This window comes from Pantherophis guttatus, chromosome 12 (assembly GCF_059756535.1).
Source record: "Pantherophis guttatus breed Tessera chromosome 12, ASM5975653v1, whole genome shotgun sequence".
Taxonomy (NCBI): Eukaryota; Metazoa; Chordata; class Lepidosauria; order Squamata; family Colubridae; genus Pantherophis; species Pantherophis guttatus.
The window spans coordinates 98,564-169,786 of NC_142074.1; the positions used below are offsets into that span (position 1 = coordinate 98,564).

The 71,223-nt window shown below is 43.3% G+C and overlaps 3 protein-coding genes and 1 pseudogene across 12 annotated transcripts in view; 3 read left to right on the plus strand and 1 right to left on the minus strand.

Moving 5' to 3' along the window:
- LOC117676042 (heat shock factor protein 3-like) overlaps positions 1–10,891 on the plus strand; it is a 54,331-nt gene extending 43,440 nt beyond the window's left edge. For all 4 annotated transcript variants that reach the window (XM_034435187.3, XM_034435186.3, XM_034435188.3 and 1 more), the window contains 4 exons: positions 1,801–1,906; positions 3,139–3,204; positions 5,875–5,941; positions 8,827–10,891. In XM_034435187.3, the coding sequence (XP_034291078.2) occupies positions 1,801–1,906; positions 3,139–3,204; positions 5,875–5,941; positions 8,827–9,131 (544 nt within the window). In that variant the 3' untranslated portion in view covers positions 9,132–10,891. The remainder of the gene's footprint in view (positions 1–1,800; positions 1,907–3,138; positions 3,205–5,874; positions 5,942–8,826) is intronic.
- A 19,992-nt stretch (positions 10,892–30,883) lies between these two features.
- On the plus strand, positions 30,884–34,060 carry LOC148112188 (uncharacterized; annotated as a pseudogene).
- VSIG4 (V-set and immunoglobulin domain containing 4) lies at positions 33,998–54,329 on the plus strand. Of its 7 annotated transcripts, none has more exons than XM_034435178.3 (9): positions 34,286–34,418; positions 42,041–42,400; positions 42,823–43,101; positions 45,171–45,227; positions 45,454–45,601; positions 46,822–46,878; positions 47,737–47,856; positions 49,217–49,238; positions 53,492–54,329. In XM_034435178.3, the coding sequence occupies exons 1-7, from the start codon at positions 34,361–34,363 to the stop codon at positions 47,849–47,851; spliced, it is 1,074 nt and encodes a 357-aa protein (XP_034291069.1). In that variant the 5' UTR covers positions 34,286–34,360; the 3' UTR covers positions 47,852–47,856; positions 49,217–49,238; positions 53,492–54,329. The 7 variants fall into 7 exon arrangements, with proteins under 7 accessions (XP_034291066.1, XP_034291069.1, XP_034291067.1 ...); XM_034435173.3 differs by having other exon boundaries at positions 34,287–34,418; positions 45,451–45,525; XM_034435174.3 differs by having other exon boundaries at positions 34,287–34,418; positions 45,454–45,525.
- Positions 36,986–42,043, minus strand: LOC148112189 (uncharacterized). Its single transcript, XM_087877588.1, has one exon. The coding sequence runs from the start codon at positions 40,081–40,083 to the stop codon at positions 38,860–38,862; it is 1,224 nt and encodes a 407-aa protein (XP_087733714.1). The 5' UTR covers positions 40,084–42,043; the 3' UTR covers positions 36,986–38,859.
- Positions 54,330–71,223: the final 16,894 nt, after the last annotated feature.

A 71,223-nucleotide genomic window follows, 5' to 3' on the forward strand; every position in this document is an offset into this window, starting at 1 on the left:
CAGATGAAGCTGGCCCTTCTGAGTTTCTTCTTGGAATGTAGTGAAAAGGCATTTGCTTCCTTCTGCCTGTTTTTTTTTTTTTTTTAGTTTTATTAAGTATAAAAAAAATCCATTTCTAAATAAACTGTGTTGTCTGCATACAAATAATTTTGAGTAATAATAATCATAATGTTTACAATAATATTCATCACATTAATATTGATCTCATAGTAGTAGTATTTGCTGATCCATTTTAATAAACCTTCCTTATAAAATTAATCCTTCTCTTATATTTCCATATTTCTAACTTCTGTTTCTGTTGGTTAGCCATTGATAAAATGAGTCCTAGGTTAAAAAGTATTCAGTTTCTTCCTTTGCCTTAATTTTAAGTGTTAATCTATCCATTTCTGCACATTTTAATATTTTTTTAAATTACGTTTTCCTCTGTAAGGGATTTCTTCACTTTTCCAATGTTGTGCAAATACAATTCTAGCTGCAGTTAGCAAATTTAAAATTAAGTATTTATTCCCTTTTATTATATTTTCCGGTAAGATACCCAAAAAATATTTCTGGTTTTAGATCTATGTGTTGCGTCCTCATTTTTTCCAACCATGTACCCTGTTTCCCCCAAAATAAAACATCCCATGATGTTTTATTTTGGGCTTAGGACAACCCCCGACCTCCTCTCCTTCCGCCGCGAACTGAAGATGTGGCTTTTTTATCAAATGGGCTGATCCGTTGGGGGATTTTTACATTGAAATAATTTTAATAAATTTTAATTGGATTTTAATTTTTATGTAATTTTCGAATTGTTGAATGTTTTCTTTGTAAGCCGCCCTGAGTCTTTCAGGAGAAGGGCAGCATAATAAAAAATAAATAAACAAACAAGCAAGCAAACAAACAAACACGCACGCAAGCAAGCTTATTTCAGGGTTCAAAAAAATGTAAGATGGGAATTTTTGGAGAAACATGGTATGTATTTTTGTCCAATATTTTTTGCCTTTGGGCATGCCCACCACATATGATAATATGAACCTGGTATCTGATTACATTTCCAACATCTAGTGGACATGTCCTTAAACATCTTTGCCAATCTTGTTGGTGAAAAATGCCATCGATAAAACATTTTATAAAGATTTTCTTTATATGCAGTTGACATCGTTAATTTATAATTCCTGTCCTACAGTTTCTGCCATTTATCTAACTCTATTGTGTAACCAAAATTTTTGGCCCATACAATCGTTGTCTCCTTTACTTGCTCTCTTTCAATTTTAATATTCAATAGATAATTATATATTTTTTTAATTAGTTTTTCATCCGTCCCTGTTAATATCTGGTCTAGTTCTGTTGGTTCTTTATAAAAACCATACATTTTAGCATCTTTTTCACATTGAGATTGTATCTGCACTTGTGGCCACCATGTTATATCAATCCCTTGACTGTTCAATTCTTGCTTAGTTTTGAGCTCTTCCTCTTCAATCAAAATATCTTTATATCTTATAATTTTTTCCATGTTAATAACATTTGGATGTATCAGTGCCTCCATTGTAGAAAGCCAGACTGGTATTTTCAAGTAGTGGTGTTCTTTAGTTTTTGCCCATACTGACAATAGTGCATTTCTAATATCGTGTCTTTGAAAATAGCTATGCATTTTGTTTTTCCCATACCATAAAAAAGGCATGCCACCCCATGGAGATCATGTCCCTCCAAAGTTAATAATCTTTTATGCCTCAAACTAATCCATTCTTTCACCCATATAAGTACCAAAGCCTGATAGTATAACTCCCAGTTCTATTTATATTTCCCTGTTTCCCTTTGCAGAGAAGAGATCCAAGACTTCTTGAATTGTATTGATGCGAGTCTTGAGGAGCTTCAGGCAATGCTGTCTGGGGAAAAAACCAACCATGCTTCGGAAACACTTACTGATGTGAGTCCACTTTCCTGTGTGGATTTCTTAGCTGGGCTGCTGCCTGCCTCTCACATTACCTAGAGAAGAAAAACTGGGTTGCGGCTGTTTTTCCATTCTCTGCCTTCTCTGTCTTTCCCTACCCTTCAGGATCAGGGGAAATTCTCCAAGCACCCCTGACAGCAAATTGGTGTCCTGGCAAGACACCAATTTACTGTCAAGGGTGCTTGGAGAATTTCTGTGAGAGCTGGGACTGACCTAGGGAGCCAGCCTTCAGCACCACCCCTGTGTGCCCTTCTGCCTCCTTGCTGCCTTCTTCCAGGAGAATATGGCCAGTTCTGCACCTGCTGAGTCATGGGGGCAAAACACGTGGCTTCCATGCCCCCTGACTCGGACTCCACACCAGAGCTCAAACCTTGCACTTCTCTCATTAGAAACCATAACTTACCACAACCCCTTTGAATCAGGACTGGACTGGTTACCACATTCCCGTGTGTATCTAAAGCAGTGGAAAACACCATTTTGGCCATCCTTAACAGAACTGAACCATGGAGGGTGAGGTGGGGAAGGAAGTGATGCTGTTCCCTTCCCCTCTCCTTGGAGACCTCCTGGCTGAGGCCTCACAAGGATAAGGGCAGTAAACCCCCCTCCCCTCCATAATTAAGATGCCTCCCTTTAGGATGAGTCAGGTTCTGGGAAGACAAGGGGAGCGCCCCTAAGAAAGAGGAGACTGGATTTGCTCTCCATAGGGCCCAAGAGTAGGAGAAGAATCAGTGAGTGGAAGCTTTATAGAGAAGGTCTAATCTTCAAAGCATGAGATTCGTCCTAATCATGACACCAGATGAGCAATGTGAATTGTGAGGGCTCCGCCAGTGGAGGCTTTCAAGCAGAGGCCGCACAGCTGTTTATTTGGGCTGGTCCTATGATTCCTGGCTCGGGGGGTGTGGGGGTGGCAGTTTGTACCAGAAGACCTCCAGGTTCCCTTCCAGCTCTTTGATTTTATGATTCTTTTTATTTATTTATTTATTATATTTATATGCCACCCGTTTCACTTATGGCGCCTCTGCTTCTAGGATTGAAGGGCATCATCTTTTAGTCTCAGTGCACTTTGGCTAACTTGAAGGAAGCTTATTTAAGTTTTTTCTATGTTTAAGAATTTGACTTGTTTCAAGGGAGGTTCGTGTCATATTTTTGTTGTTTAAATTGTTTCTAATCAATAAAACAAATCAGATTGCCTTCATTTCTACCTCTAGACTTTCAGTCCAGAGCTCCCTGTGTTGGATTCAAGCATACCAGAAGCTCCTTTCAGATTGGAAAAGGTAGGTAGTGGGTCTTCCTTGGCTCCTGGGAGGGAGGGGAGCAGCGAATTGTGAAAATGGGGTGGGTGAGACTTGGAATTGAAGGATCCAGAGTGTGTTTCTTTCTGATCAGCAAAGTTGCTTAGAAAATGCTGGACCCTGAACAGTTGAATTTCAGGAATACCTTTGCCAGGTGAATGGAGTAGTAGAAAAAGAGAGCAAGAGCAATAAATGAAGAAGGTTAACAGATACAGATCTCCCCTCTCACTCTCTCTCTCACATACACACATTAGCTTTTTTAGTGTAGTTAGACCTCTTTTCATAGGAACTTTCAGCAGATCACAATAATTGAACCATTTCAAACTGGTTTACATATTTGGTATAAACCTGATTTGCGGACAATTTTAGTCAGCTGAAGAACCTGCCCAGTGGATAAAGAATAAAGGTGGTTGCTGAAGATCTTGGAGATGTTTTCCTCTTTCCTCTCCTTACTTGTTCTCTTTTTTTAAGGAGAAAAAAAACCCAGTCAGTCATAAAATAAAGCTATAGGGCAAATCCACAGCTTGATGGTCCACTGTTAAATGGGGCTCCCAGGTCTGACCTCTGCATTGGGGGAGGGGTGCCCATGAGAATGTTCTCTTGACTCGGCTGCCATCCCTGTCTTGGAGGGCATAAAAGATCCAGCTGCCCACAGTCACTTTCTTCAGACCGCGGAACTGTAGGAAAGCTGGTGAATGAGCTGCCCCAGGAGCCCTTCCTTTCAGGCCACCGGGTACAATGAAAAGTAGCTTTAGTGTTGTAAGTCACCCAGAGTTGCCTCGCAGAGAGATGGGCGGGAAATAAATTTAATAAGTAAATCAATTTCCCAGATGGCATTTGTGCTATCAATATTGCTGGCTGAGCTTCTGAAAAGATTTTTTTTAGCTTTTCCAGCATGGTGCTATTCAGATAGGACTAAGGAGAAATTTCCTGACAGTTAAAACAATTAACCAGTGGAACAACTTGCCTCCAGAAGTTGTGAATGCTCCAACACTGGAAGTTTTTAAGAAGAGGTTGGCTAACAATTTGTCTGAAGTGGTGTAAGGTTTCCTGCCTAAGCATGGGGTTGGACTAGAAGACCTCCAAGGTCCCTTCCAACTCTGTTATTCTATTCTAGACAAACTACTGCTTCCGTCATTCCACGGAGGCTGAGGAATGCTAGTTCTGTCCTTCCTTTCAAGAAGTCAGAGTAAGAAACATCCATACCGTTTTTTCCCCTGTCAGTTCCAGCCCATGACATGGATTCACCGGTGTGCCCCTGCTCTCTTTCCAACCTTCCTTCAGAAGCCATAGAGCCAATTTATAGGTAGCTCAGGTTCCTCAGCCTCCCCTCAGATTAGAATTGATGCCTATTGTGAGTGGATGCTCCTGAGGGGATTGCAGAGCCAGCTTGAGGCTTGTGGCTGATGTGGTGCTGCCAATTCCCCCCCTTGCTCAGAAGGTCCTGTTCAGTTTATGTGAGGCCATTGAGGGGTTAGGAGCGATTTTGCCATTAGAGGGAGTTTTGCACCAAAGAAGCCCTTTGGAAAGCAGCCTGTGTTTTGTTGGGATTTGCCTGGCTTGATTGGGCTTTAATCTCTGATGTTTCTTTTCTCTGTTTATTAGGGGCATTTTCCAAGGCCTGGCTTGCTAGTTTTTTTCTGATAACATTTGGGTAGTTAAAGCCTTGGACTCGGGCAGATAGGTCTGGAAACCTTTTTCTTAGGCCATTCAGTTCTAATTCTGCATTCTGCAAGACTTGCTGTACTCTATGATCAGAACAGCCTCCCTAATAAAAAGGTTCAGGTTAAACAGTTTTAAATTGTATTGTGATAAAGAGACCTCTGCTAAATCTAAATTCTTTTGTCAACTGAGTACTTAAAAGAAAATCCACTCATTTTTCTTTTCAAATGAGCTCCTTTTTCAGGATGGTTTGGATTCTGCTAATTGGAGTAAACCTCTGGTAGCTTCCACCAATGACCTGGACTTTGTAAGTGGCGCTCAGAAGAACTGTGTTGGACCTATGCAGCACACAGGTCTCCTAGGAAGAAATGGGAGTGGGATGCGGGGCATTTTGCTTCCGAAGGAGTGTAGAAGGCTAAGGCCCGGATTCCCTCTGTTTCCAGAACTTGTGCTCTGCAGACAGACAGTCCTGGCTTCCTGCAGAGACGGTGTGGCTAGCCAAGATGGTATGTTTCAATAGAGAGTCCCAAAATGAAATGTAAGATGTCAGGTGCTTGCAGTGTTGATCTTTCGTGTGATGCACATAAAAGTATAGTTTACTAGAATTATTTTTATGCTTATATCCTTATTTTTTTTAAAAAAATTGCAGCATTCAGTTGCAGCAGAAATATCAAAACAAATATCTCTAAATATTTCTATTGACCACTTGTAGAATAGATAAAAAGCAAACACCGAGCTGTACTGTCAGCCAGGGCACATGTGAACCAAGGAGGCTTTAAGCGGAGCGTTACCAATAGAAGCTTGGGAAGCAAAGCCCTGGCTGGGCTATTATAGCCAGAGTGATGAGCTGATTAAAGGGAAGACAGGAGACATAATTAAACTGATGAGGATACAGTTGACTCTCTTGTCCTTGTGTTTTAAAAAAGGTACTGTTGCATTTAAAACAAATATTCTAAAAATATTTTTCTGTGCATTTGTTTCTTTTTTTAGACAGAAGACTTATCAGCAAATTTAGACACAGATGGGATAATGGATGAGGAAACCTCAGGGAAGAATGGTGAGCAGGGCAAGAAATTGGGAATTGTTTTACCAAATCAGTCTGGTGAAGCTAAACAGGGGTGGATCCATTTGGAGGGAACATCCTTTTCAGGTTGTGTGTAGCTTATAACATCTGTTCCATAGGCATTGGTGTCCTCCATAATCTTGAGCCCACGTGGCTCAAAGGGGCTAGGAATTTGGAATGTCAGACTCCAGTCCTTTTGAGAGCGTCCAGTTCAGAGGAGCTGCCCCACAAGTGCCCGAATCTGCCTCTGACTCACTGGCTTTCATGCACTGCTAGAGGGGACAGCCCTGAGCACCTTTGCTTTCCCCATACAAAACTTTATTTTTAGCATTTTCTTCTAGTTTGAAATTTTATTTGGGTTATAAGCGATTGAGTCTTTTTGTTCTTACACGTTTGAAGAGCAGAGAGAGGAAGAGAGGAATCGGACGTGCAATGAAAGATTGTGACTTTCTGAAGTGCAATCTTGTTTTTAAAGGCAACTCTGATGCCAGAGGGCTGAGTGGACAGTGCAGGAATCCCCCATCAGCTCTGTTTATGTTTTTGACCTTACAGTCCGGCTTTTATTTTCCCAGCCCTTGAAATCCTTTACGGATCTGAATCCGAGGTCTCTTCTGTGGGGCTGGAAATTGAGGGGACTGGCTCCAGTGGAGGAATGTTCAGAGGAAATACTTTTCAAAGACAAGTTGGTAGCCCCAGCAGTGAGATTGAAATTGCCAGTTTGTTTTTGTGGGGGCAGAGTTTTTGATTTCCTTACCATGCCCTGTGCGCACCTCTCCCCAATCTTGATGGTGGTGACAGCATCCCCTTCACCAACTTCCTATTTCTAGACTTTGACTTTTTGCTTGAAAGAGAGTCAGTGCTGAGTTGGCTGTTAATGTTTTTTTTATTGGACTGCTGGTAAATTGACTTTTGTTGTAAAATAGCAGTACATTGAAGGAAGGTAATGATACACTTGGAAGTAACTCTAGTTTATCCAGGCAAGAAGTCAGATATGGGAGGTTTTGTTTGTTTATGTTTATTTGATTTATATACCGCCCTACTCCCGAAGGACTCAGGCGGTGAACAGCCACAGGATAAAAACACATAAATACAAAATTTAAAACTGAATAAAATCGAATTAAACAATTTGGCCGAAGATAGATTTAAAACACCCCAATAAATTAAGAACGAATTAAAATTTGCGCTTTAAAAAGGGGAAAAAGGGAAAAATTAGGCCAGGCCAACCTGATGGAATAAAAAGGTCTTTGATAGCGTGGCGGAAGATGCGTAGATCCGGGATCCTCTGTATCTCGGGGGAAGCTCGTTCCAGATGACGGGTGCCCCCACAGAGAAGGCTCTCCCCCTGGGGGCCGCCAGTCGACACTTTTTGACTGACAGCACCCTAAGAAGCCCCTCTATGGGAGCGTACTGGTCAGTGAGAGGCTACTGGTGGCAGAAGGCGGTCTCGTAGATACCCCGGTCCTAGGCCATGGAGCGCTTTAAAGGTGGTAACCAAAACCTTGAAGTGCACCCGGAAGACCACCAGAAGCCAGTGCAGGTCGCGCAGGAGGGGGGGTCACATGGGAGCGCCACGTCGCTCCCATAACTACCCGCGCAGCCGCATTCTGGACCAGCTGCAGCCTCCGGGTGCTCCTCAAGGGGAGCCCCATGTAGAGAGCATTGCAGTAGTCCAGGCGGGAAGTGACGAGGGCATGAGTGACTGTATTTAACGAGTCCCGATCCAGAAAGGGATCTGGCGAATCAGGCGAACCTGATGAAAAAACCTCCCGGTCACGGCCGTCACATGCTCTTCTAAAGACAGCCGTGAATCCAGGAGGACGCCCAAGTTGCGAGCCCTCTCCATGGGGGCCAGCGATTCGCCCCCAATAGTCAGTGATGGCACCAACTGACTATATCGGGACGTTGGAAACCACAGCTACTCGGTCTTGGATGGGTTGAGCCTGAGCCTGTTTCTCCCCATCCAGATCCGCACGGCCTCCAGGCACCGGGACATCACTTCAAGGGCATCGTTGGGGTGGTCCTAACTCTTCCAACCGGTGCAGCATGATACCATGGTTGATGGTATCAAAAGCCGCTGAGAGATCTAATAGGACCAGGACAGAGGAGCAACCTCTGTCCCGAGCCCTCCAGAGAACATCAACCAATGCGACCGATGCCGTTTCCGTGCTGTACCCAGGCCTGAAGCCCGACTGGAATGGATCCAGTTATGCCGTTTCATCCAGGTGTTGGGGGAGATGTTGCGCAACCACACTCTCAACAACCTTCGCCACAAAGCGAAGGTTGGAGACCGGACGATAATTAGACAACACTGCCGGGTCCAGGGAAGGCTTCTTGAGGAGAGGCCTCACCACTGCCTCTTTCAAGGCGGCGGGGAAGTCACCCTCACTCAATGAAGCATTTATAATCCCCTGGAGCCAGCCACGCGTCACCTCCTGAGAAGCCAGCACTAACCAGGAGGGACACGGGTCCAACAAACATGTGGTCGCGTTCAGTCTACCCAGAATCCTGTCTACGTCGTCAGGAGTCACAGGATCAAACTCATCCCAGATAACATTCTCAAGACCTGCCTCAGTCATCCCCCCTGACACTACCCAGTTGGACTCCATTAAAAATGGAGTCCTGAAGTCTATTTATTGATGTTCCTGTACCCAGCTGGCGGCTTCTGTTGATTCTTCTCTAAGAGCGACAGGCAGGGCCTGAATGGCCTCGTGTTTCATCCTTGCTGCAGCCTGTGGTGTGACTCAGATGGCAGAGCTTCTGCTTGAAGGTTCCCTCATTTGGGATGCTTGTTCCTCCCAGGACTCTCCACATGGCAGCACAAGCACTTAGCTTAGCTATTAACTATTGATTAACTAGCTATTCCTCCTCTCCCCACCCAGACATGCAGCTGATTCAGTATCGGGGGAACCCTTTGCTTTCACTGTTGGAAGAACCGCCTTCCAGTGAGGAAGACGGCCGCCTGGGGAACACCGGAGGGGATCCGCTGGGTTCCATGGAGAGCAACAAAGCAGTGCAGCAAGTCACCAGCCCAGGAAGCCAAACAGCTGGAGCCGCTCCACTAGAGCCCCTGGATCAGCCCCTTCTCTCAGAAGACATGAACGGCGAATATAAACTCTTTCCTCTTCTGCTTCTCAGCCCAGTTGCAAATTTCATAGAGGAGGCCTCAGAAATAGAAACAAGTTGAACTGCTGATCACATCTTTTCTGTGGAAAAAGATTCAAGAACCATGGCAGGTCGCAGTTCTGCTTTTCTTACTTTTCATAGCTGAATTTCCTCCACAAACAAGGGAAAGCTATTTTTACCCCAAGAATGTAGTGTTAGGAAGGCAGCTACAAGGCTGAAGTTCCAAATTGCACTGATTTTTTTTTTTAAACAAAAGCAAAAAATAGCAAATTTCAAACCTGCTTTTGAACTATTTTATACACAAATGTTTTAAATAAGATTAATGTTTATATCTTAGTGTAAGATTTGCATAGGGGTTTCAGGTGTTTGATCCCATGATAGTCAATACTATCATAATACATTTATTTTTCTTTCTGAACTGTTGTGTTGGAGATAAGCAAGTATGTTAGAATTATGTTGGGTTTTTTTGTAACTGTAATCTTTGTTTGCTCCAAACTTTTGCCTTAGTTCTTACTACTCTGACTTTGTCTTCATCTATGTCACCTTTTATGTATTATTTACTTTTACGTTCTTCCTCTAATTATTATTGTAAGTAACTTCTGTTTCCTATGGCAAACAATATATTTTAACATTTATTTTAAAATAATGGTAGTATGTGAACCTGCTGCATATTTAGATACTTTGCAAAAAGCTTGTTTCTGATGCACATTGCATGTCAAACCTTCTTTTCCTAAAATGACTTTCCCAACAGTAAATAATGGGATTATCCAAGAAGAATCATCAAAGCCATCTTGGCTCTTTAAGTCAACATTTTCTTGCATAGGCCTGAACACCTGAGGGTGTGGATAACCGGCAGCTGCACTTCTGAGGCTTGGGACCTGATGCTCATGGGATTTGTTGGTTCCAACGATTTTCACCCAGACTGCAGATTCCCCTTTGCCCCTTGTCTTCAAAAGCAGAATTATGAGGCCTTTTGGCATGTTGAGATACATAGAAAGATAAGATAGTTTCTGGATGGGCAAGACATCTCCTGAATGTTTTTGGCCCTTTGCCCATAAACAAAATATGTTGGCCAAATACAACAGTCATCCCTGCAAGTGCCATGAGTGCCAGCCCTTTTAATTCCACGTCATCCATGATGCAGAGCTATGGGGATCGGAGCCATTTCCACCTTAGCTCTCCTGTAAATGGTGTAATGGTAACATCACATACTTGCCTTCAAAATGAGGGCTTCCTTTTAAAAATAACTTGTTTGTCTGAAAAATTGACTTGGGGCTTTTGCCTCTTGATTTCATGGATACAGATAATCCTCAATTTATGACTGGTTGCTTAGATTGAAGTTATGACGGACCACTCCAAAAGGTTCTTTTTAATATATTTGAATATTAATATTTTGTTCAAAAAAGGTTCTTACGGACTGGTTCCAAAGTTCTGATAGCCAACACGCACACACACAGGCACACACATACATACAGGCATGTCACATGACTGCATTTTGATGCTTGGCAACTGGGTTATGTTTACAGTCATTTGCAGCGTCCCACAGTCACATGACCAGTTTATAACAAAATCAGGCACGTCTGCTTTTTGGCAAAAACATCCCATAGCAAACTGAGTTTGGTTAAGACTGCTGCCAAATGTCGTAAAATCAGCTTGGTCATGTGATACATTATGACTGTCACAACATATGACTGTAATAGGCAAGCTCCATTACAGTCATAATTTGAGGACTAGCTGTAATGAAAAACTGCACAGTGTTTTGGTACTTTGTTTCAAAAGTGAAAATTTGAAAGTGAATTATAATAAAGACTAAACATTTCACTGGTTTTGAACTGTCTGCTCCAAGCCCAGGAGCACTACCCTGAGTTTCTCTGCCAGGTTTTGTAAACTTCCCATCACCATGGCTGCAATACATAAGCAAGAAGAAGTGATTTATTAATTAAACCCCAATTTTATTGGACCAGGAGATCTGAGTTTGCTCGCTCAGATGCCCAGCTCCCCGCGTTCTTGATGGTATGAGCTGGATGATGAGTGAAGTTGAAAATATGAGTGATTGATATCAACTCAGTCTGTTTAAGATAAGGCTGCACCAATGGAAGCTGAGCAGAGGCTCTCCGGGTCATGGATGTTACCAGTACGTCTGGCAGGAGCTGTGAATGTAGAAGAACCATTAGGTTGCAGGCCTACGGTCTGGGCAAGCATAACCTCCATGGAGGATAGAATCGACGTAGGCCTCTGCATTGGTAGTCCCTCTGTCTTGTTCTGGAGAAGACGTTGTGTTTCTCCCAACCAAGCCCTGATAGTCTTCAGGTAAGATGTTCTCATACATTTCTTACAGGACCTCAGATAGTGGTGTGCAACTGGCTATCATCTGCTTATTGTCCTACCTTACCCTGAATTGATACATGATCTGTCCCAGCAGCCTCATGTAATACTAAATAGGATTAAACAGAAAAGACCAAACCATGGGCATCCCATAGCAGATTTGCTCAGGGTCCAAATGTTCTCCCTCTCCCTACTCACGGGATTTATTTATTTCTTAGATTTCTATCCATTAAGAAAAATGGATAGAAGGATCTATCCATTAAGAAAAAGAACCACCATAACATTGTAGATGGTCCACAAGGATACTAGGATTGAGAAGAATGGTCATACTCCCAGGTCTTGCCACAAGTGGACATGAGAATAGCTGATAGAGTTTCTGTCCCAGGCCGGATCCTAAATCCCACGACCACAGATGCAGATCATCCATGTTCTAGAGGACCCTTTGTGATTGCAAGAGTGATAGAATGGGAAACAAGAATGACGCTCATTGTGGGCAAATGGGAAGTTGTACACTTGGGTAACAACTTTTGGATGCAGGGTACCTGTTTTGCCAGTGGTGCACATGCAATGTTGGGATTCCCATCAGTCATGAGCCGAACGTGAGTCAGCTGTATTGCGCCATTGCTAATGAGCGGACATGGAATAGTTGAGAAAGACTTAAATTCTGCTAAGGTTACACCCTTTCCTGCAGTGTTGATTGAGTTTCAAAAGATGACTCACAGTTAGCATTCAATTGATTGATTACATTTTTATTACCTTATAAGTAACTCAAGGATGAACATACCTAATATTCTTTCCTCCTCCTATTTTCACCATAGCAACCCTGGTAGGTTGGGCTGGGAGAGGGACTGGTTCAAAATCAACCAGACAGCTTTCATTCCTGAGGCAGGACTAGAACTCGCCATCTTCTGGTGATTGGCACAAAGTCGCCCAGTCAGCTTTGTGTAGATATTGTTTAAATATTTAAAAACCTCTCTTTTTAATGGACTCCTACAGCTTGAAGATGACTACAGATGTTTAGGCCACAGAATAAAATAATTGGAAAACCAACTTTAAATTAAATACCAACATTTTTTTTTAAAGTTGGGCAGGTGCAAAATAAGAGGCTTCAGTGCCTCCCTTGTTTTGATTCACCTTGTTCTAGAGCTGCTCCTTATAGGATGGAAGCATCTCTGTGCATTAAAAGGTTGGTTATTTCATAGCAAGGTTGGATGCTCTGAGTCCCTAAGAGGTCTGGGCAGAGACAACTATGTTGGTAGAGAAAGTAGAGATGGGATCGACACAATGAGTGTCTAGTCTGATGTTTAAACCTCTTGATGGTTTTGAAAACTGGAAAAATACAACTATTATAGCAGCAGCAATAATAATAGTAATGGTAATGCATAGATTAGATTGGTCCACCCCCATCGACTAGTGGACTCAGATGGGTTCCAGAAGGAACTGGGTATTATAACTGCAGATCTGTTGTGCAGTCCAGCCGAGCTCTTAGTCACTGTTGGGAATAGAAAGGTGACTCAGGCTCTGCATAGGACTGCGCTCATGCGACCTCTCCTCACCCATAGACCTCTCTGTCCTCCATGGTATACAGAGGAGCTGAGAGGGATGAAACAGATGAAGAGACGTGTAGAGCGCCGCTGGTGGAAGACAAGGGATGAACTCAACCAGGTAAGAGCTGCTATTAAGGCCTACCTTGTGGGGATTCATGTGGCGAAGTGTAAATACTTCTGTGCACTAATTTCATCTTTGGATAACCGACCAGCGACCCTCTTTAAGGTGAGCCACCTCCTCCTGGGGAAGGAGGAGACTGAGGTCCATCTGAAGGGGCGTGCTGAGGTATTAGCCGATTTTCTGGAAGACAAAATCACTCGACTTCGTTCCCAATTAGATGCTGCCATGGTTGCTGGTCTGGTGGAGGCCTCTGAGGCAGGTTCTTGCCCTGTTATCTGGGAACAGTTTGATCCTGTCGCTCCCAAGGAAGTGGACAGGATCCTAGGGAGTATGCACACAAGCACCTGTGTTTTAGACCCATGTCCCTCCTGGCTTGTGAAAGCTTCCCAGGAAGTGACAGGTGGGTGGACTCTGGTGGTGATCATTGCTTCCCTACAGGAGGGGGTAGTGCCCCAGCACTTTCAGTAGGCTGCAGTCTGCCCTCTTCTCAAGAAGCCATTGCTGGATTCCACCCTGTTGGATAATTTCTAACCTGTCTCCAATCTTCTCTTCCTGGGGAAGGTGGTTGAGAAGGTGGTTGCGCAGCAGCTCCAGAGTTTTCTGGATGAAACGGATTATCCTACCAGTCAGCATTCAGGCCTGGAAATGGGAGAGAAACAGAAAATTTTCTGTCAGAAAATCCTTTATCCGCAAACAAATCCTCTGATTTATACCCAAATTGGACATTTTAAGAAACAACCTGTTGGGTAGAATTGTTCCTGGACCAACAATCCCTACTCACAGTCACTCATGCTCTAGTCACCTCCCGTCTTGACTACTGCAACACACTCTACATGGGGCTGCCCCTGAAAAGGATCTGGAAGCTCCAGTTCGTGCAAAATGCAGCAGCCTGCACGGTTTTGTGCAGACTTCAGTGTGCACATGTATTACCTGTGGGAACTGCATTGTTTGCCGATTTGCTTCTGATTGCAATTCAAGGCACTGGTTGTCACCCTTAAAGCCCTTCATGGCTTGGGACCAGGTTATCTGAGGGCTCTTTCTTGTCGGTCACATCTATCCAATCCACTAGAGCGGGGAGGCAAGGTATATTGTGGGCCCCTCCCCTAAGGAGATACATTTGGCGGGACCCAGAAGAAGGGCCTTCTCCGTGGTGGTTCCCTCTCTCTGGAACATCATCCCCACGGAGTTTAGACTGGTTTCCACATTGACAGTCTTTTGGAAGGCCCTGAAGATGTGGTTCTGCCAGTGAGCCTGGGAAACCCAGAGCGGAGTGGAGCCCATTAAATGGCTAGTGTGAATGTGTGTTCTTTTTATTTCTTTTATAAGGTGTTTTTTACATCCTTATAAGCCACCTTGAGTTACCATATGCGAGTATGACCATCACGGATCCGCTGTTAGACCCCTTGCAATTTGCATACCGAGCAAATAGATTGACAGATGATGCTGTTAATATGGCTCTGCACTACATCCTACAACATCTTGAATCTCCAAAGACCTACGCAAGGGTCCTCTTTGTAGACTTGAGTTCAGCATTAATACCATCATTCCAGGCACACTTCTAACTAAGCTAAACCAGCTACAGGTATCTGAACACACTTGCAAGTGGATCATAAGCTTCCTAACAAACAGGAAGCAGCAGGTGAAGCTAAGCAGAATCACATCAGATACCTGTACAATTAGCACAGGGGCCCCCCAAGGCTGTGTGCTCTCCCCACTTCTCTCTGTATACCTATGACTGCATCACTAACAATCCATCTGTTAAACTACTGAAGTTTGCAGATGACACAACAGTGATCAGTCTCATTCGAGACAATGATGACTGCATACAGATGGGAGGTTGAACAACTAGCCTCGTGGTGCGACTGGAACAACCTGTAACTGAACACACTCAAAACCGTAGAAATGGTGGTAGACTTTAGGAGAAACCCTTCCATACTTCTACCTCTCACAATACTAGACAACCTGGTATCAACAATAGAGACTTTCAAATTTCTAGGTTCTACCATATTGCAAGATCTAAAATGGACAGCTAACATCAAAAACGTCATCAAAAAAGCACAACAAAGAATGTTCTTTCTGCACTAACTCAGAAAGCTCAAACTGTCCAAGGAGCTGCTGATCCAGTTCTACAGAGGAATCATTGTGTCTGTCATCTGCACCTCTATAACTGTCTGGTTTGGCTCTGCAACCTAACAAGACAGACACAGACTTCAGAGGATAATTAGAACTGCAGAAAAAACAATTCCTACCAATTTGCCTTCCATTGAGGACCTTTATACTGCACGAGTCAAAAAGAGGGCTGTGAAAATATCTACAGACCCCTCGCATCCTTGACATAAACTGTTTTGACTCCTACCCTCAAAACGACGCTATAGAGCACTGCACACCAGAACTAGACACAAGAACAGTTTTTTCCCGAATGCAGAGGGGTTGTTCCTCTGTCCTGGTCCTATTAGACCTCTCAGCGGCCTTTGATACCATCAACCATGGTGTCAGGTTTCGTTGCTATCTTAAATAAACTAAATAAAATAAACACATGGTATCATGCTGCACCAGCTGGAAGAGTTAGGGGTGAGGGGCACCGTGTTGCAGTGGTTCTCCTTTCTCTCCGACCAGTCGCAGTCTGTTGGCAGGGGGGCAGAGGTCGACCCCGAGGCGCCTCAAATGTGGGGTGCCACAAGGGTCGGTCCTCTCGCCCCTTTTCTTCAACATTTATGTGAAGCCGCTGAGTGAGATCATCCATGGTTTCGGGGTGAAGTACCACCAGTACACTGATGACACTCAGCTGTACATCTCCACCCTGGACCACCCCAATGATGCCCTTGAAGTGATGTCCCGGTGCCTGGAGGCTGTATGGATCTGGATGGGGAGAAATAGACTCAGGCTCAACCCATCCAAGACCGAGTGGCTGTGGTTTCCGATATCCCGATATAGTCAGTTGGTGCCATCACTGACTATTGGGGGCGAATCGTTGGCCCTCATGGAGAGGGCTCGCAACTTGGGTATCCTCCTGGACTCACAGCTGTCTTTAGAAGAGCATTTGACGGCTGTGGCCGGGAAGGCATTTTATCAGGTCCGCCTGATTCGCCAGTTGCGTCCCTTTCTGGATCGGGACTCGTTAAATACAGTCACTCATGCCCTCGTCACTTCCCGCCTGGACTACTGCAATGCTCTCTACATGGGGCTCCCCTTGAGGAGCACCCGGAGGCTCCAGCTGGTCCAGAATGCGGCCACGCGTGTAGTTATGGGAGCGACTTGTCGCTCCCATGTGACCCCCCCTCCTGCGCGACCTGCACTGGCTCCCGGTGATCTTCCGGGTGCGCTTCAAGGTTTTGGTTACCACCTTTAGAGCACTCCATGGCCTAGGACCATAGGGTATCTACGAGACCGCCTTCTGCCACCAGTAGCCTCTCACTGACCAGTACGCTCCCATAGAGAGGGGCTTCTTAGGGTGCCGTCGGTCAAACAGTGTTGACCGGCGGCCCCCAGGGGGAGAGCCTTCTCTGTGGGGGCACCCGCCATCTGGAACGAGCTCCCACCGGAGATAGAGAGGATCCCGGATCTGCGCACTTTCCGCTGTGCCCTCAAACATTCCTATTCCAGCAGGCCGGCCTGGCTTAACCTCTTTTTTAAACTGTTTTTAAATTTTTTAAATTTTAAATTTGTCTTATAAATTTGGGGTGTTTTAAATTTTGTTTTCTGGGCCAAATTATTTAATTGTATTTTAATGGTTTTTTAACATTTGTATTATATGTATTTTACCTTTTAGCTGTTTACTGCCCTGAGTCCTTCAGGAGTAGGGCGGTATACAAATTCAATTAATAATAATAATAATAATAATAATAATAATAATAATAATAATAATAATAATATTCTCATCATTCCCACCACTCATCTCCTTCCACTTATGACTGTATGACTGTAATTTTGTTGCTTGTATCCTTACGATTTATATTGATATTGTTTCCTGATTATTAATTTGTACCCTATGACTATCATTAAGTGTTGTACTTTATGATTCTTGATGAATATATCTTTTCTTTTATGTACACTGAGAGCATATGCACCAAGACAAATTCATGTGTCCAATCACACTTGGCCAATTAAAAATTCTATTCTATTCTAGGCCGCAATATAAATTTTCTAAATAAATAGAATTCTTCCATGAGGGCTTAGGAACAAGTAAGAACTAATCCATCATTTGCCTCGGGGTTACCTGCCATGGAGCCTCAGATTCCCTTGAGGAAATGAAAGCCTCCCCACACCAAAAGGAGGTTCCTGCCCCTTTTTTCCTAACTTTTTAGAGGGTAGTTAGCGAAGAAGTGAAGTCCATGTAGCACAGTGAGTGGGTAAATTAAAGGACTCAATGGAAGGAGCCACAATGGTCTCCATCCATCTTCCTGTGGAGGCTTTTGAAAGAGGAGGAAGCCTGTTGGGATTCGGCTGTGGGGCTTTCTGGCAGCTGCAGGGTTGTTCTCCAATCTGTGCTGCTGTAACCCCTGTGCTCTGGGGACGAGGATCTGCCTCGGCTTCTGTCAGGTTGCGAAAGAGGTCAGGGACCCTTCAGCAATGCTGCCTTGCTTTGGCTAAGACACTTATTTCTGCTTTTTTTCTGACAAGCAAAAAACCAAGTTCACTTCCAAGGCATCCAAATCAAATTCATGGCACAAAATGTTGAAAGAGCATTCGTCTGAGGGAACAATAGGGTCCCTCCAAAAATGTATCTCATGCACAGAGAATGAAAGTATGAGCTTTTCGTTTCATCTGGGAGAAAAACCTAGAAGCAAGCAGAGTTATAACCAGTATCAACATGGGTTTGTCAAAAATGGATCACGCCAAACAAATCTTATTTCATTCTTTGAAATAACTGAATTAGTGGACCAGCTAAATGCTGTGGACATAGTATACTTAAATTTTAGTAAGACATTTGACAAAAAAGACCACAACCTACTTCTTGGTAAACTAGAAAAATGTAGGATAGAGGGCATCACCGCCAGATGGATTTGTAACTGGCTGACAAACCATAGTCAATGGGTAGTCCTTAATGGAACTACATCTACATGGAGGGAAGTAAGCAGTGGGGTACCCCAAGTTTCTGTTTTAGGCCCAGCGCTTTTCAATATCTTCATAAATGATTTAGAGGAGGGAATAGGAGAACTCATCCAATTTGCAGATGACACCAAGCTGGCAGGAATTGCCAACACATCCAGATGGATCTTGACCAGGGGTGAAATTCAAAATTTTTCCCTACCGGTTCTGTAGGTGTGGCAGGGAAAATCCCCATTCCCTCTCCACTCTGGGGCCAGCCAGAGGTTGTATTTGCCAGTTCTCTGAATTATTCAAAATTTCTCCTACCAGTTCTCCAGAATCTGTTAGAACTTGCTGGATTTCACCCCTGATCTTGACAGAGTTGAATACTGAGCCTATCCAACAAAATGAAATTCAGTGTAGAGAAAAGCAAGTTTTTAAGCAAGAAAAAACAAATTTACAAATACAGATTAGGTGAAATGTGGCTCAATAGCCATAACTGTAAGAGGGATCTTGGAATCCTAGTGGACAATCACTTAAATATGAGCCAGCAGCATGCTGCAGCTTCCAAAAAAGCCAATGCAATCCTAGGCTGCATTAACACAATGATAGACTCAATATCATGTGAAGTGTTAGTGCTGCTTTATAAAGTCTTTATAAAGACCACACTTGGAATACTACATACAGTTTTGGTCATCACAATATAAAAAAGAAGTGGAGATTCTAGAAAGAGTGCAGAGAAGAGCAACAAAGATTAGTGAGCTGGAGGCTAAAATATATGAAGAACAGTTTGCATATATGGGTATGTCCAGTCTAATGAAAAGTAGGGTTGGGGGTGACATGGTAGCAGTCTTCCAATATTTGGCGGGCTGCAACAAAGAAGAGGGGATCGACTTATTGGACAATTGAAGTGGAATAGATTGAATAACAAAGTTGGAAGGGATCTTGAAGGTCTTCTGGTCCAACCCCCTGCTTAGGCAGGAAACCCTACACCACTTCAGACTAATAGTTATCCAACATCATCTTTAAAACTTCCAGTGTTGGAGCATTCGCAACTTCGGGAAGCAAGTTGTTCCACTGGTTAATTGTTCTAACAGTCAGGAAATTTCTCCTTACTTCTAAGTTGCTTCTCTCCTTGATTAGTTTCCACCCATGGCTTCTTGTTCTACCCTCAGGTGCTTTGGAGAATAGCTTGACTCCCTCTTCTTTGTGGCAGCCTCTGAGGTAGCTTTTGCTATCTTGCCTCCCCTAGTCCTTCTTTTCATTAGACTAGACATACCTAGTTCCAGAAACTGTTCTTCATATGTTTTAGCCTCCAGTCCCCTAATCATCTTTGTTGCTCTTCTCTGCACTCTTTCTAGAGTCTCAACATCTTTTTTTACATCATGGTGACAAAAACTGGATGCAGTATTCCAAGTGTGGCCTTATCAAGGCATTATAAAGTGGTATTAACACTCCACGTGATCTTGATTCTATCCCTCTGTTTATGCAGCCTAGAACTGTGTGGGCTTTTTTGGCAGCTGCAGCACACTGGCTGGCGCATATTTAAGTGATTGTCCACTAGAACTCCAAGATCAGTTGCCAGGGTGCAAAATGAGTCTTCTCCCTTTGAAAGTTGCCCTTAACTTGAAATGTGTTCACCAGCTTTATCCTCCTGCTTTGTTTCCCATCCTCTGGCCAACCTGGAGACGACAGGCAAAAGTGTGGGGCAGAAGAAACCAAGGGTTGCAGGTAACTGGGAGGCTCCAGAAGTTGCAGATTTACCTTGTGAGTAAATTAGCATCAATCAGAAAACCAATTGCAGTTTGTCAAATCTTCCTGTCAATTGTGTTGCGCTTTTGTTTGCTTTTTGCTTGCAGCTGTGAAAGATTGATTCTACAATAGACTTGTAGAATAGGGGAGTTCCATCAGGGGTGGGTTCTACTTACCTTTACTACCGGTTTGCAATGGGATTGCGCTCGCGCACACGCCTTGCTTCTGCGCAGATCGCTTCTGATGTCGTCAGGGTCAGTGGGTGGAGCCTCCCGCCGGTTTTACTACCGGTTCTATAGAACTGGTCCGAACCAGGGGCAATCCACCACTGAGTTCTATCTATTCTCCAGGGCAGGACAAGAAGTAATCAGTGGAAGATCATTAGGGAAGATCGCAGGGAGGTGGAACCAATTAAGTGGTTCCGCCCCAGGTGCCTAATGGACCCTGAAGGGTTCCAAAAGAAGCTTGGGGAGATACCTGACTCCCTTGTCCCCAGTCCGGCTGAATCTCTGACGGCTGCCTGGAATAGGGCGGCATCTGGGGTATTGGACCAGATTGCGCCTTTGCGACCTCTCCATGGCGGGGGATCCAGGAAAGTTCCCTGGTTTACCGAGGAGCTCCGGGAGATAAAGCACCAGAAGAGACGTCTAGAGTGACACTGGAGGATCAGTAACTCCGAATCTGACCGAACACTCTTAAGAGCCTTTATTAGGACTTATTTAGTAGCGATACTGGTGGCAAAATGCTCGCATTTTTCCACACTTATTGCATCTGCGGATTCACGCCCAGCCGCCCTATTCAGGGTGACTCGCTCTCTCCTTAATGTACGGGGAATGGAGGAGCCCTTGCAGGGTAGAGCTGAGGAGTTTGTGCAGTTTCTGTTGGATAAAGTTGCTCAGATTCGTATGGACCTGGACTCTGATTGGGCAATTCCGACCGAGATGATGGGGGCAGGTCTTAGTCCTATTGTGTGGGATGAGTTTGAGCCTGTGACTCCTGAGGAAGTGGACAAGGCTGTAGGAGCGATGAGTTCCTCCACTTGTTTGTTGGACCAGTGCCCCTCCTGGCTGGTTCTGGCTAGCAGGGAGGTGACACGAGGCTGGCTCCAGGCTTTAGTTAACACGTCCTTGAGGGAAGGGGCCTTCCCGCAACCATTAAAGGAGGCGGTTGTAAGGCCCCTCCTCAAGAGGCCTTCCCTGGATCCAGCAGAATTAAAGAACTTTTGTCCAGTCTCCAACCTACCCTTCGTGGGAAAGGTTGTAGAGAAAGTGGTGGCACTTCAGCTCCTGCGGTCATTGGAGGAAACAGATTATCTAGACCCTTTTCAGTCTGGCTTCAGGCCTGGCTTCAGCACGGAAACTGCTTTGGTCATGCTGATGGATGATCACTGGCGAGCCCGAGATGGTGGTTGTTCCTCCATCTTGGTGCTACTTGACCTCTCAGCAGCTTTCGATACCATTGACCATGGTATCCTTCTGGGACGACTAAGGGAGCTGGGAGTGGGAGGCACCATGTTACTGTGGTTCTCCTCCTATCTCTCTGGTCGATCACAGTCGGTGTTGGTAGGAGGACAGAGGTCGACCCCTAGGCCCCTCGTTTGTGGGGTGCCTCAGGGCTCAGTCCTCTCTCCCCTCCTATTTAACATCTACATGAAGCCGCTGGGTAAGATCATCCGACGATACGAGGTGAGGTATCAGCAATACGCTGATGATACCCAGCTGTATATCTCTACCCCACGTCAATTCAGTGATGCGGTGGATGTGATGGGCCGGTGCCTGGAGGCTGTGAGGGTCTAGATGGGAGTCAACAGGCTCAGATTTAACCCAGACAAGACCGAGTGGCTGTGGGTATTGCCTCCTAAAGACTATGTTGATTGTCCATCCTTGGTTCTGGGGGGGGGGGAAGAAAAGGGCCTGGTGGCTCAGCAGACTAAAAGCATTGTGATTAACACCAGCTGTCTGTAAGTTCGAATCTCACCAGGCTCAAGGTTGACTCAGCCTTCCATCCTTTCTAAGGTAGGTAAATTGAGGACCCAGTTTGTGGGGGCAATAAGCTGACTTTGTATAAATATGAAAAAGTATGAAGGCTATTGCTTAACACATTGTAAGCCACCCTGAGTCTCCGGAGAAGGGCGGCATATAAATCAATTTTTTTTAAAAAAAAAAAAACGGGTTCGCAATTTGGGTGTCCTCCTAGACTCACAGCTAAGATTAGAGCAACATCTGACAGCTGTGGCTAGGGGGACCTTTGCAAAGGTTCACCTGGTGCACCAATTGCGACCCTACTTGAATCGGGAGGCTCTCCTCACGGTCACTCATGCCCTTGTCACCTTACGGTTAGATTATTGAAACATGCTCTATATGGGGCTACCCTTGAAAAGTGTTCAGAGACTACGGTTGGTCCAGAACGCAGCCACACGAACTGTCGTGGGTGCACCTAGGTACACCCACATTATACCATTCTCCATGAGCTGCACTGGCTGCCTATCGGTCTCCGGTCACAATTCAAGGTGTTGGTTATTACCTTTAAAGCCCTACATGGCTCAGGGCCAGGCTATCTTCGAGACCACCTTCTACCGCATAGCTCCCAACGACTGGTAAGATCCCACAGAGTTGGTCTCCTCCAGGTCCCGTCAGCTAAACAATGCCAGCTGGCGGGCCCGTGGGGGAGGGCCTTCTCTGTGGTTGCCCCAGCTCTCTAGAACCAGTTACCTCCTGGGATCCGGACCATCCCCACCCTATTGGCCTTCCGAAAAGCGGTGAAGACCTGGCTCTTCCGGCAGGCCTGGGGCCGTTGATCTCGCTGTTGCGATCCAGCGAGATCCAGCCATGAATGGTGTGAATGAGTTTTAAGGTTTTTAATGTTTTTAATTCTTAAATATTTTTTATAATGATTTTAAATGCATTGTGAGCCACCCTGAGTCTTCGGAGAGGGGCGGCATACAAATTGAATTAATAAATAAATAATTAATAAATAATTAATTAAAGAGAGATCCAAACTAGAATTGAGGAGGAATTTCCTGACGGAAGAAGATTAATCAGTGGAATGGCTTGTCTCCAGAAATTGTGAGTGCCCCATCACTGGAGACTTTTAAGAAGAGGGCAGCTATTTAAGGACAGCTATTTGTTTGAAATAGTAGAGGGTCTCCTGCTTGGGCAGGGGTTGGACTAAGAGACCTCCAAGGTATCTTCCAACTCCGTTATTCTGTATTCTGTGTTCTGTTCTGTATTCTGACTTCTGTATTTTGACTCAAAAACAGTAACTGAGAGAGGAACCTTGGAGTCTTAGTGGACAATCACTTAAACATGAGTCAGCTGTGAGCGGCGGCAGCCAAAAAACCTAATGCAATTCTTGGTTGTATAAACAGAGGCATAGAATCAAAATCACGTGAAGTATTAGTGCTACTTTATAAAGCCTTAGCTTAGTAAGATCACATCTGGAATACTGCATCCAGTTTTGGTCACCACATGGAAAAAGTGCAAAGAAGAGGAATTAAGATGATTAAAAGCCTGGAGACTAAAACATATCAACAACAGTTGCAGGATTTGGATTTGACTAGTTTAGAGAAAAGAAGAACTAGGTGGGACATGATAGCAGTATTCCTGTATTTGAGGGGCTGCCACAAAGAAAAGGGGATCAACTTATTTTCCAAAGCACCAGGAAGCAAGACAAGAAACAATAGATGGAAACTAATCAAGGAGAGAAGCAACCTAGAATGGAGGAGAAACTTCCTAACTCTGAGGACAGTTAACCAGTGGAACAGAAGTTGTCTTCAGATGTTGTGGGTGCCTCATCACTGGAGGGTTTTAAGAAGAGACTGGACAGTCACTTGTCTGAATTGGCTTAGGGTCTCTTGCTTGAACAGGGAGCTGGACTAGAAGACTTTCAATGTCCTTTCCAGCTCTATTCTTATTCTGGTTCCAGTTATGGAGGCACCTACCCGTGTTTCCCTGAAAATAAGATCCTGCCTTATATTTTCTTTGAACCCCAAAATAAGTGCTTGGCCTTATTTTTGGGGAGTTCTTATTATTTTGAGGCGCATGGAGCCTTCTTGCCATCTTACCTGATTTCCAGCTCTGTGTTTAAATATTTTCGGGGAGGGCTTATTTTCTGGGGGAAGCTAATTTTAGCACATGCGTTCAAAAGCCCAATTGGGCTTATTATCAGGGGAGGGCTTATTTTCGGGGAAACAGGGTAGCCCACTGGACCAATTTCCATTTATACAAGGAAAGTGGGTGAGAAGGCCAACAACACAAGACAGGTACTCTTAATGTTGCAATGATCCATAGGAGTGTTCAGTGACCCAGAGGGCACACTGGGGTTTGTCCACAGCTCCAGTCAAGTGAGAAATAGCGTGTCATGATTCTTGTAGCATAACATGAGCTCTGGCTGATGATTCCGTTATTAATGAAAGCTTCTGCTTTTGCTCTAAGACTGTGGTTTCAAAAGAAGAAGTAGATCTTCAAGGAAAAAATGAGCTAATATATACAGATGACTGCTTATATGGAGATTTATGATTTCTTCTAACTTGCATATTACAAATATGAAAATTAGGGACTCCTGATTTATAAAGCTTGCCACTTTGATGGGAGCTCTTTGACTTCATCACTGAAGATTATTCCATGGCCATTTCAGTGCCATGGAAAACAATGTTTTCTGAATGTCCCAAAGATGCTTTTCAAGGAGGCAACTGGACTTTCTTGTTTTTTTGTTTGAAGATGTTTCGCTTCCCATCCAAGAAGCTTCTTCAGCTCTGACCGTATGGTGGGGAATGGAAGGATTTATATTCCTTGCAGACAGCTAGTCATTTGAATCCTTTTAGAGGGTCATTGAAGCTCTTGGAGGTTTATCTGTGTCCTCAGGGTCATCTGAGTGGTGCTCCTGGTTCCTTTTTTAAAAAAAGGATGCAAATGACAAGCTTCTTGGATGGGAAGCAAAACATTTTCAAAAGAAAAAACAAGGAAGTCCAGTTGCCTCCTGAAAAAGCACCTTTGACTTCAGGTTGCCTCCTGAAAAAACCATGACCTGGAGGACTGAGAATCTCTACAAAATGTTTTCTGAATGTTGAGTTTTTAAAATTGTGGTTAGTTTATTGATTTATCTTGTTTCATTACTAAATAATATGAAAATGGATGTATAAATGGTATACATTAAAGATGTCAACAATAATCTGAAAGAGGACATGAAATGAATCTGAATTACCCTCCTTGATTGGAAGAGTTGTGAGAAGCCACTTGCAGGTTGTGAGCGAGGGAGCCCAGGATGGGAGAATCCAGTTAGTGCTGTCTTCTGTGACTTTGTGTAGATACTTGCACAAATCTTCACTGAATTGTTCTGTATCTTTTTTTAAGTTGTCATAACCATGTCAAAGAAATCAGATACAACTAAAAGTTCCTCCAGAGGCAAAGTGCCCGAGAAATTTAAATGAAACCCAAAAAGGTTTTATTGTAAGCAGCAAATTTGTGAATACCCGCAGTGAAGCTCATGTAAAGCAAAATTACAGGCAATTTCAAAGTTCTGCCTCAGGCAGAGTACAGTACAATAGTGGAAGGATATGCAAGAACAGCCATGTTTCTTAGGGATGGAGTAAAAGACTGATTCTCCCTCTTGTCTGGAACAGAACATGTTTTTGCAACAGCAGCTGAGAGAGGTTCAGGCACATCATTATGCGAAGATATAAGCCCTCTGGCCCTAGAGAGTGACAGTCCATCATGTTTCTAATAACCTCAAGCTGCGATTTTGCCCCTCCCACTAGCTACTCACAGTTGCCCAGTGGAATGTGTATCAACTTCCTGGAGAATTTGAGCAAAAAATAGAATAACTACAATTTCCTTCTTGCCTTGTTGGAAGAAATGTCCATCTGGGTTCAGTTCCAAGTGGGGAAAAAGACACTGGAAACATGCTTGGAAAGATGGTTTAATGGTGGACAGAAATCACATGGCTTGAGTTCCTGAGCAGAAAACACAGAAGCCCCAGATGCTGGGAGTGCCTTGGTTTCATGCCCTCTGTTGGGCCCCCATTCTGAGTTTCTTGTTCCTGTATAAGAAATGTATCCTGATTGGTTGTCAAACTCCCAGGTGGTCTAGGGGTCTTAGCTAACTTTGTAGGTGGTCTCTCAAGCTTGCTTGAGTTTTGTCATATAATGAGTTTCTGTTGCTAGATGGGTCCTATTGTGTTGCAGATGATGGCCCATTGACAAAGGTGGGGAGGGAAATGAGTGAGCTTGGCTGAGGCCTTAGTGGCCCATTGACAAAAGGGGGGGGGAGGGGGAAGCAGGAAGCTGCTTTGTCTTTAAAACATGTTTCTCCATTTCTCATCCAGGGAAATATAATATTCTGCCTTTTTAAATATTCCCTAAAATATTTCATTCTTCTAGGAAAGGGGTGAGTGCTAACTTCCTACACCTGAAAGCATTTTGATTGTCTTAATTGAGAATCAATATTCTGGTTCTTATGCTTTTACTTTGAAGAAACTGGAAGAAGTTCAGGTTAGCATACTTTGCCAATCTTAGCACATTCTTCTGACTTTTCTTACCCCTCGCTAGTTCTGCGATTGTCTCTGTGCCACTCTTCCTGGGTGATTTATTCTCAGCATCCATTAGGTAGCCAGATCCGAAATCAGCTGTGCAGCAAGACTGGAACTTTACTGAGATGGGCTACAATAAGAGACCCTTGCCAGCCGGATTGAGCTTTGCTTTCCACCCGCCCCCTTTCCCCCACATATTCCAAAGAGCCAGAGTCCTATCAACAGAGGGACAGCGTCAAGGCAACAAGAAGTGATAGCACCACTTTACACCACACTAGTGAGGCCACACCTGGAATACTGCATCCAGTTCTGGTCACCGCGATACAAAAAAAGATGTTGAGACCTTGAAAAGTGGGTAGAGAAGAGCAACAAAGATAATAAAAGGTCTGGAGGCTAAATTGTATGAAGAACAATCGAGGGAGTTAGGTATGTCCGGCCTATCAAAGAGAAGGATTGGGGGGACATGATGCCTGTCTTCGACACCCATTTGTCTAAACCAGTATAAGATCTGTTGCTCGAACAGGGACTAGAAGACCTCCAAGGTCCCTTCCAAGTTTGTTGGACAAATGGCTCTCTAGTCTTTTTTTGAAAGCCTCCAGTGAGGGAGCACCCACAGTTTCAGGACGCAAGCAGTTGCATTGATTTGTTGTTCTCACTGTCAGGAAATATACCCTTAATTCTAGGTTGGATCTTTCTTTAATGATTTTCCATCCATTACTTCTGGTCCTGCTCTCAGATACTTTGGAGAATAGATCGACCCCTCTTCTCTGTGACAGTCCCTCAAAAATTGGAAGACTATCATGTCACCCTAGTTCTTCTCTTTGTTAGAGTAGACATTCCCAGTTCCCACAACCATTCATCGTATGCTTTAGCCTCCACTTCCCTCATCATGACAAATGTTGTATGTCTCCTGTTCTGCAAGTAATTGCAGTAATAGAAAATTGACTACATCATTACTTCAGAAATGGGAAATGAAACTGCCCAGGACTGTCCCTCACTGAATGTGGCCACTTGGCATAGTGGAAATAATTCCTGCATTCATCATCAGGGTCTGTAAAATTGCCATTACATCAATGGCTCTTCCTTACTAATCACTCTCTAAAAACTACTCCAGTTTCCTCTGTGGAGGAGTAGTGTTGCAATTGTTTGTGTGTGGGGAGGGGGAAAATACACCCATCCTTTTTTAAAAGTGTTTCCATTTGTGTGTCAGCCCTGCAAGTTGGTGTCACCCCAGGAAAAGGAGACTCAACTGGTGAGAGTTCTTCTGGTCCTCTCCTTTCTAACTTAAGCAATCTTAGCTATTACATTTTGCAAGGCGGCATTAGTAGGTCTGCCAGATTTGAAGTGAGAAGGATATTGATCTCTTGCATCATGAGAAGGCTTGGCTGGTCTTGGTCAAAAGCTTGGGTTCTCCAATGAGACAGAGAGGTTGGTGCAGGTTTTCCATAAGGCCATGGGTTCTTTTCCATTGCGTTTATCCATAATAGAAGAGCAATCTGGCATTTAGAAAGGATCATGATGGAGGTCACAATGGGCAAATTTCATACAATGAAGAATAACAAAATTGCAGCGCTGGAAGAGACCTTGGAGGTCTCATAGTGCAACCAACCACTGCTTGAGCAGGAGACCCTTGACCATTTCAGACAAATGGCTGTCCGAAGACTTGTTGAAGAAGACTTGTCTTTCTCTGCTCACCAGGGCTTTGGTGCCAGGCAACATGGAAATAGAGGGAGGGGGCTTTGGGACAACCTCCCTTCCACATGATGTCCATGTGGACTTCAAAGACTCCCAAGGGTGCACCAGGGAATACAATGGCCAACTGATCTAATCCAATGGCAGTTTGATTTGGAGCTTTAAAAAAATATGATAAATGTCTCAAGCCACTGAAATGCTTAAGGTTCTTGTCTTAAATCCCTGTCAGAAATTGCAGATTTATTTGTTTCTTTGTTGACATTTGTTTCCATTTAGGTGCCAGCCAACTCCAGAACAACTCTGGGTGATTATGGGGTACACAGGAGCACACCATTCTCCCCCCCGCCCCGCCCCCCATGGGTGCTCTCATGGGCCACCTGTGGAATAAAACCTTGATCCTGCCCTGCTTTAAAATCTCTTATTTAAGAATTACTCTGGGTGAGGATGGCATGCAGAAAAGTGTGATTGTCTCTGGATGAACTGAGAAATCTGTGGAGGGGGAGTGCTGGATAAGGCATCCATAGGAGAAATCCAGAAAGTCAGGATGCTGGTGAAACATAGCCTCCCTCCCTCCATTTCATGCACATCTCAGAAGAGTCACCACCTGAGTTTTGGGTCCACCCGGGATTGTCTGTGGTATGAACATATTCTATTTTCTTGTACAAATCATCCCACTCCAGACTCTGCATAAGGTGTCCAAAGTAGAATAATTTATCTTGACAGATACAAGGACTTACATTATTGAAATCACAGACCAGCTCTCTGTACAAGGCTCAAATGCTGGGGAAAATGAAAGGAAAGAGAAGACAAGAACAGTCATTGTCAAGAGGGAAGAACTTAAGGTGGAAATGAGGTCACTGTTGGAAGCCCCGAAGGTCAAATTATGCATGGATTGTCAGAGAGAAGACACATCTTTGTGTTTGCTAAGAGTTGACAGTGACTTGATATCAATCAATCAATGAATCAATCTTCAAGATATTTTATATTTGAATTTGAAAGTCTTTGTTAGAAAAGTGTGGTACAAGATCTGCACTTACATATACATCTGTGCACATGTGCAGACCCACAAGTTAAGGTTGACTGAAGAATGACATTAACATGCTATATCTGCTGGTATGTTATAGATGGAGAACAATTAGCCATAAATTATCCTTGCAATGCCAAAATAACTTCCTTCAAAAAGTTGTAGGGCTGACCCAAAGGAAAGCTGGAGGAAAAATACAGAGAATATTAGAGAAGTTCCCTGATCTGCTCTGATCTTAGCTGATTTCCCAAACAACCAGGAAGTGGCTACCCAGAGCCATTCAGGGAGAAATGAAAAACAAGAGGACTTGTGTAGACAGATTCTGATTTTTAGCAAGAGCACTAGCACTTAGACTTATATACCGCTTCACAGTGCTTTCCAGCCTTCTCTAACCAGTTTACAGAGTCAGCCTCTTGCCCCCAACAATCTGGGTCCTCATTTACCCACTTTGGAAGGATGGAAGGCTGAGTCAGCCTTGAGCCTGGTGAGATTCAAACTGCCGAATTGCAGGCAGCCAGCAGAAGTAGCCTGCAGTACTGCATTCTAACCACTGTGCCACCACGGCTCTTTAGTTAGCAAAAGGAGTTTTCCTCTGGAAGATTTTGTCAGAAGCACAAAGACCTGCTTGATAGAGGAACAGAGGAGAAGAATTCTTCTGCAACTTCTATTTGCCCACCTCCAATAAACAGAATGCTTGTTGGAAATCAGCTGGGAAGATCACAGGTTGCAAGGGTTAGGGTTAGGGTTAAGACTGCAAGATGCTGCAACCATCATAAATGCGAACCAGTTGCCAGGCTCCCAAATTGTGATCAAATGACCACAATGGTGCAATGGTCATAATTCCGAGGATTTTGTCCAAGGCTGTTGTAACTTTGAACTGTCATTAAGTAAATGTCATGCTGCTCCTGTTTGCTGTCTGCTGGACAATGTCTTCTGGCCAGGTTCCATCTTGAACTCCCTGGATGTAGGTCTGTTCATGGTCTCTGCAGATTGAACCTTATTCCGGACTCTGAGGAGTGACTTGTTTCCATTTTCTCCCTCTATTGAATTGAGAGTTACATCTGGGGATGCAAGTCTTGGTGGAGTGGGTCCACAGCTGCTGTCTCCAGTTCTTTTGGATGATCTAAGTTGACCAGCCACTGTGAGAGGGGGGCTGGGCCACCTTTACCGGACAAAAACAGCGTTTACTCCCACCATTGCTGTGAGAGGACAATGAGGTCCCATGAGCTCCATCGAAGTCCGGCATCACGCTCCTTCGGACTGTTATAACATCAAAACTGCCCCCCTGGAAATTGGCCATGGGTCATTCCTCCCCTTGATGTCAGATGTATTCGGGGAACGAACTTCGTGCTCTGCGAGATTCCCCCCTCTCGCAGGTTTGGCCCTCCTCATTATCGAGGGCCTATCTTGATGATGGGTTATGGAACCCTGAGAGATGGCATGCAGCAAAGAAGAGACTGAGGGGTTTTTTAAGTGGGATTTTAAAAAAAAAATTAAGGGGTTCAGGGGAGACCAGGGTGGGTTTGGGGGGTAATCCACCAGGGTCAAGACCAGGCCCTGCAAGGGACTGCAGCACTAGGGATACGGAGTCGGATGTTAGGGAGGGGGTTGGAGCTCAACTTAGGGAGGGCGGTTCCATCAGTACTGTGAGTGGGAGGGGCAGATATGGTGGAAGCAGGGGGCCACATCATGTGTGGGGAGTGCACACTCGCTATCTTCGAACAATTGCGCACTCCGGTCCCCAATGCTTTTCTTGTTCTCCAGGTTGTTCAGATCCTCAGGGCCAGAGCCTTCGGCTGATGTTGTGCAACGCCAGGTCCGTGGTAAATAAAGCCCCCCTCATTTACAATCTTATTCAGGAGGGGGGTGCGGACCTGGTGGGTATTATGGAGACCTGGTTGGGTCTGGAAGGGGGGGTGCCCCTTGTTGAAATGTGCCCACCAGGTTTCCGGGCATTCCATCGGCCAAGGGCTCAGGGCAGGGGCGGTGGGGTGGCGGTTATTATTAATGAAAGTCTCTGTCCAAGGGAGGCCACTGTTCCTCAGATAGCCAGATGTGAGTCCCTCCTTGTGAAGTGGGGTCAGGGGGTGCAGGTGGGCCTGCTGATTACGTACCTGGGTCCCTGCTATGCAACAGCGGCCCTACCCGACCTGCCTGACGTGATAGCCAGGGTAGCAGTTGATACCCCCAGGCTTATGGTTATGGGGGATTTCAACTTACCATTGGTCGGTGAAACGTCTATGGCGGCTCGGGAGTTCATGGCTTCCATGACGGCCTTGGACCTGACCCAGTTAGTTCATGGCCCCACACGGGAGGACACACTCTGGATCTGATTTTTGTCTCTGGTCAGTGGCAGAATGATCTAGAAATAGGGGATTTAGTCATCGAGCCCTTGTCATGGTCTGATCATTCACTCCTCCAACTGGACTTTCAAACTGCTAACCCTCGCCGCAGGGAGACGGAACCGGTTAGATGGTTCCATCCCAGGCACCTGATGGACCCGGATCGGTTCCTGATGGAGCTTGGGCCATACCCTGAGGCTCTGGCTTACGGCTCGACTGAAGAATTAGTGGCGGCCTGGGAGAGGGCGGCCGCTGGGGCTTTGGATCGCATCGTGCCTTTGTGGCCTCTGACCCAGCGCGGTTCTCAATTGGCTCCTTGGTTCTCTGAGGAGCTGAGAGAGATGAAGCGCCGGAAAAGACGCCTGGAGAGCAGTTGGAGGGCCAGCCATTCCGAATCTGACCGAACACTGCTAAGGTCCTATATTAAGACCTACCTAGTGGTGATAAAAGCGGCAAAATATAACTATTTTTCCATTCTTATTGCATCATCAGATAATCGCCCGGCCGCCCTGTTTAGGGTGACCTGCTTCCTCCTCCATCTGGGAGTGCGGGAAGACCCCTTGCAGGGTAGGGCTGAGGATTTTGTACAATATCTGTATGACAAAATTGCTCAGATTCGGGAGGGTTTGGACTCTGACTGGGTATGTCCGGATGGGGTGATGGAGGTAAGGCCTGTGAATGTTAGCTGGGAGGAGTTTGACCTTGTGACTCCTGAGGACGTGGACAGGGTCCTGGGTAGGTTGAACGCAGCCACATGTTTATTGGACCCATGTCCGTCCTGGTTGGTGCTGGCTTCCCAGGAGGTTACACGAGGCTGGCTCCAGGGGATTGTCAATGCTTCTTTGAGTGAGGGTTTCTTTCCCACCGCCTTGAAAGAGGCGGTGGTGAGGCCCCTCCTTAAGAAGCCTTCTCTGAACCCGGCTGTTTTATCTAATTATTGTCCAGTTTCCAACCTTCGCTTTGTAGCGAAGGTTGTTGAGAGTGTGGTGGCGCGACAGCTTCCCCAGTACCTGGATGAAGCAGACTATTTAGATCCGTTCCAGTCGGGCTTCAGGTCTGGGTACAGCACGGAAACAGCATTGGTCGCATTGGTTGATGATCTCTGGAGGGCTCAGGACAGGGGTTGCTCCTCTGTCCTGGTCCTATTAGATCTCTCAGCTGCTTTTGATACCATCGACCATGGTATCATGCTGCGTCGGTTGGAGGGGTTAGGGGTGGGGGGCACCATGTTATGGTGGTTCTCCTCTTTCCTTTCTGACCATACACAGTCTGTGTTGACAGGGGGGCAGAGATCGACCCCGAGGTGCCTAGTTTGTAGGGTGCCACAGGGGTCGGTCCTCTTGCCCCTCCTGTTCAACATTTATGTGAAGCCGCTGGGTGAGATCATTCATGGCTTCGGGGTGGATTTCCATCAGTACGCTGATGACACTCAGCTGTACATTTCTACCCCGGGCCACCCCAATGATGCCCTTGAAGTGATGACCCGGTGCCTGGAGGCCATACGGATCTGGATGGGGAGAAACAAGCTCAGGTTCAACCCCTCCAAGACTGAGTGGCTGTGGTTCCCGGCTTCCCGTCATAGTCAGTTGGTTCCATCACTGACTATAGGGGGTGAGATCTTGGCCCCCTCAGAGAGGGCTCGCAACTTGGGTGTCCTCCTGGACTCACGGCTGTCTTTAGAAGACCATTTGACGGTTGTGGCCAGGGGGGCTTTTTATCAGGTTCGCCTGATTCATCAGTTGCGTCCCTTTCTGGACCAGGACGCCTTGCGCACGGTCACTCATGCCCTCATCACTTCCCGTCTCGACTACTGTAATGCTCTCTACATGGGGCTCCCCTTGAAGAGCACCCGGAGGCTCCAACTGGTCCAGAATGCGGCCGCACGGGATTATGGGGGCAACTCGGTGCTCCCATGTAACACCACTCCTGCGCGAGGTGCACTGGCTCCCAGTGGTCTTCCTGGTGCGGTTCAAGATGTTGGTTACCACCTTTAAAGCGCTCCATGGCATAGGACCTGGATATCTACGAGACCGCCTTCTGCCTCCAATAACTTCCCACCGACCAGTACGCTCCCACAGAGAGGGTCTCCTCAGGGTGCCGTCGGTTAGACAGTGTCGACTGATGACCCCCAGGGGGAGAGCCTTCTCTGTGTGGGCACCCGCCCTTTGGAACAAGCTGCCCCCAGAGATTCGTCAGATTTCCGACCTCCGTACCTTTCGCCGCGCCCTTAAAATGCTATTATTCCATCAAGCAGGGCTGGCCTAAATATTTTTTAATGGGTTATTGTATTTTAGATGATCGGCCAAAACTATTTAATAATTTTAAATTGTTTTTAACTTTTATATTGTGGGTTTTATCTTGGCTGTACACCACCCTGAGTCCCCCGGGAGAAGGGCGGTATAAAAATTTAATAAAACTGAAACTGAAACTAAATGGTTGTAAGTCAAGGACCACTTGTATCCTGCTGTTCAACGTAGGAACCTAGATATTTCTTGGCTGTTTGTTCCCTAATTGAACTACTCTCACTCTCAGAGACTTTTCCTAATATTCTCCCTTTTTCTGTCATTTAAGGCCAGTCTTCCTCTGAGATTTGAGAGAACAAGCTTTGATATTTCTCTCCCACCTGTCTTTTAGAAATGCTGAAGTCTCCCCTCAGTTGTCTTTTCTGGAGAGTCTTCAAGCAATCCTTATCCCTGACTATCAAGGCCTTTCAAAACTTTCAAGGTGGCATGATTTAACTGGCTGCTTCTTTAGTCAGTTCGCTCCTGTTGCTTTGCGGACACTCAGCCTCTTGCGAGATTCTTTCAGAAAAGGAAACAAATAAGGAAGGAAGGATAATAAAGCAAAAAGGAAAAAGGAAGTCATGCTTACTTCACTCCTGGTCTTGAGAGAGGTGGCATCTCACCAGTGGAGAGCAAGAAAGTGGCAAATAATATGGAAAGATGGGTCCAGCTGTGCATTCTGAGCTTGGTGGCTGTTGTCCCTGGAAGAGGTGAGTTCAGAAGTGTGACTTGATGGTGCTACTGACGAGAGGTTCTCAGGTCTAATCTCTATCTAGACCCTTAAGTTTCATTCCGTGAGTTCTACGTCTAGTTTGCTTTTTGTTACTATATGTAAAGAGGATTTCCCACGAAGTTATGTTGCTGTAAACATAAAATATCTTAATATTTGATAGGCAGTTTCATGATTTGCTTTTAAAAGCTGTATCCAGAAATTCTTCAGTTCTACATGAGGAAATGTTGGTAATGTGAAGTCAATAGAAATGTCCATTGGTCATCCCATCTGCCTTAATGGCAGTTCAAAGGCCTTAGATTAGGAGGTACAACAAAAGGATTCTGGGCCAATCCTGTACTTGGATTGGAGGGGGGAAGTCTTTGCTGACTGTGACACAGAAGTCAGACAGGTTGGCATGACCAGGATTTTGATAGAAATTACTTATGTTAATGAAAACTTGCTGAGATTTGGAAAGCAATCAAGATTGTTTTTAAAAATGCTCACTCCAAAGTTGAGTTTTACTTTAACTTTACTTTGAAGTTTAAAACTTTTAAGTTTACTTGAAGTTTAAATCTAGCATATTTGTACCTTACGGTGAAATATCAATGCCATTCAGATAAGTCCAATATCACTACAATATCCCACTTTCTGCATCCAACCTAAGTTAAAGGAATCTTCCAGTGAAAAAGTGTGTCTCTTCTTGAGGGTCTTAGAATCAAACCAACATTTGTTCATGAAACAAGCATCTCACTTCAGCAATGGGTTAGGCAGACTCCACATTTCACAGTAAATATTCTGGTCTTGCTTGTATAAAATCCATCTAACTTTAACTGCCCTTGTTGAGTGCAGCTTTGAGTTCTTAAGGGATGCATTTCACTGCCCTGTCTGACTACAAAGGCAGCAGGGAATATGCTTAATGTGTGGATGGCTTTCAATTGGCCGCCCTCTTGATTGTTAGTGATTACATACATTTATGATAGAAGTAGAAGTACTATCATTCTAGTTTAGAGGGTCATTGATTTATAGAGTTTTTTTAACTCTGTTGAAGAAAGTTGAAGTTTCCTTTTTTTTCTATAGCTTTTTTTTTTGTTGCTGTTGCTTGCACTCCCTAATTTTGCTGCTACACCCTTTCCCTTTTTTTTCTAACTGCCTTTCTCTGCTTTTTGTATTTTATATATTTTTTGAAATTTAATGAAGTTTTGATAAAATATATCTGGAGCCCTATTTCAATGGGGGCTGCAAAACCTGACTTTATTTCAACCATAACAGCCCCTGCTTTGGGGCTATGAGGGAAGACAAATGCCAAAAGATATCATGGGTTCCATAACTGAATTAATCAATTTAAATATTTCTGTTCCCATGGTTCTGATAGCTTATTTGCAACACAGAACTCCTATTTAAACCCAATTAAGATGGATAAACTTCAAACGTGACTGGATTCATTCATTTGAAGTGAGAAGCCAGCTGCACTTATTTACTTGTTTTTGTTAGTTTCTCTTCACCAGTTTTTGACACATGTTGAAATCATGTTACATAATCAGGCAATAATAAGAATTTTTGTAGAATTTTGATTATTTATTTATTTATTTATTTATTTATTTATTTATTTATTTGTCATGCATTCTACCAAATCTTTTATGCATGCAACTTTTCTGCAATCACATAAGCTTCTGGGGAGTCCTTGGTGCTCTCTGAACTTGTTTGCTTGCAGATGTTTGATTACCTGGCTAGCCAACATCTCCAGGTAGTGTTACCTAATCGGTACTGTAATGAAACCAAGGATTCCACGCAGTGGTGGGATACAAATAATTTAACAACTGGTTCTCTGTCCTAATGATTTCTCCCAACAACCAGTTCACCAAACTGCTCAGAAAATTAACAACCAGTTCTCCCGAAGTGGTGTGAACTGGCTGAATCCCACCACTGATTCCACGGTTGAATTCTGAGCTACATATATTCTCTTCTATTAATATGAGCTTCACTTGGTTTTCCTGAGCAATAACTGACTAGATAGGAAGCTAAAAGCAAGTCCTCTCACAGAAATGTACACAGAAATGTACAAAAGGCCACTTTCTTCTCATCTGGTTCTGTACTTTTGGAATGTTCAGGTGACGTTTAATTTCCAGACATTTTTGTAATTTTGCAGGATTCAGACTGATTGCCACCCAATATTTGCTCAAATTCAACACCACCTTTGCATTTCTTGTGAGGGTCCATAAAGTCAAAAAACAAAAACAAAGCAAAAACCAGACCATGTGCTCCACAAATTCCATGTGGTTAATTGTTCTCATTAATAGGAAGCTTCTCCTTAATTTTAATCTCTATCTGTTATAATTCCATTTGTTACTTCTTGCCCTGAGGTGTTTTGGAGAATAAATGGACCCCCTCTTTTTGTGGCAGCCTCTCAAATATTGGAAGATGCTATCATGTCACCCCTAGTCCTTCTTTTCATTTAGACTAGACATACACAGTTCCTGCAACCGTTCTTCGTATGTTTTAGCCTCCAGTTCTCTAATCATCATTCTGTCCTTGGCTGGTCTGCAACCATCACTGTCCTTGTTTCTTGTTTGTTATTTTCATAATCATAATCATAAGTTTATTTGTCAAGCATATATAAGATAACAGGTAAAAGTATAAACATAATTTGAATACATGAAAAGAGTAAGTAAAAAGGAATATTAGGACAGGAACGGTAGGCACGCTGTTGCACTTATGCACGTCCCTTACAGACCTCTTAGGAATGGGGTGAAGGTTAGGGTTAAGGTTAGGGTGAGGTCAACAGTAGACAGTTTAAGGTTAAAGTTTTGGGGGTTTGGGGAAGAAACCACAGAGTCAGGTAGTGCATTCCAGACAGAGATGGTTTCAACAGGTTCTGACAAGTTCTGGAGAACCAGTAGCGGAAATTTTGAGTAGTCCAGAGAACCGGTAGTAAAAATTCTGACTGGCCCTGCCCCCATCTATTCTTTGCCTCCCAAGTCCCAGCTGATGGGGAGGAAATGGGGATTTTGCAGTAACCTTCCCCTGGAGTGGGGTGGGAATGGAGATTTTATAGTATCCTTCCCCTGGAGTGGGGTGGGAATGGAGATTTTACAGTATCTTTCCCCTGCCATGCCCAGCAAGCCACACCCACAGAAACGGTAGTAAAAAAATTTGAAACCCACCACTGATTCCAGGCATTGACCACTCTGTTACTGAAGTCATATTTTCTGCAATCAAGTTTGGAGCGGTTTACATTGAGTTTGTATCTATTATTTGTTCGTCTATTGCTGTGGTTGAAGCTGAAGTAGTCATTGACAGGAAGGACATTGTGGCAGATAATTTTATGTACTATGCTTAGGTCAGACTGAAGTCGGCATAGTTCTAAGTTGTCTAAACCCAAAATTTGGAGTCTGGTGGCATAGGGTATTTTATTGCGGTTAGAGGAATGGAGGACTCTTCTCATAAAATATCTCTGGACTCTCTTGATTGTATTTATGTCCGATATGGAGTGCGGGTTCCAGACAGATGAGCTGTATTCAAGAATTGGTCTAGCAAATGTTTTGTATGCTCTAGTTAGTAGTACAACATTACCAGAGAAGAAGCTATGCAAGATTAGATTAACAACTCTTAATGCCTTTTTGGCAATGTTGTTACAGTGCGCTCTGGCACTTGAGTACTCCAAGGTCCTTGACAGTGTGAGGGTCATCTACAAGGTCATGTCCATCTAATTTGTATTTTATGTTTTGATATTTTTTTTTTTGCCAATGTGCAAGACAGAGCATTTGTTGGTTGAGATTTGAAGTTGCCACTTGTTAGACCAATCTGACACATAGTCAAGGTCTTTTTGAAGGATAGTTGCATTGTTGGTGGGGTTGAGTAGTTTAACATCAGCAGCGAAGAGAACACAGTTGCTTTTAATATGATCACAAAGGTGATTTATTTAAAGTATGAAGAGTGCTGGACCTAAAACACTGCCTTGGGGAATACCGCTGTTAACTGGTGCAAGGTTTGATAGAGCACTTTCTATTTTGACCACTTGTCTGTTTGACAGGAAGGCAGCTATCCATTTATCTAGGAGTCCAGAAATGCCATAGTATTTTAGTTTTAGAAATAATTTGTCATATACCACTGAATCAAAAGCTTTACAGAAGTCTACGTAAACTTTGTCTATTGCTTTACCCTGATCGAGATGTGTAGTCCATATGTTTTTGCAACGTAGTAGTTGTAGATTACAGGATATTTTTTTTCTGAAACCAAATTGTTTGTTAGAAAGTATGTTGTTTGTCTCTAGGTGGAGGGTAATAGATTGGTTAATGATTGATTCCATGACTTTGCAGGTGACGCAACATAAAGAGATTGGTCTGTAATTTTCAACTAGGCTAGGCTCTCCCTTTTTGAAGATAGGGATGACCTTGGCTTGTGACCATTGGTAGGGCAAGGTGCTGGTACTGAAAGATTTTTCAAAAATTATGCTTAGAGGTTCTGCGATTTTTTAAGAAGTAGGCACATAGTCCATCAGGTCCAATAGAGAGAGATGGTTTTAGATTGCCTAGTGCCTTTTCAACATTGTCTTCTGTAAAATCAATATGTATAAGTTCATCGTAATCGTTGTAATTGTCTGTAGTACGACTGGGAAATATTGGGTATGTGTTGTTGCTGTTTACAAAGACTGAGCCGAAGAACGTGTTAAAGAGATTGGCTTTAACGGTTTCGTCAATACAGTCTTCATTGTTTGGTCCTTTTAGGGGTGGGATGGATCTCGACTCTTTAAGTTTGTTGTTTACAAAATTATAGAAGGCACGGGTGGATTTTGTGCATAGAAAGTTTTCTTCTTGCTTGATGTGATAATTGGTGCATTCAGTCTTTATTTGTTGGCATAAATTTTTGTAGCAGTTTTTGAAGTTAGCTACATAGTGATGACCCCCAGGGGGAGAGCCTTCTCTGTGTGGGCACCCGCCCTTTGGAACAAGCTGCCCCCAGAGATTCGTCAGATTTCCGACCTCCGTACCTTTCGCCGCGCCTAGTGCCTTTTCAACATTGTCTTCTGTAAAATCAATATGTATAAGTTCATCGTAATCGTTGTAATTGTCTGTAGTACGACTGGGAAATATTGGGTATGTGTTGTTGCTGTTTACAAAGACTGAGCCGAAGAACGTGTTAAAGAGATTGGCTTTAACGGTTTCGTCAATACAGTCTTCATTGTTTGGTCCTTTTAGGGGTGGGATGGATCTCGACTCTTTAAGTTTGTTGTTTACAAAATTATAGAAGGCACGGGTGGATTTTGTGCATAGAAAGTTTTCTTCTTGCTTGATGTGATAATTGGTGCATTCAGTCTTTATTTGTTGGCATAAATTTTTGTAGCAGTTTTTGAAGTTAGCTACATAGTTAGTTTTGTTTTTTCTCCAAAGGTATTTTTTTCTGGATTGTAATTTCCTTATTGTTATTGGTAGCTTATTTTTTCTAGTTTTGTGAGGTATGTAAAGTTTAATGATTTTTTTGACTTTGTGCAAGAAAATGTTATAATGGTCGTCAGCAGTATTACAGCCAGAGAATAGAATTTGCCAATCAAGATATGAGAGTTCATTGTCTATGAGATCATAATTGGCTTTTTTAAAGTTATAACTGGGAATCCCATCATTATGATGATTTTTGAGAGGGTGTAAGTTGAGACAAAAGTCAATCATTCTGTGGTCGCTGTTGGAGAATGGTTCTTTTATTTGTAGTCCATAAATAGAATTTAAACTGTTGCAGAAGATGAGATCAAGGCAGTTGTTGAGTCTAGTGTTGTTAGTTACTAGTTGATCAAGTCCCAGATTAGTTACAGTATTGTACAGGGTTGCATGTATAGGTTCAGTTGTACATTCATTTAGGGTCCAATTAATAAGTGGTAAGTTAAGGTCACCAAGAAAGATTATTGGGCGTGGGCAGGAGGCTGCCCAGGTCAGTAGTGAAGTTAACTTGTTCGCATGTTCAATATCATAATCTGGGGCTCTGTAACAAAGTAAGAATCAAATGTGGTATTTAAGGACAGGTCGCAGACGATGGTCTCAGGAAGAGCAAGTTCACATGTAACTTGAATATTTTTTAGATGTAGGGACTTTTTGTAGAAGATAGTAACACCACCTCCTCTACGGATTTCACGATCTGACCAGTAAACATGATAGTCTCTTACTGTAGTAATGGAGTCAGGGAGGGACGTATTCAGCCAAGTTTCACAGACAGATAAAATGTTGAATATAGCCGTATTTAGTAAGAGGAGGAATTCAGGTATTTTATTTACAAGGCTTCTTGCATTAAGTAGCTTGCATTTAAGGTCGGTAGTAGTTGTTATTGCAGATGGTGAATGGCATTTGGCCCTGGTTCTTCTTTTGGCTTAAGGGGAAATCAGGTAGAAGCAAAATTCCTGTCAGCCTCAGCTTGCCTGCTTCAGCTGCCATAAGAAACGGGGAGGGATTAGGTATGGAGCAAAGGGGGGGAAGAGAGCAGGAGGGGGTTTGTCTTTGTAGGAGGGGACTTCGTGGGAATCGAAACTGTATTTTCAAAAGGGGACGGCTGACCAACTGTCTCGACATTCCTGATGGATGACGCTGCCAGACGTGTTGCCACCTGACCTTTGGAAGACCTTTGGGTTGGCTGAGGATTTATAAACACGAGGGGGGGAAGAAGCTTAGTAGATGCATTTCGCGCGTTTTGCTCACTTCCAGCTTAACTGGGTTGTTAATCATTTCTTATTCAGTAAAAGTACCAAATTCTTCAAAATGCTTGACTTTGGGGTTTTCTTTCCTGGATACTGAAGGAAGCATACCTGACATTAAGCTGGAAGTGAGCAAAACACGCGAAGCATACCTGACAATTCCCCTGATTTCTTTGGTATGGGCACAAATCAGAGAGAGATCAGACAAACGAAAGGCCCTTTTGGTGACTGTGGCTTTTTCTGCAGCCTTCCTGTTCTCTCAGTGGCTTTCCAGAAGCTCTTCTCCACGTGCCAGCAGAATCTCCCTTTCTGTAACCAAGTTCCCAATGCAGGAGCCCCACCCCCACCCCCACCTCTACCCCTATAACTCACTCTAGCCTCACAGCTCTTCTTTCTTTTTCGTTTTGCTCTTCTTGCTTGTTCACAGCTTGATTTAGATCAGGGATAGGTAACCCTTTTCTGTTCAGCGATGCAGGGGTGCTTTTAGTTTTCATCCTCCAGGGTGTCCATGGGGCATGGTCACAAAAGTCAGGATGGCAGCTTGCATGGTGCAACTGAAAACTCCAACTGGCTTCTCTGTGATCAAACAGTCATGTGGGCCTTTTGACTCTTTGCAAAATTATAACAACAGCAACAGTAAGCGAATCCACTCCTGATTGATTCTTGTGAATAAAGCAGGTTCTGCCAAATGTACAGAAAATGGTTCCTGTGGAGGATACAAGTTAGTGGAAAGGCAGCTGATGCCATCTGAGAGGTGCAGGAGCTAAAGAAAAATGTGCGGAGAAGACAATCCTTGACTGACAAATTTCTTCCCCTTTAACCCGGTTCACACCACCTTGAATGAGACAATAATAGTCTCCACCCCCAGCCCTTCTTCTCCTGTGGGCATTGTATTTACCGTCTGGTGTTGGCATCTAAATCTGCTTATATTCCCCCTCCTCCTCCAGCTGCCCTGGATTTGACCGGCAACAACCTGGTTGACGGGATCTGGAAAGCTCCTGCCACTTTGCCCTGCCTGTATGAACCCTCCTCTGACTTCAAGCAGCTCAAGGTGACCTGGAAATTCTCCCAGTCAAGCGAAGCTCCTCGCACCATCTTGCACCACGATGCCTCCGAGGACCACATCTTCTTGACTGCTTTCAGAGACCGAGTCAATGTTGCCAAGAACCCCCCTGGAGATGTGTCTCTCCACATCAAGAAACTTGAAATGACTGATATTGGTTCATTTGTTTGTTTGGTTGAGTTGGAAGCCCAAAACATGAGCATAATCAGCAGAGAAAAGACCGTGCAGCTCAAGGTGGTAAAAGGTAATCAAGCAGTTTGGCTGCAGGGCGTCCTGAGATCCTCACACAAAAACCCACAAGGCCTTTTGCTTCATTTTATAGCGCTCCCTTTTGATTTAGTTCTTTCTTTTCTAGTGTGTTCCTTCTCAAGAACTTCAAAGCTACGATCAGAATTTAGGTGAGAGAAGGCTGCATCCTAACCAGGAAGCTGACTCCTCATCAGTAGCAGAAGCAGCACAGCTCTGCTTTGAATATTCATAATTTTTATTTTCCATGTACAAAGAAAGTGGTACCTGGAGTCAGGAAAGTCCCTCAGCTTCTCTTTGGATTAATAAGGCCCGGGAGCCATATTTCTCTTTTATGGATGAGCTTGTAATTCTTCCTTTGTTTAGCTCTTAATTGCTAGAGGTGCTTTGAGAAACCTTAGCAACTCTTCTGCTTTCTAGTTCCAGTCTCCAAGCCAGTCGTTGAAGCCAGCAGCCAGGATTCTGTCCTGCCCAGAGGGACCCGGATGAGTCTGACCTGCTCAGCCAGCGGATCTCCGCCCATCACCTATCGATGGTACAAGGAGGGGCCTGAGGGGGAAGCCGAGGAACTGCGGAGGGGCCCACTCCTTGCCTTTGAGAGCCTGCAGTTGTCGGATTCCGCCAGATATTTCTGCACAGCAGAAAACAGGCTTAATGTACAAAAGGAGCAGAGCGACTCCTTTCAGCTGACAGTGAAAGGTGAGGAGGCTTCAGAGATGTCACTGCAACAGAGCCATGTCGCATAAAAGATTGCATTCATGGTTAGACGGTCCTTGAAAAACATTTTCCTAGGACTCACATCTTTATTAAGAGGTCCAGGCTCTGAATTCTGTCTATTAATATGGTACAGGTAGTCCTCAACTTACAACCATTCAAAATTACAATGACACTGGAAAAAAGTGTCTGCCACAGAATGGTCATATGATCAAAATTTGGGCGGTTGGCAACCAGCATGGATTTACGATGATCATCATTTGCAACCTTCCCAGCTGGCTTCTGACAAGCAAAGTCAACGGGGAAAACCAAGTTTAACAACCATGGCAAAAATGGTCATAGATTCAGGCATGACATACTGAACAACCACCTTGCTTAGAAATTGTGGTCCCAACTGTGGTTGTAAATCAAGGACTACCTGTAGTGGAAGCACACTTGGGCTAGACTCACTCGTTTGTCCAGGATTTACTTTACCACGAATTATTGGACAAACCATCACTGGCTTGGTTGACATCACATGCTAAGACCTAAAGCATGGTTTAGATGTCATAACAGCTGAGTTCAGCCAGGGGCTAAACCAAACGCAAGCAAAGCACATTGTACCTTTCTATTTTGCGTCTGTGGAGATTCTCAGTCATCCAGGGCCTGGTTGTCCCAAGGGTACTTTTTCAAGAGGCAACTGGACTTTCTGGTTTTTCTTTGAAGATGTTTCACCTCTTCGCTGAGAAGCGAAATGTTTTCAAAGAAAAACCAGAAAGTCCAGTTGCCTTTGAAAAAAGCACCTTTGGGACTTTCTATTTTGTACAAACCACCTGCTGCTTTTCAACCATTCTTTGTTTTCCTACTGGTGCTACAAGTTCAGGCATACATGGAAGCACCAGTTCAGAGTCAGGGTTTGTTTATACCTTGAGGTCTGTAGGTTCCCATCTCAGGAGTTCAAGCAACAGGCATATGTCCCTCTTCCTATTTTTCTTTATAACAGGAAGCAGCAAAGGAGGTTAGTTTAAGAGGCCCCAAATCATCCAGGGAATTTCTCTGGCTCTGAGTGGGCCTGAATCTGGGTCTCTCAGGGCAGGTCTACCATCTTCATCACTCCCACTCTCAGTGGCTGCTCCAACCAATCTTCTCTGGTGACTTTTCCAAAAGTGCCTGAAAGACAATCCTCCGGTATAGGATGCAAGGATGAAATCCAGCAGGTTCTGACAGGTTCTGGAGAACCGGTAGTGGAAATTTTGAGCAGTTCGGAGAACCGGTAGTGGAAATTTTGAGCAGTTCGGAAAATCGGTAGTGGAAATTTTGAGCAGTTCGGAAAATCGGTAGTGAAAATTTTGAATAGTTCAGAGAATCGGCAAATACCCTCTGGCTGGCCCCAAGTGGGGTGGGAATGGAGATTTTGTGGGGAGGGAATGGGGATTATGCAGTATCCTTCCCCTGCCACGTCCACCAAGCCATGCCCACAGAACCGGTAGTAAAAAAAATTGGATTTCACCATTGATAGGATGGCCACCTTTTCTGTGATCTGCAAAGAAGAAAGGAAGGTTGGAGAGGAAGTAGCCTTGTCTGGCTACTAGTCCAACAGAGCATTTACCAGCTATACCAAAACTCATCTCCCATATTAGGAGGATTTTGTATCTTTGAAGATGGGCCATCATTATAGTCTGAAGGGGAAAAAATCAGTAAAATCAGATTATGGGGTTTTGCAGTCAAATCAGGGTGTTTTAATTCTTTCTTCTTCTGGGATCAGGGTTTTGGAAAGGAGGAGGTGAATAAACTCAAGATGATGGCCACACCCACGCAACTGAAGACATAGCTTTTTGTGACAACCCATGGAACAAAGAGACCAATCGTTGGTTGTGTGGTTGCAGCCCCTACCTTGAATGTTTACCCCTCCCCCGCAGGCAGCCATCTTTTGCTATTGGGTCATCTTATTCTTCAAGCAGAATGGTAGGAAAAGCCTTCACCAAACAGTTCATTCCCCGACAGTCTACCCAAGTGCCCCCAGCTCCTGGGAGCCGTGAGGGCGGGACAGTAACTCTGCTGCATTTCCCTTCTAGATGCTTCTGAAGTCTCCACTGCAGGACCAGCTGCTGACTCAGGGGGACACACAACAGGTGGGGCATTGGAGATGTGGACATGGGAGGCAGAGGGCCCTCTGTCCCTGGAAGCCCATGTGGCTCATCTCATGTCACGAATGTAAAGGGCAGGCAGATTTGATCAAGTACTTTGACCCCCAAGGGCACCCCAGTTTCTTCTGTCATTCCTGTCTCTGGCTCTGTAAGGGAGACTCCCATCCATTTGGGAAGGTGCTCAATTAATCTGCATTTCCCATCCTAGCAGAAACAGGGACGCCAGTCTGGAACTTTGTAGCAGGAACTTCCAGGAGGCCTGAAATGACCCATACCAGGACAGGTGAGGGACCACAACCCTTCCCACACCTGGTGTTTCCCCAGCCCCAAGACCACTGGTGGCCAGCTGTACCTGGAAGGTGAGATAGAGCACGGCTTTCCACAGGGAGCGGATTAAAAAAGTCAAGACGCTGGCTACAGTCATGCAATACACACACAAAGGTTTTGGGCTTTGATGACATGGATGTGGATTCCAGCTTGGCTTTGCACTGGGTACAAGGCACAAAGACATCACGAGTGCCACAGTATCATGGCACAATGCTATAATTGGCAATGAGAAATGGACAAGAGGACTCCTTGGCCCTGTGGGAAAGTCAATGGTCCTGTAAATCCATGCCCAGCAGCCGGGGGGGGGACACACATACCCCCTTGCTGTTCCTGGGGACCAGTAAGAGCGAGACCAGTCTCTTCCTCCCAGCCTGCACAGCATGGATTGTGCTAGAAGGAGCAGCGATCCTCCCCTTCAGGAGTGGAAGTAGAAGCCGCCCCTGTGAAGGGTCAGGGGAGTGGAAGGAACGTGATCCATTGAGGTCCTCCAAAAGTGACCTCCAAGGTACCTGCCGTCGGCAATGAATGTGCAGAAGCGCCCATCATTTGCATGCATGGCTGGCTCTGGACTCCACTGGCTTTGCTCAGCTAAGCCTCAACAATCCTGATGGTTCTCTTCAGCCACCTTCTCGCAGAGTGGGCCATGGTGGTGGAGCAGTTACTTCTCCACCAAAAAGGTTCCTTTGCTCCACCCTTGGAGCAGACCATCACCAGCTCTGTGGGGTGGGGTGGGGGCAAGTTGGCACTGCAGGTGGGGCAGTAGGTACAAAAGCTTCCGTTGTGCAGCCTGGATTTCACTGGCTTTAGTTCCTTCCTGCTGACTGTCAGATCCCTAAAAGTGATACTGCCATTCAAGTGAAGGAAGGGGGGACTTGGATGGCCTGTGTCATCAGATATTTTACAACCTATATCCCGGCGCCAAGGAAGCCTGAGATTCCCTTTACCTGCAGGAATTTATATGATAGCCATGTGGGTTGTCTCACTTTAAAGGGAAGTGGTGGGAATGCATGTGTGTTCGGGTTCTCAAAGGAAATAGTAAAGAAAACATCTTCACACTTGTGTATTGGCTGAAATCCGCATTCTGACCTAAAGGGAGGGGTCTCTACCACTTTAATCCTACTGCTTTGCCTAAGGGCATTCAGATTGTGCTTTAACTGGATGGTTTTCACTTCTGCTTAATAAAAGAATCCTTTTGAACAACTACGTTTCAAGAGTTCGTACACTGACTCAGACTCTCTGGCTTGTCTTCCAGGCGGAATGGTGACTTCAGCCACAACTTTTGGGAACTTTTCAGGACAGCAGAAGAAAAGTAAGAGGAAGGGAAAGTTGGGGACCACCTGTGTCCCTGGAGGTGGGAAGAAGGCAGGGGATGAATCAGAGCAGCGTTTTTCAAACTCAGTCACTTTAAGATGTGGGGACTTCAACTCCCAGAATTCCATATATCTTAACCGTGGCTGGGTTGAAAAACTCTGCCTTAGAGCACTATTGATCTACTACTGGTTGTGAGACCTTATGTGCAATTTTGGTGGCAAACTACTACTACAAACATTCCAGTGGTGAAATCTAAAATTTATTACTACTGGTTCTGTGGGCGTAACTTGGTGGTGGTGGGGGTAATGTGACTGGGTGGGCGTGGCCATTTTTTTTCTTTTAAAACCATTTTTTCTACAACCTCTTCGGCAAAGAGGTTGTAAAAAAATGCTTTCAAAAGGCTCTGACGACCCCAGCTGAGTTGCCTGATCAGCAGAGGCTTTTTTTTTTTTTTTTACTTTTAAAAGCATTTTTTTGGCCGAAGAGGTTGTAGAAAAAATGCTTTTAAAAGTAAAAATAAAGCCTCTGATGATTGTGCGGCTCAGCTGGGCGGGGGGGGGCAGGGATTTTTGGTACCGGTTCTCTGAACCACCTGCCTCCATCGCTACCAGATCAGGCAATCCGGTCTGAACTGGGAGCATTTCACCCCTGGTACAAGGCCCTGTTATTATTAGTAATTTCCAAGTCAAATGGCCGATCAAAAGCAATCCAGTAGACATCAGGATGGTCTAAGAATATGAACAATTAAAATAATTGATGCAAACCAATGGGCCATGTTGGTTTGCATCAATTATCTTAAAGGTGAACGGTCAAGGGAAATTTGATGGAAATCTCCATTTCTGCTGTGTCCCTCTAGCTCCAGGTGCTCAGAAGAAGGCTCTGCCCCTGTATGTCATCATCCTGATCGCTGTGCTCTCTGCAGCTTTTATCCTTATGGTCATCTCTGTGGTACTTTGCAGAAGGAGAACTAAGAGTGGTGAGTTGTGGGATGCTCATTTTCCCAGAGTGGGGATCAGGGGACAATAGTGGAACAACTTGGATTTTAGGAACCAGAAGGCGAGAGCAAATTAGGAACCAGATTGCTAATAGTGAATCTTTGGACAGCACAGTTTAGCATTTATAGACTAAATTTAAGATTGCAAATTCTGAATTCTAGAGAGGAAATCTTGAAGGTAGAAATCTGCTGTTTTGTCCAATCCTGAGACTTAATTTTTGTGTAAGATTCCGAATGTGTGTGGTGGTAGGTAGAAACTAGCTTATAATCATGTGAGCAAATACTTCAAGCAGGCCAAGTCAAATTTCAAAACATACTGTAGAACATAGAATAATAGAGTTGGAAGGGACCTTGGAGGTCTTCTAGGCCAAGCCCCTACTCAAGCAGGAGACCCTATACCTGTGATGGCGAACTATGGCACGCATGCCACAGGTGGCACGCGGAGCCATATCTGTGGGCACGTGAGTGTTGCTCTAGCTTAGCTCTAGCACGCATGCGTGCATGCGTGCACTGGCCAGCTGATTTTTGGGCCATCCAGGCCCACCGGAAGTTGGGAAATGGGCCGTTTCCGGCCTCCAGAGGGCCTCTGGAGGTTGGGGAAGGCTGTTTTTGCCCTCCCCAGGCTCCAAGAAAGCCCCTGGAGCCTGGGGAGGGCGAAAAAAACGGGCCTACCGGGCCCACTGGTAACCTTTTTGCCGTCGCGTGCCAAATGCAATTCCCCACTTTTGACATATGACGGCAAAAAGGTTAGCCATCACTGCCCTATACCATTTCAGACAAACGACTCTCCAGTCTCTTTTTGAAAGCCTCCAGTGATGGAGCACCCACCACTTCTGACAGCGAGCCATTCCACTAGTTTATTGTTCTCACTGTTAGGAAGTTTCTCTTTAATTGCAGGTTGCTTCTCTCCTTGATTAGTTTCCATCCATTGTTTCTTGTCTTGCTTTCTGGTGCTTTGGAGAATAGACTGACCCCTCTTCTTTATGGCAGCCCCTCAAATACTGGAAGATTGCTGTCATGTCACCCCTGGTCCATCTGACCACAGTGGGAGAGCAACCAGGGTATAATGTTAATAAAACACAAGCATAGCACCAAAACTCTGCTGGGCCTTGATCAATTCAAAACAGGACAGCATAAGAGTTGCCATAGAAGCCATCCATCCTGATCTCCAATTATCCAGTTCTTTTTATTTGTTTTGTTCTTTCTTTCTTTCTTTCTTTCTTTCTTTCTTTCTTTCTTTCTTTCTTTCTTTCTTTCTTAACAGTTTTGTACTTGTTTTTTACTTTAATGTAACTTTGTTTTCAGGAAATAAAAATTCATTAAAATGTTGTTTCTTTTTCAGATAATATTTATGAAGTAACATAGTAAGTAATCATCTCATCCTGGGGTTACAATGGTGAAATGTGTTGATTGGGTATATTCTGGAGAGCTGGGTGTAAAATGACTGACTTGGCGAAGCTATTCCCACTCTGGGTGCAGAACAGAAATACATAGAAGGAGCCTCTCAAATGCCTGGAAAAATAATACTGCCTCCTGAATTGCAAGTCAACCCCTATCCTAATTAAGCAAGCAGAGTTCATACAACACATTAAGGAACAAAGAGAGAAAAAATTAAAACCAGTCAAGCTTTTGCACAACATGAAAATTGCACATTGTGAGATTTAGTTGACCTGAGTTAAGAATGTTGTGCAACGCAGCCACAATGACAGCCACAATGGTGCTCAAAGAGCTGAGTCTTCTAGCACAATCACATGCATGTTCAGTGTGGGGACGTGGCTCTGCGGTTCAGCAATAACCAAAGAGTCACAGATTTTGTTTTTCTGTGCAAGAGATCATTGGAAAATGCAGCTGTCTTATTGCTATTTTTGCAGAAGACATGGCAAGGAAGGCTGCTTTGGGTACGGACTCAAGGAACCGTGAGTCCAGCAGTGGGTCTCAGATGTATCAGTCACTTTAAGAGGTGGGGCTTTCTCAGCGTGCTGGCTGATGAATTCTGGGAGTTGAAGTCCACACCTCTTAAAGTGACTGGGATGCACTGTGCTAGATGCCGCATCCATACTTGCAGTGAACCACAGCATAACCAGCCCTCCCTCCCCAGACTTACTTATTTATTCTGTTTCACCCCTATCTTCTTGCCTTCATCTAACCTCTGGTGTCCGGGTAAGAGAGCCTTATGCTGTCCTTAGCTGAGCCGTCTGCGAGCGAGATGGGCAGTGAAGAAATAGGAAAGCAAGCAAGGCAGGATTTATTGCCGCTGGGCTTTTCTGTCGCTCCAGGATGGGCACAGAGCTCTTAAAAGAAGTTTCCTGAGCTTTCTTGGGTCGATGTGACTGATGTCACTCTGGCTGCCTTAACACCTTTAACCCAGGTCAGCTAAATGCCCAAAATGGGCAGTTACTACTTTGTCCCAAAGCTGAATTGGTTTGCGTATTTGTACATATGTGTGTTTGTGCGTGTGTGTGTTTGTGCATGCCTTAATATATGGTGTGAGCCCTGCCTGTGTGGCTAGTGAATCATTTACATTGTGCAAACCAGAGATTAAGTTGTTCTTGCTGAATTGTGTTGCATGAATCCAGTGAATGGTTTCATTGCAGGCTGTGCAAGGTTTTAAAAATTGCATTTCACCAGTTTTGTTTTTCTTTTTCAAAAGGCTGGATGATTTCAACCCGTAATTTAGTTTGTCATAAGGTTTGACCACTGCTAATTGCACCACATCTGGGACTATTCCCTAAAATCAGTATCTCCACATTTAGCTTTCACTTCGGATCACAATAGTCGACCTCTTGTTACATGGTAAATGCAGCCAGGTTATCACACACCATTATGGGGGCTGGGAGTGATTTGAGAAATCCGTATCTCCCCGCATACACATTTTTTTAAAAAATTTTTTATTGTGAAATATGATAATACAATTCAAACATTTCCGGTTCCGTGGTGTTAATACATATATACATGTTATTTACTTATTATTATTTACATGGTATTGCTTCCTTGCATTATATTTGGTTTGAAAGATATTACATATACTCATACACAATTCTTTATGATCATATATACATGTTATTTACTTATTGTTTACATATTCTTACATCCTTACTCAGTTGCAGTTGATACTACAAGTAGTAATACTCAATTCTATATAATCATTGTTAATTGATTATTAAATTAAACTTTATGCTCCTCGAGCTTCACTTTTTGTTTCTTTTCTCTATCCATTCATACCACATATCCCACACGCTATAATATTCCGTATTCTCTCTAGCGTTGATTTCTAGTGTTAATTTATTCATTTCGGCGCACTCCAATATTTTCCTGATTACATGTTCTTCGGGTGGTAATTTTTTCTCTTTCCAATACTGAGCGAAAGAAATTCTTGCAGCTATCATTATGTGTGTAATTAAGTACCTCTTCTTTTTTGCGTATTCTATTTTCAGGATTCCCAGGAGAAAGATTTTTGGCTCAAAGTCAATATTTTCTCCTATTATTTCCGTAATCCATTTCCAAATCATCCTCCAGAATTTTTTCGCTTCGGTACAGGTCCACCAACAGTGGTAGTAAGTGCCTTGATGATGGCCGCATTTCCAGCAGTTTGGACTCGTATTAGGATAAATTTTGGCGATCCTAGCTGGTGCTAAATGCCACCTATAGAACATATTATATTGATTTTCCTTATAGGTTACCGCCCTAGTCATTTTGAGGTTGCTGTTCCAAATTGAGTCCCATTCATTTAAATTTATGTTTTGTCTGATGTTTTTGGCCCATGCTATCATTGGGTCCTTGACCACCTCCTCTACCATGTCGTAATCCAACAGGTAATTGTATAATTTCGCTAGTATTTTATTATCAGTGCCCATCAAGATCTTATCGAATCCGTTAGTGCCTGTCTCTATGCCAAATTCCTCCTTGTCCTTTTTATAACGGGATTTTATTTGTGCATATGGCCACCAATCTATAGGAATACCTTGTTCTTTCAGTTCTTCAATTGTTTTAAGGTTCCTTCCCCCGTCTAATATCTCTTTATATTTAACTGTTTTTCCCATCTCGGAACTTTTGTGTATTGTTTTCGTCTTATTTCACCCCATGTCAACATTAGTGTATCTCTTATTTTGTGTCTATGGAAGTACGTTCTAGTTCTTTTTCCAGTATCCCAAAGGTAAGCGTGCCAGTCCTTCTGAAGGTCGTGCCCTTCCAAGGTCAGGAGTCTTTTATTTCCCAAGATTGCCCACTCCTTCAACCATACTAAATTTGCTGCTTTGTAGTAAGTCTCCCATATAGGGAGTCCGAAACCACCCCTATCCTTTTTGTCTTGCAAGTTTCTAATCGTTATCCTTGGTTTCTCCCCCCCCCCCACAAATAAATTTTCTAATGATATTATTAAGTTCCGAGAAAATTTTTTTATCTAATTTGACTGGGACAGTTTGAAATAGGTACAGCAACTTGGGTAGTACACTCATCTTTGTTGCTGCAATCCTGCCTAGGAATGATATCTGAAGTTTCCCCCATTTTTCTAAGTCCTGTTTGATATTCCTGATCAGGGGCACATAATTATCTTCCTTAAGGGCCGAGCACCTTGCCGATATCCATACACCCAGATACTTTACTTTCTTAACTATTTGAAGCCCCATTGATTCTTCCAATGCTTTCTTTTGGTCCTCAGTCATATTTTTGGTCAACAATTTAGTTTTGGATTTGTTTAATTTGAAACCTGCTACCTCTCCATACTTACCCAGCTCTTCCAGTATTTTAACGCCTGTTTCCAATGGCTCCTCCATAATTAGTACTACATCATCAGCGAAAGCCTGGGTCTTATATGTCTCCTTTCTAATTGTCAGTCCCGTAATTTGATTGTTATCTCTAATCCTTTTTAGTAGTACTTCTAAAGCTAATATGAACAGAAGTGGTGACAGAGGGCATCCTTGTCTCACCCCCTTTCTAATTTGGAAGGTTTTTGTCAATTCTCCATTTAATAAAATATTAGCCCTTTGTTTTTCATAAATTGTAGTTATCATGTTTACAAAATTTGATCCGAATCCCATCTTATTGATTTGTTGTTTCATGAACTCCCAATTCAGGTTATCAAACGCCTTCTGGGCATCTAAATAGACCAGTGCTATTTCTTTATCTGGGTGTTCCTTGTAATATTCAAGTACATCTAATACCATCCTTGTGTTGTTTCTTATCTGTCTCCCCGGGAGAAATCCGTTTTGGTCACTATGTATTAAATTGTTCCCACATACACATTTTTTATCTCCCCTCTACAGGCTTCTTATTCTTTTCTCTTTCTCCTCTGGTTGCCTGTGCGTGTGTGTGTGTTTGAGAGGAAGAGCAGAAGGCAAGTAGGATCAGGTTGGTTCATACTGGAGAATGTCACTAAGTTACCCTTTGTGCTTTTTAAAAGCAGAACTGTGGGTCTCAAAATAGATCATGTTCTTTGCAAGGCAGCTGATAATTGAGGCAGGCAGGCTAATTGCAGAGCAAGCAAATGGGAATCTTTCTGAGTCAGCCCTACAAAAATTGTGTTGTGCAAAGGCATCTTTCACCAGGCATCTTGCATTTCCTGGGTAAGCGGAACCCCCTGTTTTGCATGCCTAAGTTCACCCTCGTCTGTCTATTTCAGCAACAACAATGCCCTCACCCTGGAGGGCAACGAAGACATCCCAGCCAGTCCAGGAGTCAACGGTACCTGCCTGTATGAGGAACCGAATTCAAGTTTCGGTAACAACTACACTATGGAGCCAACCAAAGCTGTCGAGTACGTGACAATGGGTGAAAAGATGGACAATGAATATGAAATCCTGGTAACTGAGAAGCGGTTGGGGAACTGATGGGCAGCCTGTAACAGGAAAGAGTAGATCTTGCTACATCTCCAAGAGCTGAGTGTTGAAGGACATTCATCTTGGCCCCTCCACATGAACACACGTCAACTTGCCTCCTCTGAGCAGGTCCTCCTCCTCTTTCTCCTCCTCCCAACCGGTGGGTCTCCTGTCTGGCCTCCCAAATGGGCTTCTTTCAGCCCGGCAACTCCACCCACTCAGTAGTGGCCACTTAGACCTTTCTCCCTGCCCAAGAGCAGCTGAAGCTGTGGCAGGCAGAGCTGGGCAAACGTTCAGTTCGCCCTTCTCTCATTTGGTGACTCTGCTTTCTCCGTTTCTCCTTCTCGTGAATTTGGCAGGTTTGGTTTTTTGAACAGGAGTTCTTTGAACTAAAAAATGTTGACACTAAAATATGCATGTATTTGATTTTTTTGTTTGCAGTTTGTCTGGAATACACTTTCTGTACTCTTCCATCTGATCAAAAGCACATTTGTCCTAATAAAAAACACTTTTCTGTTATAAACATTTTGAACTGATGAATCACACTGCAAAAGGTCGGGAAATGGTAACTTTGGGATTATTGCTTAAATTAGGAAACTAATGTTTCAAAAAGGGAGAATAAATGAAGTTTATTTTAAACAAGTTTTTTCACCTTCTCTAATTGGCAGATAAATATTGTAGCTTTTTCTGTCCCGTATTCAAATATTTTCCTAGGCTTGTTTTTATTCATTGCCCTACATATTTTAAAGCAAAATAATGTAATATTGACTAAGAGGAAGGAATTGTTTGGCAAAATTCGGTAGATGTGTGGACTTCAACTCCCAGAATTCTTCAGCCAGAATATTGTTTGTAAATCGCCATGATCATAAATAAATAAAGTTAAGAAGCACGGCTCTACAGAAAGTCAAAGCAGGGCTACATGTAGGCCCCTTTCGGATTAATATGAAGTTGGATTCCATAGTGTTGGTATTGACTGAAGCCAAGTCTCTTAGGATTTGGGATTTGATCAGGTGAAAGCAGGTAGCAACCACTGAGCGCTTGAGAAGCACAGTGAACAGGGATGCCCAGGGGGGGTGTTGTAGATGGGTGTGTTATAGGAGTGGCTTCAGCTGCACAATCAAAGCCTGCCCCTTTATTAGAGGTGTTGTGATCAAAGCCTCACTCTGCTGGATATCCATAAAAAGGGGGGCAGGGTTTTGACTGTGCAGCTGAAGCCCCTCTGTTGATTTTTTAAAGCTGCCACTCCCCATGGATGTCCCAGCCTTCCAATTAGTCAGGCCTAGACTGTTGGGTGTCAGTGGCTTGGCAATCACGGGAAGGAGCTTGTGTGGTTGTGCTGAAGTCCTTCAGGAAGAGCTTTCTCCTTTGCCAGGTTCACTGCCCTCCTGCCCATTCTTTTGGAGGAGGAGGAGGAGGTCTCTACAATTAATGGGTCTCTAGTCAGCTGTGCTCTTGTTCTGTCCCCCTTTGCACAGACCTCCATGATAACCAAGAAGGTTGCAAGATGTTTGGAAAAGCTCTGTGTTGAACAAGAGGGAAGAGCTTTGTTCCTAAAGGACAGAGGTTTCCCTGGTGTGAATCCTAAGTGTGAAATGTTAGTGGATGGTTCTCTCCCAAGGGAGCGGGGCTGAAGGCTCCTTTGGACTTGCTTTTCAGGGATGGTGGGCGAGGCTAAAGCAAAAGCTTCATGTGATCCCATTCCATCTACTTTCAATAATCATATTGTTAGAATTTAAATAGAAAAAGAAGAACATAGAAAAGAACATTGGAAGTTAAAAGCCTTTCATTTGCCCTCCCCTCCCTTTAGCAACCTCCGTCCACTGAAGAAACATACAATCCTAACACTTAGACCAGCTCCTCAGTGGCTCCATCAAACTTCTTCTGGATAAGGGAAGACCCCAGACCCCCTCATGATTTTCCTTCCTGGACTTAACACATCCTCTTTGGGACAATCACAACCTAGGGCAGGAACCTCAATCTGCATATCTAAACATCCAAGCCCACTTGTCCTAATAATAGTAGTACAGCTCTAATGTTGCAGGCTACCCTCAACATTGTACATGGTTGAATGGATAAACCCTACCTCTAGCAGCTGCCCGTTCATGTTTATTCTGTGTTGTTTTTGTTAGTTGTGAAGTCGTGTCCGACCCATTATGACCCCATGGACAACGTTCCTCCAGGCCTTCCTGTCCTCTACCATCCTCTGGAGTCCATTTAAGCTCACGCCTACTGCTTCAGTGACTCCATCCAGCCACCTCGTTTATTCTGTATTATATGTTTATTCGTGAACCAGCTCAGAAAATCAGACCACATAAATCCTTCTATCTAATAGTTTAGTTTAGTTTAGTTTAGTTTAGTTTAGTTTAGTTTAGTTTAGTTTAGTTTAGTTTAGTTTATTGATTAGCCGATAGAATTCCAAGTACAAATTGTTAATAAAATCCTATAGAAAAAATTTAAAATGAAATTGGAGTTAATTTGATACATAGATAAATAAAATAAGATAACATTATATTTCAATATCATCCTTAAAATCTACCCCAATCAGTCCCACATATGCCGATCTTAGCTGAACCATTTTACTCAAGTACTGTGCTGTATTAAATGTTGTTTTCAAATTCTGGCCACACTTAAGGTATATTGTTTTAATATGGGGTTCCCAATGGGTCATTCGTTTAATATATGAACCAAGGGACCTGTCTCTCACCCTCTTATACAAAGAACAATCAAATAGCATGTGAGCTAGGTCTTCTACCTCTGCCCCTCAGCAATTGCAAATATGTTCATTATATGGTGTAGAATGGCATCTCCCATATCTGATCATTGTATCACGCTCTTCGAATCTCACTCGCATAAATATCTCCCTAAGATGTTTTGGCAATTGTAACTTTAGATATCTGTCTATTTGAAAGGCTTTATATTTACTCAGCCATTTCAAGGTACCAGCGTTACTAAATCCCAAAGGTGCTTTTTCAAGAGGCAACTGAACTTTCTTGTTTTTCTTTGAAAACGTTTTACTTCTCAACCAAGAAGCTTCTTCAGCTCTGACTGAATGGAGGGGAATGGAAGGATTTATATTCCTTGCAGACAGCTAGTCATTTGCTTTCTTTTTAGAGAGTCGTTGAGGCCATTTGGAGGTTTATCTGTGTCCTCAGGGTCTCTAAAAGAATGCAACTGCAGCCCCAGCATCGAGTCAGAGCTGAAGAAGCTTCTTGGGTGAGGAGCAAAACATCTTCAAAGAAAAACAAGAAAGTCCAGTTGCTTCTTGAAAAAGCACCTTTGGGACAACCATGACCTGGAGGACTGAGAATCTTCATAAACATTCAGCCTTACTAAGAGTAGCTATATCATTTTATGCCTCTATGGGCATGATTTTTTGAACATCTCTTTTTTTTTAACTTGTTCTCCTGATACACAAGAGACAGGATGTCCACAGCTTCTTACAAAATTTGTCAGTTTAGTGATCCAAGAGGTTTGTAGTTATGATTTTATCTGCTCTAGTAAACATAACTTGGGGAATCTATCATTCTCCATTTTGTTGATTTTGTACTAGTAGTTAGTTATATGTTCTGATTTTAGACAATGTGTGAATTGTACAAATTCCCAATTCAGCTCCAACCGCTGCTGCAGATGTCCTCAAGCTCTACACCCAAAATACACCTCAAATGCTGGGACTATGTTTGTTCTAATACTGTAGTAGAATGTAGACCCCCAAACGACTGCTCCATACAAGAGCATAGGGGTAACCTTAGCTTTATATACTTTAATTAATGGGGCCTTGGATAACTGTGATTCTTTAATTTAAGCAGTAAATTCAAATGAGCTTTTGCTCTAAATGTACTCCAAGATCCAGCCTTGGAAAAAGTTGCATCTAAATGTACAAAGGACCTGTTCAATTGGTTCTTCCATCTAATTGCCATCTATGTCTCTGATGATGTTTTTCAAACACCATAATTTTTTATTTAGATTTACCAATAGTTATTTATTTATTTATTTATTTATTATTCGAATTTCTATACCGCCCTTCTCCTTTCGGACTCAGGGCGGTGAACAGCCAAAATAAAAACATTTATACATAAATACGATTAAAAATAGATTTAAAATAATTAAATTTGGCCCATAGTTTAAAATTTATCAATTTAAAATCCATATCAAAATTTAAAACCAACCATAAAATCATAAAATCAAGAGAGACCGGCTAACTGAAAGAGATGAGTTTTTAGGGCCCGACGAAAGGTCCGGAGGTCGGAGATCACTCGTATCTCTGGGGGTAGATTGTTCCAAAGGGTAGGTGCCACCACAGAGAAGGCTCTCCTCCTGGGGGGTCGCCAGCCGGCATTGTCTAGCCGACGGCACCCTGAGGAGGCCCTCTCTGTGGGAGCGAATTGGCCGGTGGGAGGCTATTGGTGGCAGAAGGCGGTCCTGTAAGTACCCTGGCCCTAAGCCATGGAGCGCTTTAAAGGTGATCACCAACACCTTTAAAGTTAGATAGTTATCCTGGCGGTAGGAGCTGAAACTTCTTAATAGCTTACTCAATCCTACTTGTGAATACGATAATAGGATCATATTATCAGCATAGAGCAAGATGTTACAATATGTATTTAGGATCATAGGCATATGTATCAAGGGAATGGGATCCTTCATTACCCTGGCAAGTCATTGGTATATAAGTTAAATAATAATGGAGCTAAGATACATCCTTGTCTTATCCCTTTATTTGTGTGAATCCTGTTAGTGAGAACACCATTAGCCCCATACTGCACTTTCAAACAGGTACTTGAGTAAAGGGCTTTGATCAGAACCAGCAGTCTAGGGTCTATTTTAAGAGCTATCAGTTTACTCCATGGCACTTCTCTGTTTACCATATCAAATGCGGCTGTGAGATCTATAAAAGCAGTAAACAGGGGTCTCCTCTTATAGACAAATTTGGCAATTAGAGGTTCAATTCAAGTCAGTTACCAATGGTAGATTGGCTTCGTCTAAAACCTGCTTGTTCTTCTGTGAGGATATTGTTTTCCTCTACCCAGATTTCAATTCTATTCAAAAGGAACCTAGCATATATTTTTGCTACAATGTCAATCAGACTGATGGGTCTATAATTACTAGAATCCTCCCCCCCCCTTTTTTTTTTGTTTATGGAGGCAATTATTGCCATCTTCCACCCAATTGGTATATTATTTATATGTGTAAAAAGGCCTGCCAGTACTGGATCCCACAATCGGGGCATTTCCTAAATAATTCTGCTAATAGAAAATCCTCTCCTGGGGGCTTTATTATTCTTTAGACTTTTAATGATGGATTGCTAAATCACTGCTTAAAGACAGTTTCTCTACAGGTTCTTTGAAAGCAAACAAACATTGGTAGTAGTTCTCCCAGTCCTCAGCAGAATTCAAATTCTGATCAAATGCAAATCTCCATTCCTTTAGGACTCCTGCTACAGAGTGCCAGAATATGACTTTTGGCAGCCTCCTCTTGTTCTGACCAAATCGATATGGCAAAACTTTTTTTCTTTAATTTTATGACTTTTTTGTATTCTCTTCTTATATGCAGCATTTCAGGTTGTATATGAGGAGTAGAACTCCTATGAGTGAGTCTCATGGCTGCCTTCAATTTCTTTTTCAACAACTGGCATTCCAAATCAAAAACTTTTGGCAGGGGGTTTAGTTATTAAGTGTTTCTTCAACGTATTACAGAGATTAAAGATGCTTTGGAGGCTGACAGCCAGTCGGTGGTAGATGACTGGATTGTTCTGTCCCAGTTAGTACCATTCTCTATTTTAAGACTATCTGAACTTTAGCCCAAATTAACCTTTTATTTTGGGTCACCTCTAAGTTTTTAGTGAGCCATCTGTCGGCTGTGTTATATGATCTTAAATCTGAGCAACCTCTTAATGTCACACTCACAGGCTGATGATCGCTTTCATCACCCAAATGTACGCTAACCTCTGAAAAGAGGTCAACTTTATCTCTTGTTACACAGAAGAGATCTAGCACGCTCCTTGAGTGGGCTGAGTGGTATGTGTAAGGGTATATATCCTTACTCCAAGATTTGAAGATTACCTTTAAAAATTAAAGAGACTAGGAGCAGACCAGCAGTATTACTTTTGTCGTGTCTAGAAAGCCACTGTGGATGATTATCAAGAAAATCCTTTGGGAATCCTTTCTTTTGAGCAAAGTCATGCAAAGATGGACCTACTGTAATTTAGCATTAAAATCTCCAAACAATATAATTATGGATTGAGGATACAGTATGGCTTTATCATCTAGTATAACCTCTAAACATGTCCAATAGTCAGAATGTTCGGACTTTCTGTGGCATTAGTTACCAATTTCAACATTGAACTCATTATTCTAATATTCTTTAGAATCAGCTGTTGGTCTCCTGGCAAAGGTGGCAAACTGATGGATTAATTCTTCCTCATCATCCATAAACTGTACCTGTCCGTTAAGTAAATCTGACTTCTCTTTTTTATTATCCTTATCTTGTTCTATCCTTGTTAATAGAGGGGTTCTTTGCTTGGCTGTTAATATTTCAGAATTTTCAAGGTTGAAGTCAGCCTCCCTCGCTGTCTTGGCTCTCTGCCCAGATCTTTAGCAGAGGCTGAATTTAGTTGGTACAAAACTCCCGTAGTGGCTGAATAAAATATTTCCTGAGAAAGGTTTCAAACCTGAATAACAACGATGGAAGAACAATCTGCCCAAAGGTTAACAATGTTCTTTTGCAGCCATGTCTGCTGGGTAGCCAAGAAATCTCTATTAGTTCGTTAGAATACACCCTGCAGTGTAAAAGTTGGGGAAGAGAGTTCAGTATTACTCGTCTGTTATACCACCTGCCCCTGTTCAAAGGAACATCAGCAGCTTGGCGTAAAATCCTATGTCTCTGTAGAACTAGCCTCTCCTCTGTGTCTTCTCCATCTTGAAGCCTCCAATCCACGTGAGCTGTCCATGAATTAAAAGTAAGTTTTGGAGCATGGGTTTCCTTATCTAATTGAGAGATAGTTTCCCATTAGAGACTTCAATCTCTAATATGAGCCACGGTGGTGCAGTGATTAAAGTGCAGTACTGCAGGCTACTTCTGCTGGCTTCTGCAATTTGGCAGTTCAAATCTCATCAGGCTCAAGGTTAACTGAGCCTTCTATCCTTCCGGGGTGGGTAAAATGAAGACCCAAATTGTTGGAGGCAATATGCTGACTCTGTAAACTGCTTAGAGAGGGCTGGAAAGCACTGGAAAGTAGTATATAAGTCTAAGTGCTATTGCTATTTGCTTCCAAAAGCTGATCAAATGCAGCAATAACTGTGCCATTAGGAGGCAATTCTTAGCAACCAAATCCAAGTCTTCTTTAAAATTGCTATTAGTATTGTCTTTGTTCTCCCCTCTATCTCCTAACAAAGCCTCATTTCCCACAGAAAGGCAGGGGCCGCAGGGCCTGTTTACAGATGTTATGAGGAGAGAAGAGAAACAAAAAGGAGACTTACTTGCAGTGCCCATTATCTGAAATAAGTCCTGTATCTTTGTTTGCCTGAGTGTCATTGCTGCCATGTTGTGTTTAAGGTTTCCTCCCGACTATATATCCAATTTATGCCTTCTTTTAAATTTTCTTTTCAAGTCCCTTTTTGATTTTCCTATTTGCTTTTGTTTCTGCATCCCTGGATGGTTTAAAAGATTTAAAAACATACTCCCACTTCATTGATGAATGCTTGAAGCTGATAAATTTTGGAATTCATAGTCTAAATCCTAATCCTATCTAATCCTAAATCTAAAAACCTAAAATTACTACTAATAAAAGAAAAAGTAACTTTACTAGTTACTAGATAATATTAGATAGAAATAAACTATTTTACAACCCTATTAAAACAGCTAAAATAAAAGATAAGAAGCTCACTAAAAGAGCTGTCACACGGCGGCAATCTTGCTTAAGTTAATTAAAAAGAAACCGGCAATATGTTTAATAGATTCGCTGTCCAGTCACGTATTTAATATTGCCCCTTTCCAATTCATTAATACTTGCAATTTGGTAGCAATATTTGGGCACCTTTGGATTTTTAGGACATCCCTGGTTTGGGAAGTAACCCCCATGCAGCATCATCTCACGGCACAAATGACATCAACTCACTAGGTGTTGTCATGTGTGGCTTTTAGCAGAGGCCTCTGTCTTCATGGACTCTGCCCCTCTGACTTAAATCATGTGGCAGGAGTAATTTTTTAATTACATATAGGTATGGCAATGTTAAGAAATTGTTTTTCAGTTGATATGAAAATACAAACATGTACAAAGTGTTTTCAGTCTCTTTGGCTCCCTGGAGAGAGAAACAGAGGGAAATAGGCTCTGGTGGAAATACCAGAGGGAGGTGAGGTGAGGGAGTTGGGATTTCATTCTGTGACATTGCCCTGATTTTAAAATCATTTCTGTATATAAAACAAACATGGTGAAACTTTTGCTTCCTCTTTCTTTTTCTTTATGCTTAAACAGCAAAGGGAAAGGGGTGCTGCCCAAGCCTCCCTTTCCATAGGGAGGTTCCACCAGTGTAGCCAGCGCTGAGTACAGGACTGGATAGGGCCCCTTGTTCAACTCTGTCAAGATCCCTCTGGATCTTCAGCCTGTCTTCTGGGCTGTTGGCTATTCCTGCCAGTTTACTGTCCCTCATCTAAATCGCTTATGAAGACATTGAAGAGTCCTGGGCTTAAATCTTGAGATACTCCATTGCTTACTTCCCTCCATGTAGATGTAGTTCCACTAAGGATGACTCGTTGAGTGCAGTTACAAATCCACTTACAAATCCATGTGGTGCTGATGCTGTCCCCTTTTCCCCTCAGCATTTTTGAGCGCTGTGTACTTGTAGAGATTGTTAGTGATTATAGCTTCAGTACCTCCTTTTGTGGAATTTCCCATCCTTCCTGGATATTTTACCTCTTTAGGATCTGAAACCACTGGATCCAACTTTATGGACATAAAGCTCCCCAAGGTGCCAGTCGATCCCTCCCTATTGTGAGGTTTACAGTCACAGTGGCAGATTCCCTTCTACTTTCTTTCACTTCTGAAAAGGAGGAGGACAAGGGAGAGAGCCGGTTGGGTCTAGTGGCTAGACCAGGTCTAGAAGGCTAGAAATCAGGAGACAGTGAGTTCTAGTCCTGCCTTAGGCATGAGAGCTGATTGGGTGACTTGGGGCCAAGCACCAGAAGACTCTGAGTTCTAGTCTCGCTTTAGGCATGGAAGCCAATTGGATGGGCCAATAAACAGGAGAAAGCCTGTTGGGTGATTTAGGGCCAATCACTCTCTCTCAGCCCAACCCACCTCACAGGGTTCTTGTTGTAGGGAAAATAGGAGGAAGAAGGACTCTTTTTTTGCCACTCTGACTTATTTATAAAAACAAAGGCAGGCTTAAAAAACCCTTAAATAGAAGCAGGCACCTCTGACTCTAGACAAAGGGGTACCCAGAAGATGCCAGGTTAATTTAAATCTCCCATTATCACTACTGTCTCTTTGAAAGACTGGTCCTCTCATGCAGGAAGACCACCCCTTTATCTTCTATGTTCCTTTGGTGGGACGCCAGCTCGCTACCCCCCCTCCCCTTGGTGCACCTTGGAAAGCCCCCCAGCCTGAACAGAACTGGCTGGCAGTCTTTGGCAGCCAAACCATTCCTTTGTGTTAGATTGTAGACTCCTGGCTAAGGTAACATTGCTTACCCTAAATACATACACACATACATTAATTCATACATAAAACTAAGACAAATATTCACAGTATTATCACTTGTTCCTCTTTTATTCTTACTCAAATACTTTCAAAAGGATTTGCTGGATTTCTGTATAAATGTGTTATTTCTTTAGGTACAGTCTTATTATCATAGCTCCATGATTCCAAGATTGGCATGTTTGGTAAATAAGTAGTTCCCCAACTGGGCACCTTATATGTTCATCCTCTGTCTTTGTGGTAATAGAGGAATCCTGGGGGGTGCGAAGGCTGCACTTAATTCTATTGTCCACACTTGCAAAACAACAGCAACAAAAATAGCATCATTATCCTTCCTTCCTTCCTTCCTTCCTTCCTTCCTTCCTTCCTTCCTTCCTTCCTTCCTTCCTTCCTTCCTATGGTTTTCAATTATCATCCAGCTGACCTTTGCTTAATCACAATGATTTTAATTTCAATCCATCATTTTCAGATAACATGGACAAAACAGATAATTAAAAATAAATATGCTGAAATATGTGTAAACATAGAGGCTGAAAAGAACCTCAGGTAAATATTTATGCCCTGCTAGAGGCGACTTGTGGAGGGTTACCACATCCAGGGTGCAAAAGTAGCTGCAAAGCAGCAAAGAGTCTTAGTGATTTGTGGGGCTCAACACAACATCTCTTTGCTATTCATTAAAGCTGTCTGGTTAGTTACAAACACAAACACAAACACTTTTTGAAATGTGTCTGCACAGATTGAACTGAAACAATTCATTATCCAAAGCCTGTAATCTGACACATGAGTCTGAAAAGAGATGCAGCTCCTTTAACAGTTTTATTAACTTTGCATTATTATAAGTAGATTCCTTAAAGTGGCAGTTTTTTTCAGGGCCAAGAAGATGACTGTTTTAATACACAACAGAGGAATGCTGTCTTTGCACAAGGGCCAAAGCAATAATTCTTAAAACATTCACTGTAATGGACAGAAGGAATAACCTTGAGGAACAGGAGGACGAACCCCTACCCAAGATAATAGTGAGATAAAATAAACCTGAGTCAGGACCAGAACTGTAAACTGAGAAAGTGTTTTGGAAAACACATCCTTGGTTCTCATAGAGGGACGCAGGGAGGGCGAAGCTTGTGCAGACTTGCAAGATTCTGTTGTTGTAGCTCTATAATAAAAGCAACGTTAGCCTACATGACTGGTTTCTACCCTGGTCTATCCTGAAGGGCTGACACCACCAAACACATATATACAGGATATATTGATCCATCCTTGGAGTTGATGCCATCTCTAAAGATGCTGAATGGGGAGAGCCAGTACCCAATCCTTGGAAAAAATAAAAAACCTTGCAGTTCGCTTTTTGCATCCTCCGATATCCTCGCAACCTGTGTTCAGAAGACCCTAGAAGATCCGCTGTTCCGTTGCTGGACAAATGCCGCACTTTGTATATTTGACAAACTGACACTGCCACACTGAGTGTCGAACTCAGCTTGTCAAATACACAGAGGGCAACACTGAGGGCTCCTGTAGAAGGTGGCTGACTGCCTCTTCATCAATAGGAGGTCTGAAAATGTGAAAGAACAAAAGTTAGCAACTCCATGAAACATTCTGTCTGCAGCTGAGCGTCTCCCTGATCTTGGAGACCCCTGGAACTGTCAACCTCCAACGTGAGCCAGGTCTGCCGCCTGCTTTGGATTCTTAAAATTATACACTGGTATAATTTTAAATCATTTTTTAATTGGGTTACTGATTTTAATTTGGTATTGTATTGTGATTTGTATTGAAGTTGTCATTTTGTAAGCCGCCTTGAGTCCCTAGGGAGAAAGGTGGCATATAAATCGCAATAAATAAATAAATAAATAAATAAATAATTCTCTCGGGTGGCCCAGGAGTTTCCCTGTTGCCTTGGGTTGCTTATCTGGTTTCAGTATTATGTTGCATTTGGTTGCAAACATACCAATGATCATTTCCCTATGGAAAGAGATGCCTGCTACGTATTTTACGCATTGCATAGTTGGATGATGAAGCAGAATGCAGATGTCGTGATGGTCCCATGTAAGCTCACAGTTTTGGAGGAAATCTAAATCCAATTAGAGATAAAAGATATCAAATATTTTACATCCCTGACTGTCTTCCCATCCCAGATGAACCCATGTTGATATGTATCTCTGCATGTACTAAAACCATCCAAGAGGTTTGAGGACCTGATGTGGAAGGATGATAATCAGTCCTGGATATGAAGAATAGAGCATAGAATAAACAACTGCTGTAGCCTGCACATTTACTCAACAGAATTTTTAAAATTTATTATCAGTAGTAGCTCCTGCCGAGAAAAACACCCTGCCAAATTCTCTTGAGTTTTGTGCAAAGAAGATTTTCACAGGAAGGATTCCACTCTTACCACTTTCTAAATATAGTGGGGGGTTTTCCTTCTAGACGTTTTAATGTGTCTATGGATTATTAAATATATAGATGACACAATATAATCAATGACTGTATTATTGTCTTTATTTGTGATTAATGTGCTTTGAGAAATGTTATGAGGAGTGGCATATAAACGCTTTAGCTTTAAAACAAAAACAGGACCAGCAATAGAATCGGCCCCTGTGTAGCTCAGTCAAGGCAGCTGCTAACGGAGCGAGGCAGAGTCTGGCAGCGGCAGAGCAAACAGCAAAACAAAGGCCAGAGCTGCCCTCTGTGCCCAAGATGTTGTGGTGGTGTCCTTCAACAAGGGTCACCCTCTTTGCTCCCTCCCATGACAAGCTTATATCAATCATCATCCATCAGTCTGGAAAGGACACAAACACAATTTTAGCATGCTTGCAACAACTCTCTTCTACTTCGTCTGGCAAATAAAAAAAAATGTTCCAAATTAGCTTCATGAGCTACGACACTTCCTTTTTGAAAGGGAGAAACCAACATTTAGCGTATGGCAATTGTACTAACGGCTTCTCACGCACCCTTGGGCAGAGAGAAGTGTCACACAGCAGTCTGCTGATTCATGCATTATTGGCTGGGTTTGCCCAACTTGGATACTTGGCTGGATATACACAAGAGACCATTGTGTCTAAGCAGCAAAAATTGACTGCTTGCTGTCCTCTAGTGGTTGCATATTAACAGTCCAGGTATGGGAGCCTTCAATAAGCCAAAATCCATTTTGGTTGGCAAGTGATGTGAAAGCAGACTGAGACTAAATTTTGGACTGTGCAACTGGCTAATTCACCTATGGTTTAGTTTGCTTAGTTTACTGGACTTGCACAAATAAGGAATGCTAAGTGAAGCTGTGCTATGCTTTTTATTTGTTTCAATTTAGAAGCCATTCAATTAAGGTGACCAGATTTTAACATTGGTAAAGCGGGACACCCACCATTTTGTGGGCGTGGCTTGGAGGTCATGTGACTGGGTGGGCGTGGCTAGCTGGTCATGTGACCGGGTGGCCATGGCTATGTGTATAGAAAAAAGTAATTTCTGACAGGTCCTCGCACTTTTGACTGGTCCTCACACTTATGACCATCCTCACATTTATGCCCGTGCAGCATTCTTAACAACCATGTCACTCATTTCACAACTGCTTCTCTTCACCATGATGACAAGATAGGGCAAAAATGTAAAATGTGAGGACGGTTGTAAGTTCGAGGACTGGTCAAAAGTGTGAGGACCAGTCAAAAATAACTTTTTCAGCCCTCTGAGTAGTCCATATGCATAAAAGGATACAGCAATAGAGAGGGATGAAGGAAGGGAAGGGAAATTAGAGTAGGAGTGAGGGTAAGAGAGGGAGGAAGAGAGGAGGAGAAGGAGAAAGGAAGAGGAAGTAGGGAGGAGAAAGAGAGGGGGGGAAAGAGAAAGTAAGAAGGAAAGAAAAGAGAGAGGTGGTAGGTTTGAGGAGAAAGATTGCTGTACAATAAAAAAGATGAAAGGGAAGAAAGCCAACCCCAAACAAATATAAAGATATTAAGATAAAGAATGAATTGTTAAACTTTAAAGAATAAAAGAGAACAAATATGAATAAATAGCAATAATTAGAAACACATACAAACATACAATGTATTTTCTTTGAACAGAATATTTGGCTGGTTCACAAATTTAAACAGTGTTTAATCATTTCAATTAAATTTACAATTTCTATATTTCCTTTTTGCCATATTTATTCCTCATCTATTTTTTAAAAAAACCAATATTACCTTTTATCCTCATCTCTAATCTTAATCAAATTCAATTTTTCCTTTCTATTCTATATTATACCCCTTCCCATTGTCATCTATTTTTATATCCATCCTCACATTGGTTAATTATGTAATATTACAGTTGTTTAATATAAATTCAACATTTTAATATAAATCAATTAGTTATATAACTATCTTTTTTGTATATTAATCAATATGAACATAAATATTCCAATTATTTCCATGCAATCCAATTTCTTACAAATCAATTAATTATATTTACCAATAATAATAAACCAAATAATTTCCTCCATATATTCCTCCAAACCACAACTTAACCATTTCTGCTTTCAACACAATATGCAATTAATAGTATCTCAATTATTACAATTCCCTAGTTAAATAGAGCTTTTTTTCTTTTGTGTTTTAAAATCTTGAACTCTCCCCTTTTGCCCTAAATTTCCCATTGTTTGCAGTTTTGCACCTACCTTTTTTGGTGAGGAAAAAGAAAAAGAAATCTCTCTCTGCCTCATTTTGCCACGTTGCAGCAAAGACCCTGATTTACTTTCAGTTTCGCTTTTTCAGCATAGTTAGGGGGAAAAAAATCTCAGCACTCTGCAGCTAGCAACTACAGAGCCCTGAGCAAAACAGCTGAGAGTAAATCAGCTGAGAGTTGGGAAGCCGATCTAATCAACTTGTGCTAATTAACCTATGCTGAAGCTTTAAGGGGCTGTTTTTTCTATTTTTGCAGGCATCGGTCTACTCATTTGTTTTCTTTTAACACTGATCAGCTGTAGGGCGGCCCTCTGAAGCCCCGCAGCAAGAGTTTAAACAGTTTTTTTTCCCCTCTAGCCATCAGCTGGGACTCAGGAGGCAGCTGGGAGCAACCCACCACTGCGCCGTTCCCTAGCTTGTCGTGCATTCTTTCAAAAAATCGGGACTTTTAAAAAACGCCGTGGGAGGCGGGACAAATTGTTCAAAAGCGGGACTGTCCCGCCAAAAGCGGGACGTCTGGTCACCTTACATTCAACTCAACTCTGGGCAGCTCACACCTTAAACAGTAAAGAGCAATAAAATGGAAGAAAAAGTCAGGTACAGCCCCCACCCCACCCACCCCCTCCCACTAAAACAGTATTCACCTAAGACCTGGGGCTGGGTTGACACAACAGCTCAACTAAAGGAAGTTGATTATTCTGCAGCCAAATGTGCCATGTAGTCTGCACCAGGCACAGTATCTGGGGGTGCCCCAAAGTGTTGCCCCCATCCTGACTTTTCCACCATACCCTGCAGTTACCTGCATAGAACGACCACGGATGATCTTCGAGGCTCATTTCTTTCTCTGAGTGTGTGATATTTTTTTCCTTAATGTGAAAGATACGTTGGAGATGGTTCAGATTTGGATGACATAAAGCTTCTCTGATGGGAGATAATTTCATTTCTGAAGCCAGCACAGGAAGAACGAACAAAGAGCAACCCCAATCTGTAATCACAACCATAATCAACCTGCCACCTTACTCCCCTAATTTCTTTGTTGAAAAGGACACCACCATCTTATCAGGGACTAACCTGAGATCCAACTGAGAAGAAGGGAGGCAACATGTGAACATCTAGATCAGTGTTTTCCAACCTCGGTAACTTTAAGATGTGTGGACTCAAATCCCAGAATTCCCCAACCAAAATGTTGTCTGGAGAATTCACATGTCTTAAAGCAGCTGAAGCTGAGAAACATCGATCTAGATGTTGCCGAACTCCAGCACCAATTAGACACAATTATCTCATGATATGAGAGAGATGGGGTTGGAGATCTGAGCTGCAAACCTTACATGACCACTAGATGGCAGCAGAGAAAGGGGATAAAAACCTAATTGCTGCTGACAGGGTTTTGCAACCCTCATCCTTTAGCCTTCCTCTCCCGGGTGAGAAGGGCGAGATAGGGCCGGGCGGCTGCAGCTTTAAGACGGCTGTACCAAAGAATGCTGAACAGCCAACTGAGCTTGCGATTCCTCAGAGCCATTTTTTTTTGGGGGGGGGGGAGGCCCATTAAAAGCCAACTCTCTGTGATAAATGAACTATTAGGGATTCCCTAAAAGTTTTAGGGGGGTCATTCAGTGGTGGGTTTCAAAAATTTTTACAACCAGTTCTGTGGGTGTGGCTTGGTGGGCATCAGTGGTGGGTTGCCCCTGGTTCGCACTGGTTCTATAGAACCGGTAGTGAAACCGGCGGGAGGCTCTGCCCACTGACCCTGATGTCATAAAAATGCTTCTGCGCATGTGCAGAAGAGCGCACGTGCGTGCGAACCAGTAGTAAAGGTAAGTAGAACCCACCCCTGGTGGGCGTGGCATGGCTTGGTGGGTGTGGCTTGGTGGGCATGGCAGGGGAAGAATACTGCAAAATCCCCATTTCCTCCTGATCAGCTGGGACTCGGGAGGCAGAGAATAGATGGGGACTGGGCCAGTCAGAGGTGGTATTTACCGGTTCTCTGAACTACTCAAAATTTCCGCTACCGGTTCTCCAGAACTGGTCAGAACCTGCTGAATCCCACCTCTGGGCTCATTGCAGGAGAATTTCCATTCCTAGATTGGCTCCATGTGCCCTCAGAACCTGTGCACCAGCCGTCTGGGTTGGACATTTGCTTTCTGGTACAAGAACTTCTTCCATTGAAAATTCACATTGAAAATGCCTCGGTTACAACTTCCAGCATTAGCTTGAAAAGTATCTGCTGGGATCTCAGCTGAAATGATCCCGTTAGTTGAATCCTCTTGTACTGTTTTCAGTGAGGATTCTTGAAGAGAAAGCTGTCCGGGGTGATTTCAGGTTAACGGATTCCTGAGAAAGTGGATCTTTCATTGGATTTTTAGTTAAATGACATTTGCTGGGAAACTTCACTTGTTTTCTAACGATTTTATATACTCAGCACTGGGGAGGGGGGAAGGTTTAAAAGACTACAGCATAATCCTTTTATTCCCATCTATTTTTATAGCATGTAATTAACAAAGAACAGTTTATCCAGTCTCTGAAGCTTTTCTAAGATTGCAGTCACATGAAATGCTTAATAATGATTTAGAATCACATTTTTTTCCAATTAATCCAATTTCCTGGTCTCACCTGTCACCCCTGAACTATGAACTCAGTTGGAGAGCATCCTAGCCCAAAATGTGCTTAAATGGGTTTTGGATTTCATGAGTCATATCTAAACCAAAGGTCTCAAGAGTTTTTGGGCTTAAGTTTATTACATGCCTGTTCTTTTAGATCCAGAGTTTTATAGTAATGCTGATATTTAAGATCAAGAAACGTTACCAATTTATTATAATAAAGGAGTCAAGATGCTTAGCAATTTTAGGCATACCTATTATTGTTAATCTTAATTTTAAATCAAAGTCTAGTTTAATGTTCCCAGAAATAACTGAGTCCTATCATCAAACAAGATGTCATAAATACTTGTCATACTTGTGAAACACTTGTCATAAATACATCTGTAAAAATAAAAAAAACATTCCTAAGATTGTAAAAAAGAAATGAAAAGCAGTTCTCAAAAATTGCAAAATATCTGTGGTGGCTCTTTAAATGCTTCATATTGCCACCATAAATTTCCCTTCAATTGAATAGTATGAAGCATTCCGTCTGAACAATCCTGAATATTAATATATAATATGGGCAGGGAAGGTATGTTGCGGACCCCATCAGTTAAAGAACTCTGACG

What these genes read in the sequence shown, in the direction of transcription:
- VSIG4 (XM_034435173.3), top strand. Translation starts at nt 34,361, where the DNA reads ATGGAAAGATGGGTCCAGCTGTGCATTCTGAGCTTGGTGGCTGTTGTC. An exon ending in GCAGCTCAAGGTGGTAAAAG is followed by an intron (nt 42,401 to 42,822) that starts GTAATCAAGCAG and finishes TCTGCTTTCTAG; the next exon opens with TTCCAGTCTCCAAGCCAGTC. An exon ending in CTTTCAGCTGACAGTGAAAG is followed by an intron (nt 43,102 to 45,170) that starts GTGAGGAGGCTT and finishes TTTCCCTTCTAG; the next exon opens with ATGCTTCTGAAGTCTCCACT.
- LOC148112189 (XM_087877588.1), bottom strand. Translation starts at nt 40,083, where the DNA reads ATGATTGACTTTTGTCTCAACTTACACCCTCTCAAAAATCATCATAAT.